Raw genomic sequence first — 72,089 nt, forward strand, 5'->3', positions numbered from 1 at the left:
TTCGAGTGATGGTGAGCGAGCACTTTTAGCGATCATTTATGATCTGATCGAAAAGGGTGTGATTGAGGAAACAAGAGGTAATGTGTGCAATAGTCCCGTTTTGCCTGTTCTAAAGAGAACTGATTCTTCACAGCCTTCTGTATATAGGTTTGTGATCGATCTTCGCGAAGTGAACAAGATTGTTGTTCCGCAATTTCCTGTTGTGCCTGATACCACTGCTTTGTTGACTTTGATCCTGGCTACATCCACATGGTTTTCAGTGATTGACTTGAAGAATGCTTTCTTCAGCATCCCGATTGCCATGGAGAGTAGAGATATCTTTGGATTCTCTTTAGGAAGACGAAGTTTCCGCTTTAAGCTCGCTCCTCAAGGCTATTGCGAGAGTCCATCGATCTATAGCCAAGCTTTGAAAACACAACTTGATTTGTTGGTTTTACCTGATGGTGCTGCTCTTATTCAGTATGTTGAAGACTTGTTAGTCGCTGCTGACAATGAAGAGATTTGTAGAGAGGCTACTTTGTCGCTGTTGTGCCACTTATCTGATTTTCATCACAAAGTTTCTCTCTCGAAGTTGCAATATTGTCGACAAGAAGTAACCTACTTAGGTCACTTCTTATCGAAGGAGGGAAGGAAACTGACCCCAGAAAGAATTCAAGCTATTGCGAAAATGAATGTGCCTACGACACAGAGAGAAGTACGTGCGTTTTTGGGTATTACGTCGTACTGTAGACAGTGGATCCCTAATTTTTCTTTGTTGGCGAAACCTTTGATAGCTCTTACTGTTAAGGATACTCCAAATCCTATTCCTTGGACTGACGAATGTCAGAAGAGCTTTTCAGAATTACGCGATGCGTTGTGTTTGGCTCCTGTGTTGGGTACCCCCGACTACAGTAAGCCTTTCACATTGTATGTCCACAAGAGAGAGGGATGTGCATTGTCAGTGTTGACTCAACAGTCCATGTGCTTATTTTTCGTCGACTTTGGATCCGGTAGCAAGAGCGTTGCCGAGTTGTCTGAGAGCGACAGCAGCAGCGGCTGTTCGATTCGACAGTCTGCTGGTTTGGTTATGGACAATACCTTGATTGTAATGGTTCCACATGCAGTGGATACATTGTTGAATCGTACCAAGACAAAGCACTTAACTAGTGCTCGGTTGTCGGGTTACGAGTTGACCTTGTTAGCGAGTCATGTGCACATTAAAAGATGCAACACGTTGAATCCAGCCACGTTGTTGCCGATTTCAGCTGAGACAGATAATGTTGAAGAACAGCATGACTGTTTCCTTAGAACTGAGGAAGAAACGAAAGGGAGGATAGACCTTAGGGATACTCCTCTTCCAGAGTGTGATGGTACTTTGTGGGTTGATGGTTCGTTCTTTAAGCTGCCGAATGGTGATACGACTACGGCATATGCTGTTACGACTTTGCATACGATTGTTGAAGCTGCACGTATTCCACACAATTCAGCGCAAGCAGCAGAGTTTATTGCATTAACAAGAGCGTGTGTGTTGTCAAAAGGGAAACGAGTGACTGTGTATACTGACAGCCAGTATGCGTTTGGTGTGGCTCATAGTTTTGGACGTTTGTGGCGTGAACGTGGGTTTTTGACTTCGCATGGAACAAAGATCCAGCATGGGCAGTTGGTGAATGAGCTCCTTAAATCACTTACTTTGCCATTACAAGTAGCGATTGTGAAATGCAGTGCCCATAAGAAAGTTACAGATGATGTTGTTCGCGGAAATGCGTTTGCGGACGAAGTTGCGAAAGAAACTGCGAGAAATGTGATGAGCCGAATGTATGTTGCAAGTCCGGCGAGATGGGTTCCAGATGGAAGTATGTGTGAAGATACGATTGAGAGTGTGAAATCCATCCAAGCTCAAGCTACAGAGAAAGAGTTGAATGAATGGAGAGAAAGTAAGGGTAGACTGGATTCGAATGGTTGGTGGACTGATTTGTCTGAGCATCAAAGATGGTTGTTGCCCGACGCGTATGTGCTTCCAGTTGTTACAATGGCTCATGGGATGGCACATATCAGCGTGAAAGGAATTTGCAAGCTGTTGGCTCCGGTTTGGCAGAATGCGGGAATTCCCAAATGGGCAGAGAATTTGGTTAAGAACTGTATGGTGTGTTTGATGTACAATCCTGGTAAGGGAACTCCAACACCAGCTGGTCATTTTGCTCCTCCTACGTATCCGTTCGAGGCTTTGCAGCTAGATTTCATCCACATGGAGAGGTGCAACAACCTGAAATATGTCTTGGTGGTTGTTTGCTCCTTTTCTAGATGGGTGGAAGCTTATCCTTTGAAGGACAATACTGCCTTGTCCACAGCGAAAGCCCTAATCAAAGAATTTTTCCCTAGGTTTGGTTTGCCGAGAATTATCTGGAGTGACAATGGGAGTGAATTTGTGGGTCAAGTGATGAAGAGAGTATGCAAGGGATTATGTATCCGGCAGAGGTTCCACGCTGCAAATCACCCCCAATCAGCTGGTTTAGTCGAGTGCTATAATGGCACTCTGAAATTAAAATTGGCCAAAATTCAAGCAAGCTCTGGTTTACAATGGCCAGATGCTTTGCCTTTAGCCCTTTTGTCTACAAGAATGACTGTGCATTCACAAATGGGTTTGAGTCCGTATGAGGTCGAACATTTGGGGCGTACCAAGACCGACAAAGTTCAGTGATATCGAATACCCTGTGTTACTTGATTACTTGCACGAACTGACGGCTAAACTGCGTGTCTTACATCAACAGGTTCACGATAGTCTGCCACAGGCTTCCGAAGATCCAGGCCACGCCATTAAACCCGGTGAGTGGGTTTTTGTGAAGAACTTTCAGCGGAGCAAGAACGAGCAGCCCCGCTGGACAGGACCATACCTGGTTCTACTATCTACACGTTCTGCAGTTCGAGTGCAAGGCAAGAAAAACTGGATCCACGGCGTACACTGCAAACGGGCCCCGTTGCCCTTACCGTACGACCGGTGGGTCTAGGAAGGACTCCAAGACTCTGAGACTGAAACTGTGTCACGATTTTTGCCATTTAGCGATGCCCGTCTAATTGGAACAAATTCTGAGAAATTAAGTGACGATCTTTTGCAAGAAGCTGTGCCTCCTTTGAATCAATTGAACACTACTAAGCCTGAACTCCTATTCAAGGAACAGACATTGCCTGGGAAAGATCGTTATAATTTGCGACCAAGAGTCGTGGGACTAATAAGATAAATGACGTTTTTATGATTTTTCTGTTTACAGGTTAACTCTCCTCCGAGGATCTACTCATTTTTGTTTTTCGAACCGCCATCCGGGTTCAGCTGTAGGATCGCGGTTGCCGAAGTCTTTGGAGTGCAAGCTGAGACACTAGGTCGAAGGTTCTGGTTGGGCTAAGGGAGTTGCCCTGGGTTGACAGAGGCATTCCTTAGCATAGAACACCCTACCACCGCGAGCAGCATATTTAGTGAGGATGGATTTCTTCGAGTTGAAGAGACCTGTAGAGACAATGAGTTTTAAAAACAAGATACACAAACTGATCATCGGAAAAGATTTTTAATATTGTGCTTATTTAGGCTACAGAGTTTAATGATATTTTTAATTGGTTATGTGACATTCTCTTTTAAAGTTACGTTTATTCCTACTGTGCAACCTACACCTCCACCTACTATTTCTTCACATTCTTTTCACCCTTTGCCCGAACATGAAGTAGTTAGAAGATTGGAATTCGCCAACAATTCCTTTATTCAACTTTTGCACCAACACCAGTTAGTTATGAACACAACAAATTGTTGGATTTGTGGCCTAATGCCCCATACGACTGGTAAAGGTATTCCGTACTTGGTTTTGCCTTTCAGCCTTAATGGTTCTATTTGGGCATATAGAACGATGTTCATCTATGTTCATAGTGTATATCCCCTACGTTCACCGAAAGACAATCTGAAGAATAGTGCTTTAGCTAGAGGCATAGTCGACATGGTTAAAGGGACTAATGCAATTGAGACTATTCCGAAGGATGAGAGACAACCATATAGTTGTTGGGACGGCACTGGATATGGAGTTAGTCTGAGTGTTAATCAGCGAGCGAAAAGTTCTCCACCGATTTGGATAGTGCCCCATCAGGGTCGCTATTGTCTGCAGGGTACTGGCAAGAATCCGAAAGCTCAGTTACGGAAGAGTGTCTGCACTGAGACTTATGTATTTACGTCTCAGACTTCCCCAGCATTTCTAGCCTCGAAGGGTACTTATTTTGTTTGCTACGATAAAGCGTATACATGGTTGCCCCCTGACTTTTCGGGCACATGTTTTGTTTCGTTCCTGTTGCCTCCCACTTTTACAGCTGCAGCAGATTACCATAAGTTGAGAGTTGCTAGAGGTGTCTTCAGCCAGGAAGATACCGCAGGGCAAGAGTTGGGAGAGTTCTTTAAGGGTTTTCTGCAGTTCTTGGGACCGATGGCTAACAGCAGGAACATTCGCCAGTTGACGAGAGTGGTTGAGTCCACCATAGTCGAAACTGCCGGTGCCCTTAGTAACTTGACTGCTGAGCTCCAGTCGGATAGACTTATGACACTTCAGAATAGAGTTGCTCTTGACGTCATACTTGCAGACCGAGGTGGAGTATGTAAACTGATTCAATCGAGCTGCTGCGTTTTCATTCCAGACAACGCTCCGTCAGTCTTTCAGGCCATTTCCAGACTACATAAGATCTCCGATTCGGTCCATATAGACAAAGGTGATTGGTCGTTGATGGGATGGTTCTGGGGATTGTTATCCACTTGGGGATTGAAGATTCTGATGGTCATTGGGATGGTCTTAGCTATCCTTTTCCTGTTCTGTCTCTGTATACAGTGTGCTCCTGCTATTTGTGGCCTTTGTGCTACTTCGTGTGCAAGGAGACCTGTCCAGAGAGAGGTACTAAGTACTAGGATGATGCTACAGCAACACATCGGCGATCTGATGATGATAGACCTAGATTCAGATTGACAAGGGTTTGGGTTTATTGCCTATGTAAGGGCAAAAGGAGGGTCTGTAGTTCCGTAGTTTGAGGGTCTGCGGTTCGGTGTTCCGAACCCGTTCAATAAAGGTCGTCGGAAATAGACGATTTTAGTATCAGCGGACCGCAAATCATGAATGCGGTATGTACGAGTGTTTTCGTCTTAATCGATCAATGAGAACACTACGTGTTCAGGGATTTCGTTTGAACCTTCGGGTTCCATTTTATGAACGGCAGCCATTTTGTGTGGTTGCCCTCACATAGGCCGATGACTGCGGCCGAACGAGTCCTTGAGACACGTACATCTTAGCTGACTCCTGAATGACCTTGCCAAACTGACTCCCTTGCTCGAGGCTGACCTCGCTGAGCCAGTTCCTTGTTAAATTGGGCATATCGCATAATAAGGCTAAAATAAACCCCTCCATGAAGCATAGAATAATATACTAGTATTTAAGAATAGACGCTAGTAGACATAGAGATGACAAGTATTATAACAACAACTACAATCATGTCATTCTATGTTTAATAGAGAAATTGAACAGAAAGGAAGAATAAAGCAGACGCATAAAGTCGGAAGCAGGAGGCAGGATCCATAGCCCCTCCAGACCCCATGAGGTGACTCTAAACTTCAATACGAAAGGTATTATAAAATGTATATACAATAAATACTTCTTTTTGACCATAATTAGAAGATTTACCCTATCAACAAAATGGCATTGTGTGTATTTCTGTCTACATCTAGTTGAAGTGTACAAAACCAATCTATCCAAACGGTGGTCATCCCTGGTGCAGCAAACCTTTCCAGCATATAGACATCTGGACAAAGGTATGATGGCATGTAAATCAATTCATAGAAATAGACCAATGAAATTCAACGAGTAAACGATGAAGGTCATGTGAAAATAATTTTATCTTTGTAGGTGGAAATATTTTATGATATGGTTAAATATACCTCTAATGGATTAAGAAATAGAGGCCAAACAAAGACGATTAATCAATATCTGTCTCACTTGATATGCAAGGTATGTAAGCATCTAGAGTGTGTATAAAGGCAACCTTGGGGTTAATGTGTATTAGACACCTATAACTTTGAACATACTTGTCAGACTGCAAGAACATTAGAGATGACACCAGTGATCTAAGTAATGCTTTGTTGGATAAATGTAAAAAGTTCTGAAAGCGTTTGATGCTTGAATGTCAAAACTTTGCACAATAGGACAGTATGGAGACTAGACATAGTCGATTAGGGTTAAATCTGTAAAATCTAAATGAGGATAACAGGAAAGACACCTGAAGGCAACACACAATAGTGATGCTATGAACTCATTTGAATTAGCAAAGGCATTTGAATGTTTGGTGATGATAAAGGACTGTAATATTGGAATTTATTAGTTGATAATACTCTGGGTCTTGTAGATATAAGTCTTAAACAATGTATAATTGTGGCATTCTCTTTTTAGTGATTTTAAAAACCGTCCTGAAGAAGGTGTGACTAACTCGTCAAGACACCGAAACGCCGCGTCGACTCTTTGGTTTTTATGATAATGTTTTGTATGATTATGTAATATGCAATGTGATGTACTGTAATGTCATGAATTTTAATAAAATTATTGATTTTAAGATATATAAATTTAAGGAATTCTTTTGGATGCCACAAGACTTATATTTCTAATTTTAATTTAAATCTTATACTGTTAACTTTATTTCTTAGACCCTGAGTTTCTAACTTGCATTTGGTTGTTGTTGGTTTATTTGCCGTGGTCTGACTGAAATCAAGGACTACGTTAGACTTATACTTGTGTTTCTTAGGTCAGGGTGGGTCCTTTATGACATAAGGGGCCTTGCCCGAGGATATTTTCCAACAATTAGGGACTCTCTTGTGTTTTAGACCAGTTCCTTGTTAAACAGCTGGTCAGATAAAGATCAAAGAGCAGGACATGCCGAGCTTACAGTACACTGCACCCACCTTCCTATCTTGTTTCCAATCTGTTTCTGTTCCTTCCTTTACGACATAATCACTGACTTGGGTTGAGGTTTTATGATGGGTTTGTCCGGCCTGATCGAACAGGTATATTGGAATGTGCTTGGTCATTTCTGGTGGGCTGGACAACGGAAAATGGGATTGTCGTCATGCGCTACTCTTGAAATGTCACATTGTCATTGGTTGGTTTGTAAGTAATTGATGCTACTTTGGAATGTTTTTTTTGGCATAAAAGACCATGCTCCGCTCATTGAATTTATGCAGTCTCTAGCGAACCACCCGTGTGTGCTTCGTAGACCTCTGTTCCTGGTTGCCAATAAAATTGATCTTTGACGCCACTGAGAAGTATCCCATGTCTCTGTACTCTAGGACAGGTGAACTCGAAGACATCGGGCGTTTTCCCCTGGCGCCGCTGGGTTCTAAAACCCGGTTCTTCAGGTGCATTCCTGTCCTTTCAGCCGACGCTGGCACACAATTTGGCACACAATTTGGTGCCCAGCGCCAATGCAGGCACCAGGTGTCTGATTTGCTGGCAGGATTATGTTTGTGCAGGAAGGGAAACCTTCCTGCATGATAACAATTCATGGAGGCGTTTTCCTGAGGGGAATAAATGAGGAGAAATGAACATATTTCTCCTCATTACTCTTGCCTCAGAGGAGCGTACAGTTTTGTCGCATTCCCAGGTTTACAGACCCTTCTATAGCTAGGAATGCATCAAAACCCATGGTTGTTACGTGGGAACACCCACCGCAATACACATGAAATGCCTTCCAGACACATTGTGAGACAATGCAACCACTTGCGCTGCGTTGCCTAACACCATATCTATGAAGCCTTGAAAAACCACACAAAACGGCTTTGCGTGGTCTCATAAATATGGGTCTGCACTCTCTGCCAGACAGAGCGACAAAAATATTTATGCACCGGCAGCGTAGGCCTCTTGCAAATAAGCCTTTCAGTATGCAAAGTGGTGACTTTAAGCCTAACAGGGAGGGTTTCAACTTTTCATCCCAAACAGATGGATAAAATGAGTTCTAAGGAATTTTAAAACAGTCAACCTCTTCTTTAAACCTCCAAGAGACATTTTAGTTTCTACTAAATGCACATGTTTCAAGCATATGCTGCCAGAGTATTTCCAGCGATAAATAGGCACTGCAATTACCACTGCAAAACATTTAGCTATATCCGACCTTTAGAAAATAGGATTAATTTTGGATGGATATCAAATGCCTTTTTTTTTTTAAAGTCAATATTTATAAAGCAAGTAGTGTGAATCTGCATGTTTCCTGAGGTTTCTTTTCCATCCCTGTTTTTTTTTAGCCTAGCCTAGCACTAACCTTTCATGAACAGTAGTTAAACATATTTGTCCCAATTCGCAAAGAAGAATTTGGGAGCAGCATGGGCCCAGAACATTTATTTCTGCGCATTTGTGAAAGCTACCCAGGATTTAAACAGAGTTTTCCGCATAGAGAAGCAACTCAGGGGCATGTTTACAACGAAGTGACGGATTGCAGCGTTAACCTTCTTGGCTTAACGCAGCACTCCGCCACTTCAGAAACGCAGGGCTGCACCATATTTACCAATATGATGCATTCCTGCGATTCCCCCAGTGCTGCGGCTAAACTTTGCAGCCTAGCACCAACGCAGGCACCCTTACACAATGGTGCAAGGGTGTCTGCGTTGAGGGGAAGATTGTTTATGTCGAGGAAGGTCTCCCTTCCTGCACATAAGCAATCTTTAAACAACGATCTGTAACTTTTATGTGTGCGGCTTAATACAGCACACATAGAAGTTGCAAAACTTTATTTCTTTGGATTGTTTATGTGCTTGAAGGGTCCCCTTCCTACATATAAACAATCAATAGCAATTTGCTGTTTCTATGTGTGCTTCACAACACAGCACACATGCAAACAGCAAAAACAGGAAGAAATAAAGCATTTCTCCTTATGTCGCCTGTTTAAGATGAGGTTTTCCCTGGCCTTAATTTTGACTCTGCCTCCTATTTACGCCACCCTTGGGTCAGCATCAAAATCAATGGGTGTTGCTGTGGAAAGCCCACCACAACACCCATATCCTCCCCTTTCAGGCTAAGTTCAGCGTGAAGGGGGCCTCACTTACAAGGCAGCTTTAAGCCACGTTAAGTGGCTCAATGCTGCTGTGTAAATAAGGTGAAGCCCCTATTGCCTGCTCAACATTACTAAAAGTGATGTTGTGGTGGTGATATGATCTTGTAAACATGTTCCCCAGTTTAGGCAATTACAATAATGTCTTTAAAGGGAGAATCCCCCCATCCAAAGTTTCTCCTGAATATTTGGATTGTTGCTATGCAACTTGATGCTAAATAAGATCATCTTGCAGGTGCCCAAATTTGCAAGAGACAGCCAATACCCTTAATGATTCTAAATAGTCCTCCATAGGTTCAGCAGCAACCTATTTGCATTGCATTGGAAAAACTGAACCTGTCTCTAACGACATAATCGACAAGAAATACTAATACAAATCATCTATTGTGTTCTTAAAAATGTCTGATTCTTCTACAGTTCTGGGCTTTATTGCGATACAATTTTAGATTCTCAACTGTTCCAGCCCTAAAGGGGTGAAGTTAAATTATTTTTCCAAATAGGGGTGAATTCCTCATCTTCTATAGCCGATAGATAATTCATAAAATATTCTTTCCACTCCGGCTACCTCTTGGCCTGTTCTCCAGGTGAAGGAAGGAAGGATAATGGAAGAGTACGTATGAAAACCTGTGCTGCACTTATACTGAACTGACAGAAAGTGCCAGGAGAGCAGAGAAAACAACATGCAGCACAGTGTTCAAGAAGGTGAGAATAAAATAATACACAAATGAAAAGGAACACACATTATCTCACCTGAATATATCCACACAATAGGAAGAGAAGATGATAAGGATCTATGATGTTGAAAAAAACTCAACCACTAACAAAATAGGGAGCACTAGGTGAAGTGATTAATCCTGCTTCATCCCTTTCTGCAAGTTCTCTGATGCTCAGCCATAAGACTGGTAGCCATAGCAGAAAATCAAGTTGGACCCTCAAATTGGCGCACATTAATGAGGTCATGCAGCATGACTGGAGGTGCAGGTTCCCAAAGGCGTTTCAGTAGCTACTTACAAGACATGCATGCTGATGATGTGAGTTACCTGTGCTTGAGCTTTGAAATCCACGCGTTATTGGAGGTGTGCAATATCAATAGTCTTAAGGTAGGCACAGTACCTCAAGAAATGTACATCAGCCACAGCAGGTTAGTCTTCCCTAATGTAATGTGGTTGACTGTAGACTGGTGCTGATTCCCTTCTCTGGCAACGTACTGAATATTCAAATAGGTTTGTAAGCTCTAGGACACTGATTCTCAAAGTACGGCCCGCGGCCGCATGCGGCCCTCCTGACCTTTACCTGTGGCCCCCTGGTAACCCTTTCGATGCTCATGACGAGCTCAGCTCGTCATGATGCACAGTTGAGTTGAGCTGTGCTGATGACGAGCTGAGCTCGTCATGAATGATGTACTAAAGCATTTTCCAGCACAGGAGGGGAAAACGCCTAGCAGCCAAGGAAAGCCAAGCAGCCTTTACCTGTGGCCCCCTGGTAACCCTTTCGATGCTCATGACGAGCTCAGCTCGTCATGATGCACAGTTGAGCTGTGCTGATGACGAGCTGAGCTCGTCATGAATGATGTACTAAAGCATTTTCCAGCACAGGAGGGGAAAACGCCTAGCAGCACAGTCTGTGCTGCTGTGTCCTCGTCTCAGCACTAACAATTAAAACGATGCTAAATAAACAGGTGAGCATTTATTTAAATGTTAATTTGTGTTAAAGAGAGGAAGTAACTAGGGAGTTTTGCACTGCTCACTATTAGGAGCATCTTTATTTTTAAAGACATTTTGCAGAAATAGTGCAAAAATATGATCGTCTCTTCAAAATTCAAAAGTGTATCTATTATATCAGTGCATTGAGAAGTATTATTTTAAAAGTGATAGTTTTGAAACGTGATTATAAACATGAATTCTTCCCCCCACCCTGACAATAATGCCCTGGTGAACTAAAGAGGCAAATCAGTTGTTATATGCACTCTTTGGGAGGCCTGGGTTCCTATTATAAATGACCAACATTATAGTTTGTTAGGTCAAACATAGGAGAAGGTTTTGTTCAATGCACAACCTTAACTCGTGTATTTGGAGGTCCTCTTATTTTCGATAATTGAGAAAAAGGTGGGAAAGTGAAATAAAACAATTGCCTAGTGTGACACAATTTAATAAAGGGGGAAGCCGGGATTAATCCCCGGTTTTCTGGTCTCACATTGTGCAAATATGCTTCCTTTCCCCTACACTCACCTTACCGCCAACTCCCCCGCCCAACCTAATCCCTGCTAGCATCAATGCAGCCCTCGGTCAAATCGCAGACCAAAATTATGGCCCCTTGGAAAATGTTTGTGAGTACCTATTACAGAACATAACACAAAATAACATACAACTAAATAACATAATATCACTTATCATAACTTAACCTAACACATAATATAATAACATAACACAACAAAAAATAACAACATAATATAATACAATATAAAATAACACAACATAATGACGTAACATAACAATATAACAACAACATGATACAACATAACATAACACAACACAAAATAGCAAAACATAACACAACATAACACAACATAACACAACACAACATGATGTAACACAACACAACATAACACAATATAACATAACATAAAAACATATACACATTTAACATATTATAACATAGCAAAACATAACATACCAACAGAACATAACACAACACAATACAAAACAACATAAAAACACAACATAGCATTGCAACATAACAAAATAACATAACATAACAACATAACATAGTATAACAACATAACATAACAGCATAACATAACAACTTACCATAACATAACAGCATACCATAATAACATAACATAAGCCAGCAACATTTCTTAACATAAAATAACAACATAACATAACAACATTACATAGGCACAAAGTATCCCAATGAAGAGTTACTTGTGGCTTTTATTAATAGTAGGCTAAGTGAAGAAGAGTACTACACTGAACACATGATCTACTCAGTCAGAGTCAGAATTATTATGGCTTTGTTCCAATGCTATTGTGACCAATGATTCACCCCTTTGGTGTTTGAAGTAAGCATCATGGCACTGAAGGGGGACTACACATCTCAGCCATGCATATGTTTATTTGGTAAACATAAAGATTCACCAATATCTTGATCCATTTATTTGGAGAGTGTAAATGGTAAAAGTTACTTTACAGCACTTCCTAATTGACAGACCCCCTTCTTTATGGACTGGAACCTGTGAACCCCCCTCCCCACACTCCCAGTGGCTTGAGACCCTTACGGGTGAGTAGTCACGCTTAACAAACACCTGATTTGATTTCATTTATGACACTGCTTGTGACGTATTTGTTGTCAGCCAAGCAACACTACACCAACACATTCTAGGGACACATTAGCCCACATACATGTTATTGCCTTCTTACCCACAATATGGGGATCCCCAAAATGTTTATTAATTTATTTGTGCCATTGTCCTACCTTGTGTCAATGGGAAAACAAGCTGACGGGTGCAATGCTTACATTTGTCTTAGTCACTGACAATTATGTTGATCTATTTGTGTGAAGGCACATACGGCTAAAACAATGACAAGTCTGCACAAGCCCCATCTGGACAATAAAGAAACAATAGTGGCCTGTGACAAACACACACACTGGCTACTCAAAATGGCTGATGTAGCACATAACGGGCGACGTTGCATGGCCAGTTAAGGAGGTCACATGATGAACAAATAACAACGTTGCCCTATACTGCCTGGCGCCACCAACCCCCTCAACCCACCCAAAAACTTGTAGCAATTGCAGAGAAAGGAATCTAGATATATATTATCTACCCAAAATGTGTCTGGGACCACTATGGGACTGCCATTACCCATCACCAGAAAATGACCAAAGACCGGGACCGGTGCTCTGGTGAACATTGGGCCAGAGGGAGAAAAGATCTCTGCCAAAGAGCCATAAATATTGGGAGTCCACTTAGAATTGCAGCATCAGCAAGATGGCTCGTGTTCGGCTCTATTCTCTTCATCACTATAGTAGCACGACAGACGTTGAACAGACGCAACTAGGAATAAAAAAAATAAACGATTGCTGTGAAACTTACGAGGTGCTGAAGATCGGCTGATACATGGCTGGTATGCGGCTAGATCTCTGGAAGAGTTACCAACGGTCGCTCCGCTTGGCGTGGTTGCAGCCGATTCTGCCTCCACTCTCACCCTCGCTGAGCGCACCTGATACGGATCAGCCGAGCTCGCGCTCGGATTCCCGAGAGCTGCAGAAACACCCGGAGAAGCCACAGCGGGGTGTACAGCATACGCAAACGCAACTGGAATTAGATTTGCTCCGAGTTCAGAAGACGAGTTGTTTGACAGCTACAATATCCGTCATGGGGCCAAAAAACCGACTACTGGGGCACCACCTCGACAAACAAAACCGAAGACGAGGGCAGTCACCGCCGCTACTGAAGACCTAGTTCAGACCAGGGGGGTCTCAGCTGAGAGCGAAAATGTGAGTACCACAAAAACAGTAAATTTGGCAAATACTCCTGCTGTTGTGGCTGAAAATATCCCTCCAGCCTCCCCTATACCCCCCGCTACATCTCCTGCTGTGTCTAATACTTTACCTTCAGAAAATTCGAACATGCTGAATTCTGGGGGATATAGGCTTGGTGCTATACCTAAAATTCCAGGGATGTTTACAAAAAAGACCTCAGCACCTCCAGTATTCACAAAAAATGTAAATGACCAAGGTATAATGCAAGATAAGCAACTACAACCGATTAACTCTCCTGTGGACGATCAAACCACTGTGATAATGGACCCAATTACTGAAATAAATCCAGTCTTGGATAAATTGCAGAGGATTCCAGAGCTCCCATCGTTATCGACTTTAGCGGAAGATACAGAATCTATTGACTCTGCTGGTAATTTCTACTCAATGACAGACTTGTCTCAAGCTTTAGATTCTGATGGTGCCGAGCTAGATAAAGATTTGAATGACCCTGAAAAGTCTCTCTCTGATCCTGGACAAGATTATCTGAGCAATGCGGAGGACTCAGATCCTGAAGAATCCCCAAATAGACCGGACAGGGGAGGTGAGGAAACTTCAAATATTACTGTGCAAGATAGCAATGCATACCCTGCTTCCTGTGCACCAATGCTACCTGAAACATCTAAACCAGCCTCAGAGGAATCAGAGACTCCTGTGATTACATTAGATGTATTATATCAGGTTATGCTCCATCACAGAGAAGAAACAAGAGCGGAAAATCTTCGTACACAGGGAGCAGTTCGAAAGCTACAAAATAATTTAAGAAAAGTGGTAAAGGCATCTAATGAAACTATGGCAAGAGTAACAGAGACAGAAAGTAGGATCTCAACAATCGAAGATACTATGGCTCAGCAAAAGAACCAAATATTAGCAATGGAAGGGCTAAAGGAAGAGCTTAATTGGAAGCTCGTGGATTTGGAAAACAGATCACGGCGGAGCAACCTTCGAGTTTTGGGAATACCAGAACGGAAAGAGGGGTCAAATCCTCGACAATTTATAATTGAATTATTTACAGAGGCTTTCCCAGATCTAGCTCACTGGAAATGGGAGACTGAAGTACAGAGAGCCCATGGATTCCCATTTCAAAAAAATGCTCGACAAGACTTGGTCTTAAAACCTCGTGCGATTCTGATCTCTTTAAACAATGTTCTGGCTAGGGAGGCCCTTTATGATCTAGCTAGGCCTAACAGGAAACGTAAGGGGAAAGGCTTAGAGTTTTTTATGCGTCCTGACTATTATCATTCTACTGTTCAGCTACGTTGGCAATTACGTCAGTTTATACCATTACTTCAAGCGAAGGGTGCACAAGCTTTTCTCTTAAACCCTGCCAAACTCAAAATAATACATAAAGAACGTTCTTATTTCTTAACTTCAGAGACGGCAGTTAAAGAGTTGTTAGCTTCGATCTGATATGCCTCTTTGCCAGATGTTCACTAGCTCGGTTTTGCTACTTCAGGGAAGGAAAGAAAAGAGAGAAAAAGTGTGTTCTATGATTTATCCTTAGAGAGTGGAGCTCTTGTATTGCTTGATAAAGTTTTCTCTGGCTTTTTTTTTTTATTTGTGTGTGTGTATATTCATATTCATATCAGTTTCAACCACTATGTTGACGCAACTGTGGAGCTGATTTTTTTTTTCCCTTAACTTGTATACTTACTTACTGATGAGATGGAATTTTTTTTTCTTTCTCTATTGTATACTGATCATTGGTATAGAATAGATAATTGAAGATTGTAGAATAGAGCCACATGACACGCGCCACCCAGTGCTTTCATACCATCAATGTTAGGGACTGGTAAGTCCCTTTGCCCTGGTTGGGTGGGGTTGCTGGGAGGGGTGGGCTGGCTCGGGTTGAGCCTGGGATGGGGTGGGTTTGAAAGGGGGGGTGCAAACAAAATCAGAAAAAGTATTATCGTGATCTCGATTATTCTTTGTTTTTCTTTATGTTCTCTCGTTATACAGTATTACTTGTTATACATTAACCAATGTTTGAGGATAGCGAATTATATGACTCTCAACTGGATCGCTCATATAATGTTAAAAAAATTCTGAAGGATATGCATGCTATAACGATAATAATTGTCTAGATGGAGAAATTACGAATATGTTCTTGGAATATTACGGGCTAAATAATAAAAAAAAGGGGGATTGCTGCACAAATTATTCTGACTATGAAAATTGATATTTTATGTATTCAAGAATCACATATTACGTGGAATGATAGACAGCTGTATAAGGATCTGGGACTGAATTTAGTGGTATGCACACGCCAAGGAACAACTACAAAAGGAGTGGCAATCTTAATTAGGAGAGGCTTAGGAAATTCTATTCAGAGTAAAGCGGATCATTACGGTAGATGGGCAGTTACTGAAATTAGAATTAAAAATAAAATATGGACTATATGCTCAATATATGCCCCAAACGTAGATGATCCAAATATCCTGAACTTCCTAAATTTAGAATTAGCTGACTGGTCTTCGTCCTTAATACTATGTGGAGATCTAAATCTGAATATAGAACCCAATATGAATATACGTGATGACATTATTTATCAAGGTGGGAAAAAAATTGTTCAAAGCTATCCGCTCTATGATATTGGATTATGGTTTGATTGATGTGGCCTATGAAAAAAATCCTCAGGCACCTGGGTTTACATTCTTTTCTTCGCCACACAGGAAGTTTGTGCGCTTAGACTACTTTTTTATTAAAAGGACATTACTCGATGATATTAAATTTGAGTCATACCCACGTATAATTTCGGATCACAATCCAATATTGATTGAAATTAAAACTAATATGCTTTCCATATCCCAAGTCAGAAGCTGGACATTTGATTGTAAACTATTAGTTGATCCTGACTATTTAAAATTAATTGCAAAAACAACAAGTGATGGACTGAATGTGGATCAATGTCACACACTCCCCCAGTCAAAAGATCTGGGCCCAAATCCATCGTTTTTTTGCACTCCACACCACCCTGGGTTAGACAATGGCGATATGCAAATCAGCTCTGACCCTGTTGCCCCATGGGAACAGTCCAGTCCGAACTACAAAAGCCATGTCCTTCCCAGAACGGAATCAAGCATCCCAGGACCGGACCAGTTTCGAGGTAACACCTCTCATCAGCCCGGCTAGCTTGACTCCAAGTGGTGTGGAGTGCCTGGGACCCACGTCTGGGCATCCCCAGCGCACTTAGGGCGGCAATTGCAAAAACAACAAGTGATGGACTGAATGTGGATCAATGTCACACACTCCCCCAGTCAAAAGATCTGGGCCCAAATCCATCGTTTTTTTGCACTCCACACCACCCTGGGTTAGACAATGGCGATATGCAAATCAGCTCTGACCCTGTTGCCCCATGGGAACAGTCCAGTCCGAACTACAAAAGCCATGTCCTTCCCAGAACGGAATCAAGCATCCGAGGACCGGACCGGTTTCGAGGTAACACCTCTCATCAGCCCGGCTAGCTTGACTCCAAGTGGTGTGGAGTGCCTGGGACCCACGTCTGGGCATCCCCAGCGCACTTAGGGCGGCAATTGCAAAAACAACAAGTGATGGACTGAATGTGGATCAATGTCACACACTCCCCCAGTCAAAAGATCTGGGCCCAAATCCATCGTTTTTTTGCACTCCACACCACCCTGGGTTAGACAATAACGATGTGCAAATCAGCTCTGACCCTGTTGCCCCATGGGAACAGTCCAGTCCGAACTACAAAAGCCATGTCCTTCCCAGAACGGAATCAAGCATCCGAGGACCGGACCGGTTTCGAGGTAACACCTCTCATCAGCCCGGCTAGCTTGACTCCAAGTGGTGTGGAGTGCCTGGGACCCACGTCTGGGCATCCCCAGCGCACTTAGGGCGGCAATTGCAAAAACAACAAGTGATGGACTGAATGTGGATCAATGTCACACACTCCCCCAGTCAAAAGATCTGGGCCCAAATCCATCGTTTTTTTGCACTCCACACCACCCTGGGTTAGACAATGGCGATATGCAAATCAGCTCTGACCCTGTTGCCCCATGGGAACAGTCCAGTCCGAACTACAAAAGCCATGTCCTTCCCAGAACGGAATCAAGCATCCGAGGACCGGACCGGTTTCGAGGTAACACCTCTCATCAGCCCGGCTAGCTTGACTCCAAGTGGTGTGGAGTGCCTGGGACCCACGTCTGGGCATCCTCAGCGCACTTAGGGCAGCAATTGCAAAAACAACAAGTGATGGACTGAATGTGGATCAATGTCACACACTCCCCCAGTCAAAAGATCTGGGCCCAAATCCATCGTTTTTTTGCACTCCACACCACCCTGGGTTAGACAATGGCGATATGCAAATCAGCTCTGACCCTGTTGCCCCATGGGAACAGTCCAGTCCGAACTACAAAAGCCATGTCCTTCCCAGAACGGAATCAAGCATCCGAGGACCGGACCGGTTTCGAGGTAACACCTCTCATCAGCCCGGCTAGCTTGACTCCAAGTGGTGTGGAGTGCCTGGGACCCACGTCTGGGCATCCCCAGCGCACTTAGGGCGGCAATTGCAAAAACAACAAGTGATGGAATGAATGTGGATCAATGTCACACACTCCCCCAGTAAAAAGATCTGGGCCCAAATCCATCGTTTTTTTGCACTCCACACCACCCTGGGTTAGACAATGGCGATATGCAAATCAGCTCTGACCCTGTTGCCCCATGGGAACAGTCCAGTCCGAACTACAAAAGCCATGTCCTTCCCAGAACGGAATCAAGCATCCGAGGACCGGACCGGTTTCGAGGTAACACCTCTCATCAGCCCGGCTAGCTTGACTCCAAGTGGTGTGGAGTGCCTGGGACCCACGTCTGGGCATCCCCAGCGTCCCAGGCACTCCACACCACTGGAGTCAAGCTAGCCGGGCTGATGAGAGGTGTTACCTCGAAACCGGTCCGGTCCTCGGATGCTTGATTCCGTTCTGGGAAGGACATGGCTTTTGTAGTTCGGACTGGACTGTTCCCATGGGGCACAGGGTCAGAGCTGATTTGCATATTGCCATTGTCTAACCCAGGGTGGTGTGGAGTGCAAAAAAACGATGGATTTGGGCCCAGATCTTAGGACTGGGATGAATGTGTGACATTGATCCACATTCGGTCCATCACCTGTTTTGTTTGCAAATTCCGCCATAAGTGCGCTGGGGATGCTCAGACGTGGGTCCCAGGCACTCCACACCACTTGGAGTCAAGCTAACCGGGCTGATGAGAGGTGTTACCTCGAAACCGGTCCGGTCCTCGGATGCTTGATTCCGTTCTGGGAAGGACATGGCTTTTGTAGTTCGGACTGGACTGTTCCCATGGGGCACAGGGTCAGAGCTGATTTGCATATTGCCATTGTCTAACCCAGGGTGGTGTGGAGTGCAAAAAAACGATGGATTTGGGCCCAGATTTTAGGACTGGGATGAATGTGTGACATTGATCCACATTCGGTCCATCACCTGTTTTGTATTTAAAATTAATGGCAGAATGGATAAAATAATTTTTTGATATTAACAGGGGAACGGCTTCTGTACAGAATGTCTGGGACGCATTTAAAGCAGGGATACGTGGAGAATCACTATCATACGTTATTAAGAAGCAAAAAATTATTCGACAAAAAGTGGATCTCAGCTATAAAAATGTTCTGGATTGGGAGAAGAAACTGGCAACAGCAATCACCTTAACACAGCCAACAATTGACATAGAAAATAATCTAGCCATCCATAAAGCGAAGCTTTATGAAACCTTTGCAATTAAATTGGCGGAACAGATGGCAACTTTTCATTCTCAGATCTATGAGATAGGTGAGAACTCAGGAACAATTCTTGCTAAGAGAATTAGGCAGAAAGAAGTTTTTAATACCATAAATCCAATACAGGATAATACTGGGCAAATACATAATAAACCTGAAATAATTTTAGAAGTTTTTCGTCAATTCTATCTAAAACTTTATCAATATAATAATGTATCGTACTCCTCGGACCTCCTTATGAACTATGGAAGATCTAATTTTTTACCATTACTTTCTAGTGGTCAAAACTTAGCTTTAGAAGCAGAAATTACATGGGAGGAAATTGAAAAAGCAATAATGTCATTAGCAATAGGGAAGGCTATGGTACCTGATGGTATTCCATTAGAATTTTACAGGACATTTAGGAACTGTATAAAACTAGACATGCTCACTACCTTTCATGAGGCACAAAAGGGTATACCACCAGCCACTTGGGCATATTCTGTGATCATGACCTTTCTCAAAAAGGATAAAGATCCACTTAATCCTGCATCATACAGACCAATATCATTAATAAATACTGACAGTAAAATATACTCTAAAATACTTTCCTCTCGACTTTCAAAAATATTATCCACAATTGTTTCCCGTTGGCAGCATGGATTAATTCCAAATAGAGATACTGCAGATCATGTTCGTAGAATTATTGCTTTGATGGATTTGGCCAAAGGCACTAATACATCAATCGGGATCACCCTATTGGATGCCGAAAAGGCATTCGATAGGGTGGCCTGGCCTTATCTTTGGGACCTGCTTTACATAAAAGGATTTGGTCCAGGCATAATAACAGCTTTAAAAAGTTTATATCAAAATCCGGTATCTTGTGTTAAAGTGGGCGCTAATAAATCTGCTCCTTCTCTTATTCAACGAGGAACGCGTCAAGGATGCCCATCTCTCCACTTCTATTTGCTATTTATATTGATATTTTTCTTAATCAATTAAATCATGAAGAGGACATTATCCCGGTAGAAGTGGCAGGAGTTAGTTACAGGGCTCTTGCATACGCAGATGATGTTGTAGTGGTAACTAAAAATATAGAAAAAGCTTTTTCCAAGATTGAAGAATTGGCAATAATTTTTGGCTCCTTTTCAGGATATAAACTAAATTTATCTAAAACACAAATACTTTTTGTTGGTCAAAATACTCCCCCCAGAATCAAGATAGTTTCTGAAGCTACTTATTTGGGAATCAAATGAACTACTCCAATTTCTAATATTCCTAAGCTTAATTATACTCCAATCTTGAAGAAAGCTAATACTACTCTGGAACGAATTGATTACTTACACCTATCACTACACTGTTGAAATAACGTTTTAAAAATGGTAATCCTACCAAAATTTCTATACTTATTTAGAACAGTGCCACTTGAATTTCCATTGGATTTTTTTAAACAATTAGAAAAAATGTCAGTGAGATTCTTATGGGAATTCAAAGGTACTCGCAGAGCTTACAAAAAAATTATCTTACCAAAGTCTAGAGGAGGTTGGGCTATCCCACATTTTCTATTCTACTACCTAGCATTTGTACTACAATTTATCTCCCCATTAATCGTAGGGCACAAAGCCCCGCTATCATTGGCACATACTCCATCGATATATGAATTCGCATTAGGCACTGAAGCTCGAGGCTATTTTTTATAAATATTAGAACCAAGCTATTACAAAAAAACGAAATTTAAGGTTATAACAGCAGCATATAAAACTTGGAAAATTATAAAGAGACTAGTTGGGATTCCAAAATTATTGCGATATACTCCTTTAAATTCACCACATTGTTTCCCTCCTATATTTAGAGATTCTGTGATGAACAGATGGAGAAATAACGGTATTCACTACTTAAGTGACCTATGGTTTGAGAATCGAATAATCAATTTTTCTGAACTTCAACATAAATATAAACTCACGACACATGATTATTTCAAGTATTTACAGATTTATAGTTTTCTAAATTCGTTATCTTCTAATGATTATCAGGGTTTTCAAAAGATTTTATTGATAGATAGTCTTTACTCTAAAAGAAAAATAGGTTATTTTTACAACATACTTATGACTTACCTTCCAGATGATTTAACTGTTTTTCAACAGAAATGGGCTGTTAAATTAGGATTGAATGAGGTTTTGATGAAAGAATCGATCGAACTAGCCAACGCTATTTTATTTTCTGGACGATCTTGAACTCAACATTATATGGTTATGTTCGATCTTTATTATACACCTGCTAAAGTTAAAAAATGGGCGGTTACTGTAGGTATTTGTTGTAATCGCTGTACTCTGATAGGAGCAGACGCAATACATATGTTTTGTTCATGTACTAAGCTATCTATTATATTATCAGAAATCCAGAAATTTATCCAGACTATAGTAGGGAGAACAATAAATCTCACTCCTGATCTGATTTTATATGGACTATCAACAGACTCCATAGAAAAAGAATATATCTCTTTGATCTTCATAATGATGGCTGTATTTGGTGCATGTATCACCCAAGAATGGATTAGTCCCGAACCACCTACCTTTTCAATGTGGAGGGCTCGCCTACTAGCCAAATTTAATCTCGAACTTGCAATTTACTCAACAAAAGGGCGAAAAAGGAAACAATTAGGGATGAAAATCTGGGCTCCGATACAACAATGGACTCAAGGGGAATTAAAGTGATAATGATTCTTTCTCTATTTAAAAATTATGTCAAAGATCATTTTTTCTCCCATTCTATGATTTTCTTATCTTTCTTTCTACTGATGATTCTTTTTTATTGGAGAACTTGTTTTCATGCTTCCATACTTTTTGTTGAATTTCATGATGTATAATGAAATACTCTGATTTGTTTGCAAAAAAATCAATAATAAAGTAAAAAAAAAAAAAAAAAAGAATTGCAGCATCCACTCTGTGAGGAACTAGCCCGATGATAAAGCATGCCACCTAGTTGGGTTAGCGCTTTTGCATCCTTCAAAAAGGACTTCCCCTTGATACACAAACTTCACTAAAACAGAAGTCTAGTTTTATGGTGGAGTAGTGGAACAGCACACTATCACTATTATTAGACTGTCAGTTTAAATATTTCCTTTCCATTTCCCCATTGTGTTACTAATGAAGGATGTTCTGTACCTTCAGACGATCTACTTCTGCAGCTTCCCTAATGAAGGCACTTTACTTTGCTGAGTGGGTGCAATGCTTGTGATGCTAGCTTTCCAAAGCTTGTTTTTGTTTTCAAGAAACAAATAACCTATGTAGGAGTTTTTTTGTGAAAACAAAAACTATGGACCTGACTATCGAGGAATTCCTTGATACCATTGGAGTCATTGTTTGAGTTCTGTACCTGGCTCTGGCAAGTGTTTCACGCGTGTCCTCTACAAGTAAAGGTATGATGAATGTCACCATGACCTGGTAGACATTTGGCAAATGGGTGGCCAAGTCAAGGGTTTACACTGGTGAAGTCAGTTAAGCCAGTGGTTCTCCAATTCTAAATAGGATGGAACAAATGTATGTATGAAAGGGAGTTTGCACTACTTATTTCAGTGTTGCTCCTGCTCCGCAAAAATCTAAAAGGCCCCCTAACACTCCCTGAATGCACTGCTGTGTTAAGTGAAAGCTTGGGGGCTTATTTACAAGCCCCTTGTGCATCACTTTTTTGATGCTCTGGTGGCACGCAGTGCAGACCTATATGTAGGAGGCCACGCAAAGCCACTTTGCATGGCTTTTCTTGGCCTCGTAGATACTGTGCAGACACTGCAGTGCAAGTGACTGTATTGACTTACACTGCATCAATGAGGTGTTCCATCAATGTTGTGGTGCTTCCCACGCAACATCCATGGATTTTGAAGCATTCTCAGATTTACAAGGAACTGTAAACCTGGGAATGCATCACAAGTGCACACCTACCCAGGGCAGGCGTAACAAGGAGAAACATCTTTAGTTCACCTGGTTTTGTTCCATTTTCTATGTGTGCTGAATTCTCCTGCTCTCATAGAAAGAGGAAGGTGCCTCCATGGTGTGCCTTCCTTCAGAGAAACAATCCTGCCAACAATGCAGACACCCTTGCATGGGGTGCCTGGGTTGGCACAAGTCAGCCCAAATAGCACCAGTGAGTAGGAAAGGACAGGAATACACTGTATATCATAAATACAGCTCATTCCTGCCCCTTTCTTTTGACGCAGGGCAGCACAGCAAAGTGACTTCCTGCTCTACCCGCATCAAAAACTCGTACTTGGGGCCATTAGTACCAATAACATTTGGTGCAAGATCCCTGGAGCAATCTATCATAAATGTGCTCTTTTCATAATCTCAGTTGCAAATAAACTGTGTCTTGTCATGTTCAAAAGACAAAATAACACGCTTACATTGATATAAGTACTTTTACTGTACTAAATGAGATTTGGTATGTATGTCTTATTCATTATGATGTTTTCGTACGAGTTAAAGGTTTTTGCCATTTATATCAACAACACCATGTTTTTAATTATGTTATCATGGCCAGTGGTCTTGATCCAATTATCTTACTTATAGACAATTCCTTCCTATGTAATTAGTCACTGCAGTGGCAGGAGGAGTGCCTTGCATTGGAAATTAATATGTTACTATCAAGACAGCAACATAAACAAAAAACGAATGATTTGAAGTGCTTGTTATATGAATACACTTTGAGGCTTATTTATCATACCCCTGCATCACTTTTGGTCCATCTAAAGTGGTACATATGTGAAGCAGAGCTCTCATAAAGATTTATAAACCACATAAATCAGTAAGGCCCAAGTTTTGCTGTGTCACATTACTCTGCACCCAGTAGCTGTTCCATGGGCATTGCAGTGAGTTTTTCCACGTAACAACCATTGAATTTGACACTGCCCCAGATTTACAAAGTGATGTGACCAGGGGAAGCCAGGGCCGGACTGGGAACCCAAAGCAGCCTTGGCAATTTTGGCAGATCAGCTCTGTTGGAAGGCGGTGACCCCAGGGGTCAAGATGACTCTCCTAACCACCCGGAACCTCCTCTCCCACAATTACTGCTGAGTCTTATCGAGGGGGAGTCCCCGCCGGGGAGGACTGATCGTACACACTGTCGGCACACCACACTTACGAACGAACACCTCACCGTGAATCTTTATCAAGTATAAACTTTATCAAGATAAAAGTAGGGAGCAATACACAGCGATCGAGGGATCGCGAAAGTCTCGTAACAAGGGAACGGGGAAGCGGGACAGTCTTAGAGGACCAGCGGCCACGCCACGCACCCTGCGCACAGTTCTCAATCCTCGAACTGGGGGGTACGGGGGCTGGCAATGGGACTTGCGGTCCTACTCACTTCGGTTTCAGATGGTCGTGAGGGTATCGTTGGTGGTCCAGCCGGACCAGAGAGTTCTTCAAGCCGCGACGAGGTCAGCAGGGCTTAGTCCGATGGTTTAGGTCTTACTCTTAGAGAGGGAGCCGCGACAGCGTCAGCAGGGCTTCAATGGTTCAGTTCCGTAGATTCAGGGATGAGCCGCGATGACGTCAGCAGGGCTCGGAGGGTCAGAGTCTATTCTCCTCAAGGTCAGCCGCGATCAGATCAGCAGGGCTTTCTTGTCCAAGATACAACTGCCGACTAGATGGAAGGCAGGCTGTCATATAGTCCAAGAGCTCTTTGATGTCCGGACCCTTAGAGGCAGGGGGCCGGAGGTCCGAGGACCAGGCGCCTGATTGTCTGGCGGCTGTGTCTGTGATGCTTTTGGACCATGCGTCCACGGAATCCCAGACGTAAGCATGAGCGAATTTTGCGGATCTCGCGTTCGCGAATTTTGCGGATTTGCGGATTCGCAATCCGCAAAATCCGCGAATTCCCGCGAATTTGCGGATTTTTTTTTTTTTTGTGTTCGCCCGTGTTTCTGCCAGTTCGCGAGGGTTTTGTACACTTTCGCAAATTGCGAACTTACCTGTCGGGTCGCAAGTTTCGCGAACTTGTTGTTTCTACGTGTCCAGCCTGTTTGGGACACTCTTCTTCATCACTGCCACTCTCTGTCACCACTGCCACTCTCTGACTACTCATGCCACCCTCTGGCCCACCCATGCCACCCTCTGTTTCATCACCACACCCTCTGGTTGTCCAGTGTACATTATTTTTGGCAAAGCAAAGCACACCTTCCCTGCCTCAAGTGACCTGAATTAATTTGGGGCTGATTAATGTGTCACAGAATATTTTTTTAGCTGGCACCTGCTTCCTTAGTGCGCCCTGATTAGTGATCTTTTGCACTTGCTAAGTGCTTTCATTGTTGCAAAATTAGTTACAACACCTGCCCTGCCCCAACTGACAATAATGAATTAGGGGCTGATTAATGGATTTTAACTTCCAGCCTGGCTCCTGCTTGTCTCCCTTAGCTGTAATTCAGGACCTTTGTGGCATATGTGTAACTATTCTGAGGTTCAGAGCAGGGTCACATAATAGTTTCAACTGGCAACTGAACTCTGGAGGGGCCCCTCAGGAAGCACTACAGGAAATGGCTACTAATGATGAGCCTGAACTTTTGAACCTGGTAAGTAGTTACTTTCAGTTTTGCTAAAATCGTATTTCTGCAATTTTGCACTTATTCGCGGGGCGCGAACTCACGCGAACTCACGCGAACAGTGCGAGCAGTGCGAGCAAAATCCGCTGCTCGCGGATTTGCGGATTTTGCGGGAGATTCGCAAATCTCGCGGATTGCGGATTTCCCGAAAATCCGCAAAATCCGCGAGCGGAACGGATTTTCCGCCCATGCCTACCCAGACGCCCATCGAGGCCTGGAGCAAGCTCACTAGGGAGCCAAAAGGTGCGATCGAAACCAGCCCCCAGGGATGGCTCGGAGGTGGGAGGACATCCAGCTCCTCTGGAGGGGGCCGGAGGTGTGATGGAAGCCTTGGTTTCGGGTACTTGGTCAGTCGTTCACCCCCCTGGGCGAGTCGGGCGCGCCCGCCTAGCTGCAGCCGGGAGTGGCCAGGGACTGCCAAAAGGGAAGAAGGTGGCCGGCAGACCGGGGTGGCCAAACATGGATTCGGCTGGTCACGTGCAGGGTGGCAGGCACGCGGTCTGGAGGTCGTTTCAGGACCGATGTAGGAGTCTCGTGTATAGTTCTGGGTGGATGGAAATTAGGTCTGTCCGTCGTTCTGGGTTCTGGGGTGATCAGCGAGGGCCACGCCACGAGGCCGGGTCCAACATGCATCCCCTCCAGCTGAAAGACGAGGAGAACTACCCATCCTCTTGGGGGTTCTCTTCGCTGAGGCACAAGAAGCGGGACAGGCCGTCGGCGTTGGCGTGGTCGGCACCAGGCCTGTGTTCCACAGTAAAATCCATCCCTTGGAGGGAGATGGACCAGCGTAGCAGTTTAGGGTTCTCTCCTCTCATCTGCATGAGCCACCGGAGAGGACGGTGGTCGGTCTGGACCAGAAAGTGGGTACCGAACAGGTAGGGCCTCAGCTTCTTTAAGGCCCAGACTACGGCGAAGGCCTTTCGCTCGATGGTGCTCCATCTCTGCTCCTGTGGTAGTAGCCTCCGGCTGATAAAGGCTACTGGATGATCAATTCCCTGGTCGTCCACCTGGGAGAGCACGGCTCCTATGCCATGTTCGGAGGCGTCGGTCTGGACCACCAACTCTCTGGAGTAGTCAGGGGCCTGTAGTACTGGAGCGGTGCACATGGCCTGTTTCAATTCCTCGAATGCCTTCTGACAGGCGGGGGTCCAACTAACCTTCTTGGGGTTAGCCTTGGCTGTCAACTCTGTGAGGGGGCCTACAATACTCCCGTAGCCCTTGATGAATCTACGGTAGTACCCTGTGAGTCCTAGGAAGGCCCGCACCTCGGTCTGGGTCGTGGGGGTCTCCCAGGCAGTGATAGCGTCTATCTTGGGTTGGAGGGGGGCTACGAGGCCGCTTCCGACCTGGTGCCCGAGGTAGACCACGGAGCTTTGTCCTATTTGGCACTTGCTAGCCTTAATGGTGAGCCCGGCTCAACGCAGGGCGTCCAATAGCTCCCAGAGGTGGTGCAAGTGCTCGGGCCAGTGAGCACTGAACACTGCAATGTCTTCGAGATAGGCTGCGCTGAAACTTTCCAACCCGGCCAGGACCTGATTGACCAGTCGTTGGAAGGTGGCGGGGGCATTTTTCATGCCGAAGGGCATCACTCTGAAGTGGAAATGGCCATCCGGAGTGGAGAAAGCGGACCTTTCTTGGGCCCTCTCCGTGAGGCTGATCTGCCAGTAGCCACTGGTGAGATCGAAGGTACTGAGGTACTGGGCCGAACCTAGGCGGTCAATGAGTTCGTCGGCTCGGGGGATGGGGTGCGCGTCGGTTCGGGTGACTGCGTTGAGTCTGCGGTAGTCTACGCAGAACCTCAGCTCAGGAACGGTGCCGGGGACGGCTGCCTTCGGAACCAGGACCACGGGGCTAGCCCAGGGGCTGTCGGAGGCTTCCACCACTCCTAGGTCCAACATTTTGTCGACTTCAGCCTTGATGCAGGCTCGAACTCGGTCAGGGACTCGGTAGGCTCTGTGTCGTACCGGGGGGCTGTCCCCGGTGTCAACGTCGTGGACGCACCAACTAGTGACGCCGGGGGTGAGGGAGAAGAGGCCTGAGAATTGTCCCAGCAAGTGGCGACATTCTTCACGCTGCAAGGGAGTGAGGGTGGAGGAGAGACTCACTCCCTTTACGGAGCCATCTTGATCCTTTGCACACAGGAGATCTGGTAGAGGGTCCGTTTCTTCTTCCTCTCCGTCGTCGGTGGCAAAGAGTAATCCCAACTTAGAACGCACAAAGTGGGGTTTGAGCCGGTTCACGTGTAGGACTTTCAGGGCGTTCCTGGCTGATTTCGTATCAACGAGGTAGGTGACCTGGCTCTTGCGCTCTATCACCTTAAAGGGTCCAGTCCACTTGTCCTGCAAGGCACAAGGTTCCACTGGAGACATGACCCAAACCTGTTGGCCTGATTGAAACTCGACCAGAGTGGCATTCTGGTCATACCAGCGTTTCATCTCCTCTTGGCTGGCCTCCAGGTTGGCCTCGGCCAGCTCGCGAAACTTCCGCGTCTGGTTCCGGAGGGCCAGGACATAGGAGAACGCCTCGGTGGGTGTGCTCGGGGGGGGGGGGGGTGTCTCCCAGCCTTCCTTGACCAGGCTGAGGGGACCCCGGACGGGGTGCCAATAGAGCAGCTTGAACGGGCTGAACCCCAAGGATTTCTGGAGAACCTCTCGGTATGCGAACAGGAGGCAGGGCAGGAGAACGTCCCACTTGCGTCGCAAGGGCTCCTCGAGACCCATGATCATCCCTTTCAGGGTGCGGTTGAACCGCTCAAGCAGGCCGTTACCCTGGGGATGGTAGGGGGTGGTGAACCTGTACGATACCCCACACTGTTGCCAAAGGGACTTCATGTACCGGGAGATAAAGTTCGTGCCTCGGTCGCTCACCACTTCCCGGGGGAACCCCACCCGGGAGAAGATCCCCATGAGGGCCCGGCCCACGACTGGGGCCGTCACGGTCCGGAGGGGGATGGCTTCGGGGTATCGGGTGGCGTGATCGACCAGAACCAAGATGAACCGGCGACCTAAGGAGGTCCGGGGGTCCAGAGGTCCAACGATGTAGATCCCCACCCTCTCAAAGGGGGTACTGACAACTGGAAAGGGCTGGAGGGAAGCCTTGCGCTTACCTCCGCTTTTGCCGCTAGCCTGACACGTGGGGCAGGACTTACAGTGGTGTTCCACATCGGCCCGCATGCGGGGCCAGTAAAAATGGGTTACTAGCCGTTGGAATGTTTTATCTTGGCCCAGGTGTCCCGCCAGGGGCACATCGTGGGCCAGGTTGAGGCGGAGGCCACGAAAGCGTAGGGGTACCACCAGCACACGGGCTGACCCTAGTTCGGCGATCTTTTGTTCACTGTACAGTAGGCCGTTTCCCCAATAAAGGTAATGGGAGCCGGACTGGTCTCCAGCGGCCTGGGCTGCGACCTGTTGCCGGAGCCCCTCAAGGGCAGGGCAGGAGGTCTGCTCTCGGCAGAACTCCTCTCAGGACGGTCCTCCTTCTTGGCGCCACTGGGCCAACTCGGGGATATCTGCTAGGGTGGGGACTGACTCGACGGGGGGTCCGAGGGGACCTTTGTCGGATTCGTTTCCTTCGATGGGGGGGCTGGTCGAGGACCGTGGGGGGTTCGCCACCCTCGGGCACATCAGGGGCTGCACTGGGGAACTCGGGCTCTTCGTTCCCGGGATTGGACCTTCTGGCGGTCATGGCTCGGGTGCTCACACAGGCCCATTGGGGCAGACCCAACATTTCTAAATGGGTCCTTCTTTCTACCTCCTTCCACTGGGAACTTTCTAAGTCATTCCCCAGGAGGCAGTCTACAGGCATGTCCGTGCGGACCGCCACCCGCAGATCGCCTGAAACTCCCTCCCACTCAAACGGGACCTGTGCTATCCTGCAGGTGCGGACGGAATTATCAGCTGCTATCACTCTGCAGGAGGTGTGGGGGATGATCAGGGACTCGGGGACTAGCGTGTATCTAACAGATGTGATGCTGGCTCCTGTGTCCCTGAGGGCTCCTACGCTGCGCCCGTTAACCTTAACTGTCTGGCGATATTTTTTGGTGTTGTCGGGCAGGTAATCTTCTGGGATCATCTCGCTATTCCCCAGGGAGGCTAAGACCATGGCTGCGGGCTCCCACTCCCCCTGTTCCTCTATCGCTTCCTCTTCTAGGGCCACTGAGGATATCTGTCTGGTGGAAGGGCCAGTGGGAGTGGATTTCGGGGTCATGGGACATCGGGGGTCACCGTCGTAGTGCCCGGGTTGCTGACACTTGTGGCAGGTGGAGCTGGGGCGGAGCCCTGGGGGTCCTGTACTCGGGGCGGATCTCGTCGCAGGAGGAGAGCGTGGGGCCTGGTTTCTGGGGGGACTGCGCTGGGGCCCTGACTGGGATCCTTGCTGTTTGCCTCGACCTCCTCCACCTCGCTGGCGGGAAGATCCTTGGTCGTTCCGTGGGGGGTCTCCCCCGGGCCCCTTCTGGACTCGGGTGGCCACCCAGCGATCGGCTTCCACAGCCAGTTTCCATGGGTTGGCGAGCTTGCTGTCTAGGAGGTGCTGTCTTAGTTCCACAAAGCAATTGGCGGATAGGTGCTCGTAAGCGACTAGGTCGACTAGGCCTTCGAAGGTGGTCACAATGCTGCCCTTGATCCACCCATCGAGGGCCCGGGTGTAGTAGTTCACATAGTCTACCCAAGTGGTGCCAGGGATCTTCTTGCACTCCCTAAACCGCTGGCCATACATTTCTGGCGTTAGGCCGTAGCGGAATAGGAGAGCGTCTTTCATGTGGGGGTAGGCGTTCATGTGTGCGGTCGGTAGGTCCAGCAGGGTGTCTCTTCCCTCGCTGAGGAAGCGGCTCCACAGGCCGGCCCCCCAGTCCTTCTCGGGGACCCGGTGGGCGGACATGGCAACCTCGTAGGCCTTGAACCACTGCTGGATGTCGTCTCCTTTGTAAAACTCCTTCACAACGTCTTTGGGGATGTGTACCTTTGTTTCTTTGGGGACCACCTGCTCTCCATGTCCCGGTGATCCGGTTGTTTCTGCTCTGGCTTTTAATTCGAGTTCTTTGAGGCTGCGCTCGTGCTCGAGCTGAAGTTTTCGACCTTCATGCTCCCTCTGGAGCTTCTTCTCCTCTAGCTCTCCCTGGAGCCGCAACTGCTCAGCCGCCAACTTTTTTTCTGCCAGTTTGAGTTCGCCCTCCAATTTGAGGCGCGCCAGTTCGAGCTCATGGCTTCGGTCTCGTTCTCGTCGGCCCTCTCTTCCGAGGACCGATCTCTCCCGGTTGCTGGGCTCCGGGTCGGTTGCTGGATTCTCTCACCGGCCTGTGTACCGGGTTCGGTCTGTGGCCTCCCTCCCTCGTCGTCTTCGGTCGGGGGGAGGAGTGCTCCGGACTCTACCCAAGCGGTTAGCGCTTTCTGAAAATCTTCCTTAGTACTTAGTCCGGTACTCGGGATACTCAGTTCTCTGCAGAACTGCTTTAGCTCTCTATGGGTGTAGTCTTCCAAGAGGTCATTGTCGAACGTTGTCTTTGCCCCAGATTCTGTAGTCGTCATTGTTGCTCTTCCTTTGTCGTGCGTTTGCCGCGTGTGGGTTCAGGGTAGTGTGTCAGTGGTACGATCTTTAGACGTAGGTTCGTATCGCGTTGCTGCCACCAATGTTGGAAGGCAGTGACCCCAGGGGTCAAGATGACTCTCCTAACCACCCGGAACGTTCTCTCCCACAATTACTGCCGAGCCTTATCGAGGGGGAGTCCCCGCCGGGGAGGACTGTTCGTACACACTGTTGGCACACCACACTTACGAACGGACACCACACCGTGAATCTTTATCAAGTATAAACTTAATCAAGATAAAAGTAGGGAGCAATACACAGCGATCGAGGGATCGCGAAAGTCTCGTAACAAGGGAACGGGGAAGCGGGACAGTCTTAGAGGACCAGCGGCCACGCCACGCACCCTGCGCACCGTTCTCAATCCTCGAACTGGGGGGTACGGGGGCTGGAGATGGGACTTGCGGGGCTACTCACTTCGGTTTCAGATGGTCGTGAGGGTAGCGTTGGTGGTCCAGCCGGACCAGAGAGTTCTTCAAGCCGCGACGAGGTCAGCAGGGCTTAGTCAGGAGTACTTCGTCATACTCGTAGTCAGATGGCGCCGCGACAACGTCCGCAGGGCTCGGGATGGTAGCAAGAGTCTCTCGTTCTCGAGAGTGGGCCGCGACGAGGTCAGCAGGGCTCCGATGGTTCAGGTCTTACTCTTAGAGAGGGAGCCGCGACAGCGTCAGCAGGGTTTCAATGGTTCAGTTCCGTAGATTCGGGGATGAGCCGCGACGACGTCAGCGGAGCTTGGCGGGTCAGAGTTTGTTCTCCTCAAGGTCAGCCGCGATCAGATCAGCAGGGCTTTCTTGTCCAAGATACAACTGCCGACTAGATGGAAGGCAGGCTGTCTTATAGTCCAAGAGCTCGTTGATGTCCGGACCCTTAGAGGCAGGGGGCCGGAGGTCCGAGGACCAGGCGCCTGATTGTCTGGCGGCTGTGTCTGTGATGCTTTTGGACCATGCGTCCAGGGAATCCCATACGCCCATCGAGGCCTGGAGCCAGCTCACTAGGGAGCCAAAAGGTGCGATCGAAACCAGCCCCCAGGGATGGCTCGGAGGTGGGAGGACATCCAGCTCCTCTGGAGGGGGCCGGAGGTGTGATGGAAGCCTTGGTTTCGGGTACTTGGTGAGCCGTTCACCCCCCTGGGCGAGTCAGGCGTGCCCGCCTAGCTGCAGCCGGGAGTGGCCAGGGGCTGCCGAAAGGGAAGAAGGTGGCCGGCAGACCGGGGTGGCCAAACATGGATTCGGCTGGTCACGTGCAGGGTGGCAGGCACGCGGTCTGGAGGTCGTTTCAGGACCGATGTAGGAGTCTCGTGTATAGTTCTGGGTGGATGGAAATTAGGTCTGTCCGTCGTTCTGGGTTCTGGGGTGGTCAGCGAGGGCCACGCCACGAGCCCGGGTCCAACAAGCTCCCCTGCTGCTTTTGTTACTGGGGGCTGATATAGTAGTGTACTATAGCGGATATAGTAACACTGCTGCAAATTTGCCCCCTAATAACAATAATGGCCCCACCACTGTAAATTCGGCTACCACACGTCCTGCTTTCCGGGGAAATGCCTGCTGCGACCAGTCTGGCCCTGTACATTTCTCCTTGTTTCTTCCTCTTTCCATGTGTGCTGCATTCTGCAATACACATTGAAAGGCAGAAATGCCATGTAGGATTGTTTTTGTGCAGGAAAGTGCCCTTTCCTGCACAAAATAATTCCTGCCTGCAACAGAGGCATTACGTTGGCGCTAGGCTGCCGAAATGATCTCAGCGCAAGCAGAAAGGACAGGAATGCACCCTATTGCTTAAATAAGGTGCAATCCTGCCCTTTCACTTTGGCATAGGGCAGCGCAGCAAGGTGCATTTTTGAAGTGAACTTCAGCAAAATGCCATACATGAGGCCCTTTGTTTCTGCCAGTACCAGTGGCTCACAAATGAAAACATCATGCAATGTAGTGCATGAAAAAACTCCATAACTGACCAATGATGCTACCTTCCTTTTATTTAGCCAATCACAACGCAAGGCCCAATCCCTCCCTCCCACCCCTTGCATATTGTATGCAGTATGTTTTTATGGCCATTAGATACATTCTAAAAAATATATATATAGAAGACGGTCACAATGTCTATGGTCTTTTCTTTCCCTCAGAGCACCTTGACTGCTGCAGCAATTTCAGCAAGGTGCTGAACTTTTCAGATTTCCATTGTTCATGACGAGCTCAGCTCGTCATAAGCACACGACCAGTGTACTGCATGACGAGCTGAGCTCGTCATGAGCAGGGAAGGGGAGGTAAACTAACTGCTCGCGCTACTCCTCCCCACAAACTTGTGAGAAGAGCGCAAATAACAAACTCCAAATGATGCCAAAGCTCAGAGGTGTGCCATCCTTGTTCTTCTATTGTAAGTCTGAATATTGTGAACCGTGGATAGCTGTAGCAAAGTTCTGGGGAAACTGGGGTTTTAAAACCCTCAAGCACAGTGGCTTGCACATTTGCCACTTGGTCGTTTTCTCTGATGAGAGGTGACATCCTCTGTTAGATATATTATTTACCCTTTCTTGCGAGCACTGTGAGCTGGCAACTCCACCGCCTGTCTAGGGTAGTTTACAACAACGCTGCACTTCACACCAGAATTAAACAGTGAGAGTGCACCACAGTTTTAAATATCTTATGAGCTAGGATAGAAAACACGAAGAATTATATTTAGACCGCTCAGAATCCTTTTGTCAGGGCAGAGCATCTGCCCACTCAGCTGCTGTTCATTCCAGTAACCTTTGTCTCGCTTTAGCTTCTTGCCTTTAGAATCTGAGAACAAACAAAAGAACGATTTGACCCATAATTTAGAAGCAGCGACTATTTAAAGAAAAGGTCCGGTGTAGATAATTGTAGGCAGTCTCAGAAAGAATGACAGCATAATATGATTGCAATTATGAATGCTTCTGTTTGATCTACTCTTTATTTTTTTTGGGAGGGTGTGCATTTACTACTTGTTTTTCAGGCTACCCAGATAGAAGACTGTGAATGTCCTTGTGTATAGAAGTAGTCCATGAGTAAAACCTAAAATACAGCAATGCTCGGAACCCAGAAGATCGCTGCTCCATGATAAATCTTTCTGTCTGCATTTGTGCTGTTATTGAGGAAGACCTTCTTACTCTTTTTCTAAATACTCAGCGAGGGAGGCCCACATCGCTTTGAACCTATGATTCTGCCCACATCGTTGTAGTAGCCACTAAGGGGCAGATTTACAATAACTGGCGCATCCCCAGGGATGCGCCAGTTATTGTGCGCCACAGCTCCGCCACCCATGGTGCGCCGCATTTACAATTGTCTGACCTAGGGTGGTGTGGAGTGCAAAAAAAGATGGATTTAGGCCCAGATCTTTGTACTGGGGTGAATGTAAGACATTGTTCTGCATTCTGTCCATCAACTGTGTTTTTTGCAATTTTCACCCCGACTGGACTGGGTATGCTCAGACGTGAGTCCCAGGCTCTCCACATCACTGGAGTCAAGCTATCCAGGGTGAAGAAGGCTGATAGCCAGAAACCGGTCCTTGGTTGCTTGATTCCGGTCTAGGAAAGACATGGCTTGGTAGTTCGGGGTGGACTGTTCCAATGTGGCACAGGGTCAAGGCTGATTTGCATATAGCCATTGTCTGACCTAGGGTGGTGTGGAGTGCAAAAAAACGATGGATTTAGGCCCAGATCTTTGTACTGGGGTGAACGTAAGACATTGTTCTGAATTCTGTCCATCAACTGTGTTTTTTGCAATTTTCACCCCGAGTGGGCTGGGTATGCTCAGACGTGAGTCCCAGGCTCTCCACATCACTGGAGTCAAGCTATCCAGGCTGAAGAAGGCGCCGCATTTACAATTGTCTGACCTAGGGTGGTGTGGAGTGCAAAAAAATGATGGATTTAGGCCCAGATCTTTGTACTGGGGTGAATGTAAGACATTGTTCTGCATTCTGTCCATCAACTGTGTTTTTTGCATTTACAATGCGGCACACCATGGGGCAAGGAAGGGCAGATGCGTGACGCATCTTTTGGCGTACGGGCGGCGCATTGCTGGAGTCGCATCGCAAGCGCGACGCAACTCCTGCAATGCACAGGGGCCACCCATAAATTACATGGTGCGTCACTCCTTACGCCTGCTTCAAGCAGGCGTAAGGAATTGACGTAGCAGCTTTGGGAAAGTGACTCAGTGAAATCTTGTAGATTTCACTGAGTCACTTTCCAGGGGCGTTCCTGCGATGGAACGCCCCCCCCCCCACTGCACCGGAACGCCTACATGAAACCTGACGCAGGTTTCGTGTGGCGCAGGGCCTTACACCGTGACGTATCTCCATAGATGTAAATGCCTCATAGGGATGCGCCACGTTTACGCCGCCTTGCGTGACGCAACAGCAGCGTAAACGTGGCGCAAGGGGCTCGTAAATCTGCCCCTATGTAGCTTCTGAAAATGTAACGATGCAGATAGTGTTGGATTTTGACCCCTGCTCTAGCAAAGATCAGCCTCCCCATCAGTAGCGCCCAGTGTTGTGGACGAGTGGTGAGGCGGGCGGGCAGAAGTGGGGGATAGGGTAAAGGGTGGGCAAAATAAAAACAAAATAATAATTAAAACAAGCTTACCTGCTGCCAGCCACATTATGCTCTTCTGCTCCTCTTCTCCAGGCACAGGCTCCGAAACTGCCATGCAGCCAATACTGAAGCTGCTGTCATGTATGAGAGCAGCTTCAGGATTGGCTTGAGTGTCCTCGATTTCTGCTCACAGACAGACTGGGAGTCTGTGCTTGCTCTCTCCAACCCAGCAACGCAGCTGGGTTGAAGAGAGCTTCAATGCTTACAATTGTTTGGCTGGCCAAACCGTCATGTTCACCGAAGGCAGTGCCCACCACTCCTCCTGTCATCCCCCAAGCCCGCCCCCAAGACTCAGCAGGAAAGGAAAAATAAATCAAGTGTTTATTATAATTTTCTTCTTCCTTTCTTGCCATTTTTTTGGGGGGTGATGATCCTCCGCCATAGCGGAATAGCTGCTGCTGCTCTCAGTGACCATAAAAAAAGCATTGGCAAAGTTAAAAGGTGTAGCCTTGGCAATCTGTTGCAAGCTTATGTATTTGTATTTTAGTTGCAGGCATATGTCACACAAAAAATAAACATATTGCCACCAAAACATGCCATCCATACCCCTATTAGAAATGTGAAATAAAAAAAAACATTTACTGATGTGGTCGTTTTACTGAAGATGTTTTTAAAAAAAATATTTCTTATAGTTGTGACATACATTTATATTGTTATTATTTGTGAAGGAGACATGAACAAATAAAGACCTAATCAAGCGTCGTACGGCTTGTACCAAGTGTGGTAAAACCTCAGGAGATGTTGGTCTATAGTCCTGCTAGCTCACAGTGCACCATCTGAACCCCTAACCTTACAGAGTAACACATTTGTGCGTAACCTCAGAACATGACAACCCTGACTCCCCAAGGAAATCATGGTAACAGATCTTGAACCTTTTCGTTTGCGCTTGTGTGCATGCCTGAAGAAGTACATAAGAAATAGTTAGGCTTTACAATATTTATTGAAGCGTTGTGATTTTTGAATAAAATATGTGTGCTGCGATTATGAGTAGAATGAAACAGATTAGAGTTAATAGCAGTACAAGAACAGTAAAAAGAATAACAATTTCCACCATTGTGCTAAGTCAGTTCATATATATGCAGGCATATAAGTACTGGGTAAATATGTAATCCTTACAAGCGCTCCCTATCCTAGTCTTACCTATTGTGGGTCATCTGCCAAATCTTTCCTGGGTGGACTAACTCCCTGTTACCTGTAGGTAAGTGTCATCAGGCACTTGGTTTGGTGTAGAGCTGGTCATCCGTCTTGTTGGTACGCAGGAATCAGCTGAGCTGCAATTCTGACATACAGTAACCCTGCAGTGTCAGCTGAGTTCTCCTCTGTCTAAACAAGGAAGTGGCTGTGTTTTTATTACAATGGAATCTATGTGGCCATGTGGCAACCCTTGTTTGGACTGCAGTTGTTTATTCTAGGTCGATAGCAGCGTTGCCAACAGGACAAATGCCAAATATGACATTTGTGCAGTAAACTTTATCCCTTGTAATGATTATTCAAGGTATCATGATAGCGTGCCTACGAAGGTGAAATATAAGCAATGCAAATTCAGAAAATGTTATCCTGCATTGACATGCACGCACATGTATGTCAAAAGTCCTTGGGGCATATTATCAAGGGGGTTTATCTCTGCTTTTTTGGCTTTAAAAGCCAAGAGAGCGGAGATAAAATTATCTCCCTATTACCTAGCTGTCGCTAACACCAGTTAGCGACAGCTAGTAGGAGATAGCGACCATCTTGGGTCCCACTTTGCATGTCAGTGTTATTTATCACTAATGACATGCAAAGTGGGCGTGCCAAGATGTTAGCGACTGAAAACAGTCGCTAACATCCCTATCTCCCATTACCAACTTTTGGAGATATTCGCGCTAAGCGTGAATATTTCCAAAAGCTAACACCTGCCCTGAGCAGCTCTTAGCCATGTTATCCAATGGATGGTGGATAACATGGCTAAGAGCATTAGCTCGGTAATGCATGAATATCGCGGACTTTTCAGCGATATTCATGCATTGCAGCGATTTTTATCGCATTTGCGATAAACCTTGGTAATACCAAGGTTTATTTGCGGTAAAAATCGCCACAGCTCAGCTGTAAATTTTTGTCTCTAACCAAGCAATAGCGATAATTATCGCTATTGCTTGGTAATATGCCCCCTTGTGTGTAAAAGAGAAGTCAACTTAAGAAACATGGGGAAATATGTACAAGGAGTTAACACCTTTCTTAGCATCAGCTTTTTGGCGTTACGGCGTCATGTGCATGAATCAAGGTGGTTGTGGGACACAATGGGGATCTACAATATCTGTTGATGTAAGCAAATTGTGTATATTTGGCATTTGATTTATCATTTCTGCTACATATTCGCAATACATTCTAAATAGTTTGTGTCCGGTACTATTTCACATCAGTGTCGTGTGACTGCGCTACACAGATATATTCTAAGTTGATACCAATATGATGCCCGGACAGGTGACACACCAACTATTTTATGTGTGTATGCTGTACGTCATGTGTCAGCCTCTGTACGCAGCATGAGCTTGTGGTAGCATCGCTGATGTTGTTGGCAGAAATATATATGCACCAGAATGCAGAATGTGTCAGCCATGTGCAAATTACGTAGAGAATATGATAAAGGAGTAGTGCACAGCCTAATTTGTCAATGGTACTAATGTAATTTACTTTTTAGTCAGTTTCAAAACGTTGGAGGGTGCTGCCTAGGTAACGTCTCTTGTCGTGCTCCTAATAATCCATTAGTCACATCCCTTAGCGCACACCTCTCTTTCTCCTAAGGTTCAACTCAGGATTCCTTACTAAGATGAATGATTGAAAGACTCTTGGTTTCTATGGATTAATATGTTCTTGTTTATTTCATACGTTCTTTGAATTCATGAAATTATCTTTTCATTTCATTGTTAAATGTCTCCTAATTCTCTTGTTGACATCATCATTTGAAATAAGTCCAATGCATTTCGGGCGTTAACGCCCTTCATCAGAGACCATGTGCTAAAAAAGACAGTGACGATGTATTCAATGCTATTCAAATAATAAACATGACATAAACATAAACTGTACTGTTGTGTTATAATGTGAAAACATGCGGTCATGGCGACGAGATGTTAAAAGTGCTACGAGTGAAAACCCCTTTTGTGTTCAAAACATGTGAAAGCAGTAAAGAATGGATGTAAATGAGCCGTGGCACTTACATGTCTTTTGCCGATTAGAAAAAGCGAGTCGTTCATAGAAATTTGTTCAGCAAACTGCGGAAAAAAAATGTTTGTATGATAAAAATTACCGTAGTCAACTTGCTGCATGAGCGTTTTAAATATCCATAAAGTTTGGAGCTTACTGTTAAGACACGACGCGTCTCTTCTCTGTGAAGCTGCCGGGTAGAATTCTGACGTTCGCGGGTTTCTCTGGTCAAAGCTAGCAAGCAACCAGTAATCTAACGCGTAGGTTGTGAGATCGGCATTGGCGTGAAACACGTGCCATGATTGGTAGAATGTCCGATCATGTGGCTTGCAAAAACGGAGATGCGGCAATGTAATTGTGAAAGCTTGTGCAATAACGCGAACAAAATTTACAAAATGTCTTCAATAAAGTTTCACAGTGCAAAAAATATACAGGATTAAAGTGTACAATAGATTATACATAAATGGATACGGATAAATGTATATATAATGTCATGTTAATCGTTGTAAATAACAAGTGACCTTACATTGTGAAACATCTTGGGCCAAGGTGAAAAAGGCCGTAGCCTGCCAGTTAAATACCATTGTTCCTTGTGATATGTACAAGTTGTTAACTTATAAATAACATGAAAATTCAATCCGGTCGTTGAGACCAAATGGTTTACTTGAGTTCAGTAAATGGATCCAACAGTTCTCTCTTTGTAACAAATGTTTGTTGTTGTCCCGACCTTCCTTCTTTTCAATGGTTTCTAAGATCAAGAACTCTAGTTGTGACACATTGTGGTGTTCTTCTGAAAAATGTACAACTACAAATGATTTTGTGTTGTGAGTCCTGATGTTCGATTTGTGCTCATTGATTCTTGTTTTCATCTTGCGTTCCGTTTTACCAATATATACCTTCCCACACGGGCATTTTAGCATATGTATTACATTTGCGGTGTCGCACGTAGCATTTACTCGCAGTCTGATGTTGTGCCCTTTCATCGGGTGGGTTATATTGTTGCCTCTAATGATATTGTTACAATATCCACAATGTAAGCACGGTCTGGTTCCACGGTATGTAATAGGTGATTCTGTTTTTGTTTTCAGCAATTCTCCTACGTTTTTCCCCCTTGTATAAAAAAAAATTGGAGGGTTATCAAATATCGAGTGGAAATCTGGTTCTGCCTTCAGGATTCCCCAATGGTTCCTGATAATCTTTTTGAAACTAAGGCTCGCAGTCGAGAATTTCGACACTATAGTTGTTCTGGTATCGTGTGTTTTCTTTCGAAGTTTGAGTAGATCGCATCTCTGTATCCGGTCTACCTTTTGTTTTGCTTAATTGATTATCCCGTCGGGGTAGCCTCTGTCGACGAATCTGTCACCCATTTCTTTGATCTTTAGAGTGGCTTTCTCAGGGTCCGAGGTGATTCTCTTGGCTCTCATCATTTGAGAGAATGGTAGGTGTCGCTTTAATGCCCCTTGGTGAAAACTGTGGTAGTGTAGGGTGTTATTTCTATCAGTGGATTTCCGATGCATTTCGGTTTCTATACCATCATTTGATAAGTTGATCCGAACATCCAGGAAAGTGATAGTTCTATCAGAAATCTCCCATGTGAGTTGTATTCTCTCGTCTACCAAGTTTAGGTTGGTCAGTGCTTCTTCTAGTTTGTCTCTCGTGTTGGTCCAGAGAATGAAAATGTCGTCGATATATCGCACGAACATTCTCAAGTTAGATGTCCAAGATGGATTGTTCAGGATGTGATTTTCTTCGTAGGATTTCATAAAGATGTTAGCATATAAAGGGGCTGCGCAGTTGCCCATTGATGTACCTACCAGTTGTTGGTACCATGTATTGTCGTGTTTGAAGTAGCTGTGATAAAGAGTTAAGGGATGTGACTAATGGATCATTAGGAGCACGACTTGTGGAGTCAAATTACGTAGAGAACAACAAAGCACACAAGCAATTCGTTAATATATTGTAGAGCCAGTGTCCAAGGTGGACAGGACATTGTTGGATGGCCACAGCAAAACAGCACTTTGGATAGTACACTACTTACAACAGCATACCAGTAGGCACATACAATCCACATGAAATTGACTCAACACTGTATCATTTGTATTTGACCCATAGTGTCAGACACAGGTACTGCAGTGTTTTTGCAAATTGTCTTTGACGGATAGGCCTGCGTCTTCCACAGGTCTGTGTGCACTAGCAGTGGACAATGATGCAGCATCAACAACACTTAGCTGTTGGCAAACTCTGGAATGCCAGAAGTAGACCCATTGCAGACCATAGAATCGGGAATGGTGCACCGTGTATGGCTGAACAATCAAGGTGCACATGATCATATACAAATGGTACTCTGTATTGCTTTCTTAAATTGTCATCAAGGAGGCAACCATATGAGTTTGTTTTTCATCATCACATGTTATGAATCTCTTGTGTGTATGGCGGATATCCCTTGGTTCTGTCCGGTTATAGGTTTTGGAGTTGCAGTACAGGTTGCCCACAAATTGTGCACATCTGCTAATCTAGGCTGAAGAATACCAAGTAGGAATCTCTGGTCAAGCATACACATTGTTTGCAACATCCAAAATATGTTTTTCAAGTACTGGATGCCTGATCCTTATTTACATTTGTGTTGCAAGCTTGTCAAACAGTAGAAGACATAACAGGAATGAGTACATTGACAGTCACTCATGTTGTCACACATACTAACTATGCCAAACATAATGACGACCATCGATGCATGCATGTCTAATCCCACATGAATCTATGTGGATAGGCTGCAATGTGTGATCCAAGGCAATGTATTTACAACAAGGGGTGGTGAGGGACAGAGTCTCTGAATTAAGCAGAAAGCTCTCACCCAGTCAAGAGATCAGGGCTAGATCCAACACTGTTTTTTAGCTCACTGCACCATCCCAGTTTCAGAACCTGGCTGTATGCAAATTAGTCTGTTCCTGTCCCAGTGCATGATGGGAACAGGGCAAACCAAACTACAAAAGCCAATTCTTACACTGGGAAGGAAACAAGCTCCCGGGGACCGGTTTCTGGCATTACAGCCGTCTTCGGCCCGGTTTGCTTGAATCCTGATGGTGCAATGAGCAAGGGTCTCACATCTGAGAATACCCTTCCACGCTTAGGGTGGACAAAAATATTTACAACAAGGGGTGGTGAGGGACAGAGTCTCTGAATTAAGCAGAAAGCTCTCACCCAGTCAAGAGATCAGGGCTAGATCCAACACCGTTTTTTAGCTCACTGCACCATCCCAGTTTCAGAACCTGGCTGTATGCAAATTAGTCTGTTCCTGTCCCAGTGCATGATGGGAACAGGGCAAACCAAACTACAAAAGCCAATTCTTACACTGGGAAGGAAACAAGCTCCCGGGGACCGGTTTCTGGCATTACAGCCGTCTTCGGCCCGGTTTGCTTGAATCCTGATGGTGCAATGAGCAAGGGTCTCACATCTGAGAATACCCTTCCACGCTTAGGGTGGACAAAAATATTTACAACAAGGGGTGGTGAGGGACAGAGTCTCTGAATTAAGCAGAAAGCTCTCACCCAGTCAAGAGATCAGGGCTAGATCCAACACCGTTTTTTAGCTCACTGCACCATCCCAGTTTCAGAACCTGGCTGTATGCAAATTAGTCTGTTCCTGTCCCAGTGCATGATGGGAACAGGGCAAACCAAACTACAAAAGCCAATTCTTACACTGGGAAGGAAACAAGCTCCCGGGGACCGGTTTCTGGCATTACAGCCGTCTTCGGCCCGGTTTGCTTGAATCCTGATGGTGCAATGAGCAAGGGTCTCACATCTGAGAATACCCTTCCACGCTTAGGGTGGACAAAAATATATATACTGGGCCAGGGACAGACTGATTTGCATATAGCCAGGTTCTGAGCTGGGATGGGGCAGTGAGATAAATAACGGTGATGGATCAAGCCCTGATCTTTGAACTGGGTAAGAGTGGTCTGCTTAATTCAGACACTCTGTTCATCACCACCCCCTTTTCTGTATCGTTTTTGGCCACTATAGGTGTGGCAGGGTATACTCAGACATGAGTCCCTTTCTCACTGCTCCATCAGGATTCAAGCAAGCTGGGCCGAAGACGGCTGAAATGCCAGAAACCGGTCCCCGGTAGCTTGTCTCCTTTCTGGTGAAGAATTGGCTTGGTAGTTTAGTCTGCCCTGTTCCCATGATGCACTGGGCCAGGGACAGACTGATTTGCATATAGCCAGGTTCTGAGCTGGGATGGGGCAGTGAGATAAATAACGGTATGCTCAGATGTGAGTCCCTTGCTCACTGCACCATCAGCATTCAAGCAAGCCGGGCCGAAGACAGCTGTAATGCCAGAAACCTGGCACTAATTTGTTAAACTTAGCGCCATCTCAGGGGGTAACGCAAGGCTGCACCACATTCTTGTAAATATGGTGCAGCCTTGCGTTTCTGTAGTGGCAGAGCATGTCGTTAAGCCAAGGGGGTTAACAACACTCTCCACCACTTTATTGTACATATTCCCCCTGGTGACAGCAGTAATGCAATTTCATGAAATCCTGTTCATCTGATGACCAACTTGCACTTTGCGACCAAAATGTTGTTGCTTAAACACGACAGCAATAATATTTTTATAACCGCCTTAGAAAATAATAGCAATATACATCTGACAACACAAGAAAAACCTCAATAGCCCATGAGCGTGCAAAATATAATCACATAGTCAAAAAACAAGCTGCAAACATACAGGAAGTGATGTCAGCATGCATCCTGTGTAATAGAGGAGTACTGTACACTTTCACATTCTCTTTTGAGCACACTGTTAATGACAGTGGAGCGTTTTGGAGGTATTTGGAGTTGTGTGCTTTTTTTTGGAGTAGAGAGTGTTGTTGTGTCCTGTGAACTGTCCCTAGAGTCTCTGTGAAGTCTTGTGTACTTGTCCTTATGTGTTTTTTGCGTCTTCTACCAAATCTTGCTGGTGTCTGTCTAAGGGGCACTTTAACAATATTAATAGTTGCTGGGATATACATTTGGGTTTTAATTTATTCCTAGTGGGTTTTGGGGTGTTTTTGAAGATATTAGTTGTGGCCGTGAGGGTGACATGTTGGACCACCTGGGAGTCATCATTGGCCTTCAAGGAGGTAAGTACAACCACAAATTTCATAAATCAGGTTTTTCTTTCCAAATTCCAAAAATGTAGTCAAGAACACAATGTGAGAAACGCTACAAGATGATGTCAGTCGGTTGCGTACAATAAAGATGCCAGCTTCTACACAATTACACTGTTACCATTGTGCAAATGAGACAGTGTTCACGATGAGGTATGACCATGTTCAGGAATGTGCACACTCCTGCACGCATAAAATTAAGTGCTATGTCAAGGTTTAAGGTGTGCTGTGCAGTGCATCCTATGAAGATAGTGTATGAGGATAATTATGTGTGGACCCTTAATGTGAATTAGGTGGCCATGTGAGCTGCATAATGCAGGATACATGACAAAACACACTGCCTTCATGTACAAACATGTCTAGCACCACTTTGCAAGGGTCTAATCACATGTTGACACTTCACAATGTATATGAAGTGCCACATGCTGCACTGGCTCACAGTCACAATTGCACTATCACGTGGCTGATTTTGGGTAACGTATAATGAGATTTTAAAACTTGCATTTGAAGAAATATGCTTTCTCTGGAGTGTCAGTCTGCCACATACACAAGGTATGATCAGGCAACACCAATTGTCTTAACACACACTTGTGAGATCAGCAGAGATAATATTGTCTACAGACCATAGAGTACTTGATGTTGTTGGGAGAATCATGGGCTTGGGAATGTGCCACGCATGTAGTGTGTGCAAAATTAGCAGTTTTGCTAGCAGTATTGTCTTGCAACTCAGCGTTGGTCATGTCTTGTATGAACGACACAAAAGGGGGTGGTGATGGATGGAGCATCTGAATCAATCAAACACTCACACCCAGTCAAAAGATCTGGGTTTAATCCATCACCGTTCTTTAGCCCACTCTGCCACCCCAGTTCAGACATGGCTATATGCAAATCAGCCTGACCCTGTGCCTCAAGGGAACAGTCCAGCCCGAACTGCCAAGCCATGTCTTCCCTGGACCGGAAACAAGCTTCCGAGGACCGGTTTCTGGCATTCCAGCCATCTTCAGCCCGGCTTGCTTGAATCCAGTGGCAAAGTGAGCAAGAGGCTCACGTCTGAGCATACCCTGCCACTCTTATGGCGGCCAAAAGCGGTACAAAAGGGGGTGGTGATGGACGGAGCATCTGAATCAATCAAACACTCACACCCAGTCAAAAGATCTGGGTTTAATCCATTACCGTTCTTTAGCCCACTCTGCCACCCCAGTTCAGACATGGCTATATGCAAATCAGTCTGACCCTGTGCCTCATGGGAACAGTCCAGCCACAACTGCCAAGCCATGTCTTCCCTGGACCGGAAACAAGCTTCCGAGGACCGGTTTCTTGCATTCCAGCCGTCTTCAGCCCGGCTTGCTTGAATCCAGTGGCAAAGTGAGCATGTCAGGGCTCCACAAACCTTCAATTCTTGTCTCTATGTCGACTTGCACAGGAACAGATGATGCTTGCTTTCCAACTCCCTCTCTCCAATCAGTCGGAGTCAGAGTGAAATCATAACTCCAAGCAATCAGAAAAAGGGAAGGGGAAAAGTGGAGAAAATAACCATAAAAAAAGAAAAGGCACAGAAGAGACTGGTCCAGATCCCTCGATACTTCAATGAATCCTCTTCTGACTTTTAATCAGCCTATCAAAGATTCCTGTGAATACTAAAACACATACAAATATTTAGTCCTAACATCAAGGCTCTGCTTAACTGTCTTCTTTTAGCGACTACTCTTACATACCCAAGGGACTGTGTTGACCTGTTGCTCTTCTTAGTACTGATGTGGTTCCCTTTTACCCGGGGCTGCCTATTGGTGTTCCAATCACACTAGATCAAATAATTCCAATTAATTATTCCACTCTTCTACTCTTTTGGAGTACTATGTTTTAAGTCTATTAACCTACCCTTCTATGCAACTCCATGTCTTTTATTCGTTTTTTCTTGAGTTAGTATCTGGCTTGTATGAACCTCATCTGCAAAACAGTAGATTAATTAATTCCCTGCTCACTCTCTCTTTTGCCTGTAATCTCTCTTAATCTCTTTTGTCCTACCAGTACTGTATTCTGTTATCTTCATTAAGGGATTCTGTTAACTTGTCTTTGTTCTTCTTTTTTAGGATTGCAGACTTCCTGCTTGAGTGATAAGTCTCACTATTTTCAGGTAAGCGTTTATTTCTTCCTTCTAACAATAATTAACCATCTAAATTTAAAGCTAACTATTTAACTTTTCACTGGAATACTTATTTCGGTTTTGCCTCTGTGCATTAGCACGAACTCAAATGTCTCTGCTTTATCTTCTCATTCAGAAAAATAGACACAGTCTGTAATCATCTTGCAATAAATCAGCTGAACAGTCACAAATTAATTAGTCACTTAGCTCCGTGTTTACGCTGCTCTTCTAGGACGTGAATGCTGCTGGAACAGTTCCTGAGGCGATGAAATGCTGTCTATGACGAAGGCATCAAAGAGTCTTTTCTGTCAACTGTAACGTTCTTCTAATGTGGCAATTACCTTCAGGAATTATTAAACGGTATCTCACTAGAAATATATTTACATATTCTACAGCCTCTGAACTCTGAATAACGCTTTTGAAAAACGTTTCTACTCTGACGGAATTTTCTCTGACTGACTCGGGCAGAATACTCGGTGAAGTGCGCAACTCAGATAGAGCTCGCGCCTCACCTGAACTCCGCTCTGGAATGCTCAGAGAAACTAGACTGGCAACTAGGCTGGCAATTGTCCTGCTTATTCGCCATCTTGGAATTCCGTGAATTCCATGCCCTGGACCAGGAAGGAGTCGAACTCCAGTTCAGTTTCTTTGCCCTGAGATACCTTGCTGACCCTTTATTAGGAAGGATCCTGACAGTACCCCCCACCAAGGAAGGCCCTCCCGGTCTGGGTTTGGTTGGGTTTCGCTGATGAAAAAGTCTCACTAACCTAGGTGCATGTACATCTGACTCTAACTCCCAAGAGCGTTCCTCTGGCCCATAACCCTTCCAATCCACTAAGTAGTACAGTTTTCCCTTCACTATTTTTGAATCTAAAATGTCCTTTACTTCAAATTCCACACCTGCTTCCAACTGAACAGGTGGTGGAGCACTCTCTCGTCTTAATCCTGGTACTGCCTTTTTTAACAAAGAAACATGGAAGACTGGGTGAACCTTGAGTTTTGTAGGTAGTGTCAATTTATAGGTTACTGGATTAATTTGTGCTTCAATAGGATAAGGACCAATGAATCGAGGCTGGAACTTTCGATTTCCCTTCAAACGCAAGTTCTTGGTATTTAACCAAACCTCATCTCCTATTTCTAGATGTGGGGAATCCCTCCTCTTTCTATTTGCATATTTTTTGTACTTATTCTTTGCCTGTTCTAAATTTTCAGATGCAGAATTATGTACCTGACTCAAATGGGTCACCAAATCCTGAACTGCTGGAACTGGAAGTGAAACATCCAGCATGGTAACATTTGGATGTTTGCCATAATTCAAATAAAACGGGGAATAACCCGTGGACACATTTGTGGCGTTGTTATGAGCGAACTCAGCAGCCCACAAATAGTCCAGCCACTCCCCACCCTGTTTTAAGGTGAATAATCGCAAGTACTGTTCCACTTCCTGATTTACTCGTTCCGTTTGTCCATCCGTTTCCGGGTGGAAACTAGTGGAAAAACGCGTCTCCACTCCTAGTGCCTTCATGAAGACTCTCCAGAAATTAGACACAAATTGGGTTCCACGATCTGATATAATAACCTTAGGAATCCCATGTAGCCGCACCACCTGTGCACTAAAATGAGTTGCTAGCTGTTTTGCCGTTGGAATCCCTTTCATGGCCACAAAATGTGTCATTTTGGTGTATGTATCAACTACCACTAAAATGGTATTGAAACCTTGACAGGAAGGAAGATCTGTTATTAAGTCTAAGGTGATTGTATGCCAAGGATATGGAGGAGTAGGTAAGGGTTGTAACAAACCTTTTGGTGCCTGTCGTTCTGACTTCCCCAGCGCACATATCTCACAAGTTTTCACATATTGCTCTATGTCTTTGTTCATTTGTGGCCACCAGTAACTTCTTTTCACTAAGTCCATCGTCTTCAATTCTCCCTTGTGACCAGCCAACAAATGATCATGACATTCCTTCATGACTTGGTTCTGCAGTGTAGACGTTGGCAAATACAAGGCTCCTGAGTGATAAGGTAGACCATCTAGTATCTCTCTGTCCTCTTCCTGTTGAGTCCACTCCAACATCTTCGCTGGTGTCAAGGCTCGAGATATCTGTTCCTTCACACTCTGAGTTTCAACTACGCCTATGATTTTGGTATCAGGGATAATGGCTTGTGTCTTAAGTTGATCTTTTTCTTCTCCTGTTCCCATACGGGACAAAGCGTCCGCCTTGCCATTCTGTGCTCCAGGCCTGTATGTGATGACAAAATCGTAGTCAGCAAAGTATAATGACCAACGAAGCTGTCTCGGGGTTAGAGTTCTGGCTGACTTTAGAAATTTTAGGTTTCGATGGTCCGTGTAAACTGTTACAACGTGGTGAGCACCCATCAAATAATGTCTCCATTCCTTGAAGGCGTCCTTTATTGCCAACAGCTCCTTTTCAGTAATTGTGTAATTGATTTCTGCTGGTGACAGCTTTCTTGAACGATAGGCAACCGGATGTAGTTGACCTGTCTGCTTATTTCTCTGAGAAAGTACTCCACCCACCGCCAAATCTGAGGCATCTGTCTCCACATAAAAGGGTTCTGATGGGTCTGCATGAAGAAGAATTGGGGCTGACGTGAATTCTTTTTTCAATGCCTTGAACGCTGTCTCAGCTTCTCCAGTCCACTGAAATCTAACTCCCTTCCTCAATAGTCGTGTGAGAGGCAGAATTCGTCGAGAAAATTCACTGATAAATCTTCGATAAAAATTGGCGAAGCCAATAAATGCTTGTACTTCTTTCACACTGGTTGGAGACTTCCACTCCAAGACGGCCTGAACCTTTCGTTGATCCATGAGTACTCCTGCTGGCGAGATCACGAACCCCAAGAATTCCACTTCTGTGACATCAAAAGCACATTTCTCCAACTTGACAAACAGCTTATTTTCTCTCAGTTTCTGTAAAATTCTTCTCACTTGATCCTGATGTTCCTGTGTGTTGACGGAGTAGATCAATATATCATCTATGTACACGATTGCACATTGGTCTATAAATTCACTAAGGACATCGTTGATAAAATGCTGGAACGCAGCAGGGGCATTGCACAGCCCATAGGGCATCACTTGGTATTCAAATAATCCAAAGCGAGTTCTAAAGGCAGTTTTCCATTCATCGCCGGCCCTTACTCGGATGAGGTGATAGGCCCCCCTCAGGTCCAATTTGGTAAATATCTGGGCTCCTTTCACCTGGTCCAACAAGACTGAGATGAAGGGTAGTGGGTATCTATTTTTCTTTGTTATCCGATTGATTGCGCGGTAGTCTATGCAGGTTCTTAACTCGCCCTCTTCCTTCTTTGGCACGAAAAACAAAGGCGAGGATACTGGGGATTGGGAGGGGCGAATGAATCCGTTAGCCAAGTACTTGTTGATGTATTCTTTTAAATGATTATGCTCCTTCTCAGTTAAGGCATAAACCCGGCTACAAGGCATATTTGCTCCCGGTTCAAAGTCTATTTTACAATCGTATACTCTATGGGGTGGTAGTTGTTCTGCTTCCTGCTCATCAAACACATCTTCAAATTCTTGATATTGCGATGGTATGGACTGTGTATTGATTACACACACTACTGCATTCGCTGAACACAAGGCTTGAGCTGGATTTTCTTGATCTTTTTTCTTTTGGTTTCCCAAGCAATGATTCTTGCAATAGTCCGAAGTCATTTCTATAGTTCTTGCTGCCCAATCGATGGTCGGATTATGCTCTGTGAGCCAAGGTAGTCCTAGGATTAACTGGAATTGAGGAGCGTCTATTAGATTAAACTGAATTTCTTCTTGATGTCCATCTTCTCTTATCAACTGCACTAATTTGGTATGGCTAACTATGGGCCCAGAAGATAGGTTTGTTCCATCGATGGCTCTAACTGGTTCACTCTTATCCTTGAGGATTGCCTTCAATCCTATTTTGGCAGCAAACTATTGATCGCAAAAGTTCCCCGTTGCCCCTGAATCCACCATTACCGTCACTCCCTCCTTAACCTCCTGACGGAATTTGATCGTCATGGATAATACAAGATGTGGAGAAGATGATTGCAGAGTATTGGCCAGTTGATGTTCTTGTGGAGTTGAATCTTGACTCGCATCCACCTGTACAACTCCTTCTACAGGTGGTGCAACTAGTTTTCCTTCGGCTTGTATGATCCTTTGGGTTTCTTTGGGCAATTCCTCACAAAATGTCCGCCTGAACCACAATACATACACAAATTACTGGTTCGTCTCTTCTCGTTTTCTTCTTTAGTAAGCGGACCCCTTATTGCCCCTATCTGCATTGGTTCTTGACTGTTGGACCCTTCTGCAACTCTTCCTACGTCAGTCCTTGCCCTGTCAAAACGAGGCACTGTACTTCGAAACTCTCGCTTCCTTTCTCCTCGTCTTTCACCTTGCCGGAAATCCAATTCTAGGACCAAGTCTATGAGTGCTGATATTTCCGTGGGTCGGTTGGGAATTTGCGCCAGGCCATCTTTTAATTCATCCCGGAGACCACGATAAAAAATTGCTGTCCTTTTACTTTCCGGCCAATCTGTTTCCATTATCAACTTATTAAAATGGGCCAAGTATGCCACCAAATCTCTATTTCCCTGCTTTAATTCTGCAGGAGAGGGTCATCTCGAGTCACGATGGGCATTGACCAGGCGGCTGCATCTCCACTCAAATATGACAAGATAAATGCCACTTTGGATTGTGCGTCAGGGAAGACAGAAGGACGGCACATGAAATGCAGAGAGCATTGTGTGATAAACACTTGTGCCTTCTGTGGGTCTCCACTAAATCTCTCTGGTGCAGCTAAGGGAATGACTGGGGACAAAGAGTGTATCACCTGTGTTGTTAACCTATTGACTTCCCCTGCCGAGGTAGTGGGATTTTCTCTATTCCCTACAGGTGGATTTCTTATCCTCTGCGCTAACTCAGCTGTTTCCTTTCTGGCATTTATCACCTCCTGCCTCAAACCCCGATTCTCTTCCTTTACTGTCACTAACTCTTTTTGGATGGCATCTAATACCGCCCCTAAGGTCTGCAAATTAACCCCCTCAACCATTCTGTTCGGGTGCAAATTTACAACGTGGGCACTTCACTCTGTCAGGGCTCCACAAACCTTCAATTCTTGTCTCTATGTCGACTTGCACAGGAACAGATGATGCTTGCTTTCCAACTCCCTCTCTCCAATCAGTCGGAGTCAGAGTGAAATCATAACTCCAAGCAATCAGAAAAAGGGAAGGGGAAAAGTGGAGAAAATAACCATAAAAAAAGAAAAGGCACAGAAGAGACTGGTCCAGATCCCTCGATACTTCAATGAATCCTCTTCTGACTTTTAATCAGCCTATCAAAGATTCCTGTGAATACTAAAACACATACAAATATTTAGTCCTAACATCAAGGCTCTGCTTAACTGTCTTCTTTTAGCGACTACTCTTACATACCCAAGGGACTGTGTTGACCTGTTGCTCTTCTTAGTACTGATGTGGTTCCCTTTTACCCGGGGCTGCCTATTGGTGTTCCAATCACACTAGAACAAATAATTCCAATTAATTATTCCACTTTTCTACTCTTTTGGAGTACTATGTTTTAAGTCTATTAACCTACCCTTCTATGCAACTCCATGTCTTTTATTCGTTTTTTCTTGAGTTAGTATCTGGCTTGTATGAACCTCATCTGCAAAACAGTAGATTAATTAATTCCCTGCTCACTCTCTCTTTTGCCTGTTATCTCTCTTAATCTCTTTTGACCTACCAGTACTGTATTCTGTTATCTTCATTAAGGGATTCTGTTAACTTGTCTTTGTTCTTCTTTTTTAGGATTGCAGACTTCCTGCTTGAGTGATAAGTCTCACTATTTTCAGGTAAGCGTTTATTTCTTCCTTCTAACAATAATTAACAAACTAAATTTAAAGCTAACTATTTAACTTTTCACTGGAATACTTATTTCGGTTTTGCCTCTGTGCATTAGCACGAACTCAAATGTCTCTGCTTTATCTTCTCATTCAGAAAAATAGACACAGTCTGTAATCATCTCGCAATAAATCAGCTGAACAGTCACGAATTAATTAGTCACTTAGCTCCGTGTTTACGCTGCTCTTCTAGGACGTGAATGCTGCTGGAACAGTTCCTGAGGCGATGAAATGCTGTCTATGACGAAGGCATCAAAGAGTCTTTTCTGTCAACTGTAACGTTCTTCTAATGTGGCAATTACCTTCAGGAATTATTAAACGGTATCTCACTAGAAATATATTTACATATTCTACAGCCTCTGAACTCTGAATAACGCTTTTGAAAAACGTTTCTACTCTGACGGAATTTTCTCTGACTGACTCGGGCAGAATACTCGGTGAAGTGCGCAGCTCAGATAGAGCTCGCCCCTCACCTGAACTCCGCTCTGGAATGCTCAGAGAAACTAGACTGGCAACTAGGCTGGCAATTGTCCTGCTTATTCGCCATCTTGGAATTCCGTGAATTCCATGCCCTGGACCAGGAAGGAGTCGAACTCCAGTTCAGTTTCTTTGCCCTGAGATACCTTGCTGACCCTTTATTAGGAAGGATCCTGACAGAGCAAGGGACTCACGTCTGAGCATAATCTGCCACACTTATGGCGGCCAAAAGCAGTACAAAAGGGGGTGGCGATGGACGGAGCATCTGAATCAATCAAACACTCACACCCAGTCAAAAGATCTGGGTTTAATCCATCACCGTTCTTTAGCCCACTCTGCCACCCCAGTTCAGACATGGCTATATGCAAATCAGTCTGACCCTGTGCCTCGTGGGAACAGTCCAGCCCGAACTGCCAAGCCATGTCTTCCCTGGACCAGAAACAAGCTTCCGAGGACCGGTTTCTGGCATTCCAGCCGTCTGCAGTCCGGCTTGCTTGAATCCAGTGGCAAAGTGAGCAAGGGACTCACGTCTGAGCATACCCTGCCACACTTATGGCGGCCAAAAGCGGTACAAAAGGGGCTGGTGATGGACGGAGCATCTGAATCAATCAAACATTCACACCCAGTCAAAATAACTGGGTTTAATCCATCACCGTTCCTTAGCCCACTCTGCCACCCCAGTTCAGATATGGCTATATGCAAATCAGTCTGACCGTGTGCCTCATGGGAACAGTCCAGCCTGAACTGCCAAGCCATGTCTTCCCTGGACTGGAAACAAGCTTCAGAGGACCGCTTTCTGGCATTCCAGCCGTCTTCAGCCCGGCTTGCTTGAATCCAGTGGCAAAGTGAGCAAGGGACTCACGTCTGAGCATACCCTGCCACACTTATGGTGGCCAAAAGCAGTACAAAAGGGGGTGGTGATGGACGGAGCATCTGAATCAATCAAACACTCACACCCAGTCAAAAGATCTGGGTTTAATCCATCACCGTTCTTTAGCCCACACTGCCACCCCAGTTCAGACATGGCTATATGCAAATCAGTCTGACCCTGTGCCTCATGGGAACAGTCCAGCCTGAACTGCCAAGCCATGTCTTCCCTGGACTGGAAACAAGCTTCTGAGGACCGGTTTCTGGCATTCCAGCCGTCTTCAGCCCGGCTTGCTTGAATCCAGTGGCAAAGTGAGCAAGGGAATCACGTCTTAGCATACCCTGCCACACTTATGGTGGCCAAAAGCAGTACAAAAGGGGGTGGTGATGGACAGAGCATCTGAATCAACCAAAAACTCACACCCAGTCAAAAGATCTGGGTTTAATCCATCACCGTTCTTTAGCCCACTCTGCCACCCCAGTTCAGACATGGCTATATGCAAATCAGTCTCACCCTGTGCCTCATGGGAACAGTCCAGCCCGAACTGCCTGAACCGGTCCTCAGAAGCTTGTTTCCGGTCCAGGGAAGGCATGGGTTGGCAGTTCGGGCTGGACTGTTCCCATAGGGCACAGTGTAGTAATCTACTTCTCATGTAATGCATCTGCCTGGCCCTGGTTCTCTGCCTGATGCTCTAGCTATATGATGTCATTTGGAATGTTATGGATGTTTGTACTTGAATGTGGAGCTGTTGGAGAAGATGGGCTGAGTAGCCAGGAGGCTGCTCCTGGTGGGGCTTATATTAAGACTTACATTGGAACTTACTAAGCTGTAACTTGGAGAATAAACTACAACTACAAGAGTTGTCTACTAGACTTCATGGATTTTTACATTGGCGACGAGAAAAGAAGGCTATTTGATGGCTACTGGAACTTAAGGTACTAATATTACTAAAGACATTGAACTATTTAAGCTTTCTGGCAACCGCCCCACCAGTGTCCCTGACAATGGTCGCCCTAAATAATTTTATGTGCCAGATCCACCTGTGTATGAAACTGTACAGTTTATCTGCAGTCCTGTTTTAAAACTGTGAAGCCCAATGAAGAGGTATGTGCTAAATGAACCTCAATGTGTTGAAATGGACTGTGATGTAGTGATGTCGGGGGCACACATCGAGCCCTGGTAGGGGCGAAGGTCATGCTCCGGTGTTGAATGCTGACAAGGCTCCGGTGTGTCCTGATGAGAAGTAGCTGCACATGGTAGAAAATAATTGGGGGAAGATTTTGATCACATGCTTTTAAAGAATCATCAAGCCCCGCTGTTAAAAATGTGACAGAGAACAAATGTGGAGAAAACTTTGTATTGTAGTCTACAGGCCTTTGCACACTCTATTGTAACTGTGCAGTGTTTGCCAACCACGACTGGTGTCTCCATGGTATTGAAATGGAATTGCAAGAAAGCCCAGTTTGTTGTTGTGTCTCTGTGCTCTGTAGCTGACCTGGATTGCCATCAGAGTTAATTTCGTGAGTCAAGTACTGGTGATAAAAATCATTTTAATGTGAGGGTTGCCATGAGCATTGCTGCCTGAAGATCGTCACAGGTACTGTCATTTACACTAATTGAAAACTACATATTACTGAGAATGTCGCTTTGGAAAACTTAGAACTAGTGCAACTCTGGCTATGGAGCGCAATTACACCAAAAAAAGGAATTAACTGGTTCACTCTGAGAGAAAGGAGGATTCAAAACTGGTACAGTAATGAAATATTGCTATAAGGAAAATAGGAAACCCAGAACTGTACTGTGTGAGATGATTGTTAGGTATAAATTCACTCACTCGTTTGTGTTGTGGTGCATGTGATGACAGCTAAGTCACTTAGTGACACTGCATTGAATTTGGTAAAATATGCCAATGTAATGTACATCTGCTTTTGATTTGCGACGTGTCATATTCTAAATTGATACTCAATGTGTATTTTAATTTTACCGTATTATTATAGGGAGGTGGAATCTCCCCTTTACAATTATTTGGGAGGTTACTGTAAGTGTGTGGTTTATAGGGAGGTGCATTCTCCCTTTACAATTATTTGGGAGGTTACTGCGAGTGTGTGGATTTGTGTGGTTTATAGGGAGGTGGATTCCCCCTTTACAATTATTTAGGAGGTTATTGCGAGTGTCTGGTTTATAGGGAGGTGGATTCCCCCTTTACAATTATTTGGGAGGTTACTGCGAGTGTGTGGCAATAGGGAGGTGGATTCCCCCTTGGGAGGTTACTGTGTGTGGTGGTTTATAGGGGGGTGGATTCCCCCTTGGGTTACTGTGTGGGGTCATTTATAGGGAGGTGGATTCCCCCTTTGGGAGGTTACTGTGTGTGGTGGTTTATAGGGAGGTGGATTCGCCCTTTACGAGGAGGTATGAGTTCTCTTATTGGGAGGTTACTGTGTATTAATTTGTGTGTGGTCCTGCAATAGTATACAGACGGAACATTATAGTATGTGCATTAGAGGATATGTAAATTTCCCTGGTCCTGCAATACTATGCAGTAGAGGGTGTTCCTGGTAAGTGGACGGTATATTATGGTGTGTGCAGTAGAGGGTGTATGTTATTCCCTGGTCCTGACATTTGTTTAAATTTGACTTCTATATTACTACTTTATTGCTTACATTACTATTGCTACATTTACTATGTCATTATTATTATTATCATTATTATTACATAGAGATGGCTGTCTTGCTGTTTATTACTTACATTATTACTATTGCATCATTATTATTATTATTACATAGGGAAGGCTATTTTATTACTTACATCACTATTTTCTCATTATTGCATTGTTATTATTATTACATAGGGAAAGCTATTTTATTACTTACATTACTATTTTCTTATTATTGCATTGCTTTTACATTATTATTATTATTATTACATAAGGAGAGTTTGGCTCATGTTATTATGGTGTTCTTTTACGTTTACTTCTGGAATGTTTATCTTCTCCTCCTATATTTATATATGTGTATACTATTTCATTTTGTTAAATATTATAAAGGGGAAGATGTGTAGTAATCTGCTTCTGATGTAATGTATCTCCCTGACCCTGGTTCTCTGCCTGATGCTCTGGCTATATGATGTCATTTGGAATGTTATGGATGTTTGTACTTGAATGTGAAGCTGTTGGATAAGATGGGCTGAGCAGCCAGGAGGCTGCTCCTGGTGGGGCTTATATTAAGACTTACATTGGAACTTACTAAGCTGTAACTTGAAGAATAAACTACAACTACAAGAGTTGTCTACTAGACTTCATGGATTTCTACACACAGGGTCAGACTGATTTGCATATAGCCATGTCTGAACTGGGGTGGCAGAGTGGGCTAAAGAACGGTGATGGATTAAACCCAGATCTTTTGACTGGGTGTGAGTGTTTGATTGGTTCAGATGCTCCGTCCATTACCACCCCCTTCTGTACTGCTTTTGGCCGCCATAAGTGTGGCAGGGTATGCTCAGACGTGAGTCCCTTGCTCACTTTGCCACTGGATTCAAGCAAGCGGGGCTGAAGACGGCTGGAATGCCAGAAACCGGTCCCCGGAAGCTTGTTTCCGGTCCAGGGAAGGCATGGCTTGGCAGTTCGGGCTGGACTGTTCCCATGAGGCACAGGGTCAGACTGATTTGCATATAGCCATGTCTTAACTGGGGTGGCAGAGTGGGCTAAAGAACGGTGATGGATTAAACCCAGATCTTTTGACTGGGTGTGAGTGTTTGACTGGTTCAGATGGTCAGTCCATTACCAACCCCTTTTGTACCGCTTTTGGCCGCCATAAGTGTGGCAGGGTATGCTCAGACGTGAGTCCCTTGCTCACTTTGCCACTGGATTCAAGCAAGCCGGGCTGAAGACGGCTGGAATGCCAGAAACCGGTCCTCGGAAGCTTGTTTCCGGTCCAGGGAAGGCATGGCTTGACAGTTCGGGCTGGACTGTTCCCATGAGGCACAGGGTCAGACTGATTTGCATATAGCCATGTCTGAACTGGGGTGGCAGAGTGGGCTGAAGAACGGTGATGGATTAAACCCAGATCTTTTGACTGGGTGTGAGTGTTTGAGTGGTTCAGATGCTCCCTCCATTACCACCCCCTTTTGTATGAACGATAGGCAAAGCGAATGTAATCATGTATGCAACCTGAACAGAGATAGTACTGTTACAGGGCATTGGTATTGATGAAGATGAATCTGAGGACGAATAGGAGACATGAGAATTCACGTCTGATACCAAAACACATTTCTTTTCATGTCTCACAGCTGACAGACCACTGATCGCTCAGGGGGACATGATCGAAGCCTTCATGGACCCACACGCCACTGGTGAAGTCCTTCATTAAATATTATCAGAGTGAGATGGGAAGAATGTTTGGTAAAAATCCTGTATGTAGTTGCATGCAGTCTGGGTGCGTATCACATATACCTTGCCTCCAGTGTGATGATGGGTGAAAAAAGTGTGAAGTATGTACCATTCAGTAAGTTAAGATTGAGCAAAGCATATATCTTCCTGATGTAAAAGTGCACATCCCCTGTGAGTGATAACCAGGCCAGAAAAATCAAAGGGTTATGTCACTCGAGCCAATGCATGTGGATTACACAGCGTACAGAGTGGGGAGGAGACGTGTGAGTGATGTTGGTGATGACTATGCTCAGACATGGGATGAATGCACAGCCTTGACTGAGATGACTGTCAATGATGATCAAATCTTTGCACTGGTCATTAACAGAAACCAGTGCAAAGAGTCAGTCACATCCACAATATGTAATCTGGGGTATGTGATTAAATATTTATTGCTGCAGGATCCAGAGTCACACCTCTTTTGGAGGTGTTGACATCACTGTAATGTATAGTTAGGTCACTACCTCAGATTACTGCTAATAGTGAGTGTCTTTCATCTGATGTGTCATATCTTGGACATGTTGGTGCATATCACAAGCATACCATTTACTCATCAACGTTACATTGTACAATTGCTTTAGCCTGAGTCACAATGCTGTGTTTAGCTGGCTGTTTGAGAATGAAGCACAATAGGGCTCAAAACCACCTTTTCACATCATAACTTGTGTGCCAATGTTGGGAGCTGAATACATGCACAAACACATTTTTAGATGTCTGGACAATCTCCCCAATGCTAGCTTGAATGTGTTGGAGTGCATGTTGTGTGATACCCTTGTGAAATTGTATATGAATATGCACAGTAGTGAGAATGGTGGAATTGGTTACCAAACATGCAGTTCCAATGTGTGCTGCATTGTGCATTACACATGGAAAAAGCCAAATTCCATTGTTTGTTTATGTACAGGAAGGTGCCATTGTGTCACTTCCATGTGTGCTGCATGAAGCAGCATGCATGAAAGTGACAGAAGGGCATTTCTATGATTGGTAATGAGCAGGAAGGGACACCTTCCTACACATAAACAATCCTTCCCTGCACTCAGACACCCATGCACTCTTCTGCAACATGCAACATAGAACCCATGAGAAAGTCATATTTGTACAACTGGAAGTTGGCAAAAAGTTAACTCTGTACCTCCTCCTTTTTTTATTTCGTTGAAGGAGAGGGTTTGACTTTGTGGAGATACTCTCCCCAAAATGGAAGGTTCCAGGTCAAAACTAGTTTTTCACTATTGCTATGCCAGTGCTGCACCATCAAGTACTGCAATTGGTTTGTAACTCTATGAAAGAAATCGCTGTTCAGCCCATCCACCTCATGACAGACATGTGGACAAGTTCATATGCTATGATTATGCTACTGCAAACTGGACTTCCTCAAAAGGAGTGAAGTCACTAACTGCTGGTCTCACTACTGATGATGCTTTTTGGGGCATGCAAATGTTGGCCTATTAGCCACAGAGAAGTTGCATACAGCTTCTAACATGGTAGATGAATGTAACACCAAAGTCTACGAATAACTTCAGAGGACACAGTATTGGATTTATTGCCACTGAAAGTGGCAATAAAATTGTCATAGCACTGATAACAGAGGATATTTTAGAGTCCTGTGCCTACATGGGAGATACCAACACTATATGCAGCAATGCATATTTGAGCAGTATAGGCATATCAATGATTATGTTTATGCTCTTTCCCTATCAGCTTCACAACCTCCAGCAAGGAAAAGTAAGAGTACTCTCCCATTTTCTTCAGGACCTCCTACCGATGATCTAGATATAAATGGACACTGGTCGAGTCCAAGAGACATGGGAAAAGGAATGTTCCTAAAAGCCTCGCAATAGAGGAAGGTGGTGAAGTTGACAAGTCAGTATTCATCAGTGTGCAGAGCGGCACAAAGGAGGTACAGATCACCTCTATTCAACCTGCTCAGAGGCTTAGGTCTCCTGCAACACCCCCAGCTTGGATATTTACAAGACCCCAGAAGGCATCATCTGCCCCCACCACCACCACCACCACCACCACCACCACTACCACAGTCTCAGCATGCCCTTCAGAAAGGCAAAAAATAAATCAACCAGCTAACTTTACCTCCAGTTCTTCATGTTATAGTACAATAAGAAACCTCTCCTTCCCAGTTTTGGATTGCAATATGCTCTGTTTGCCACAAGAAAGTTCATCATGCTAAACTAGGTGGGCACCATGGTATCAGAGAACAACTGTCCAATTGAAAAAACAACACACAATCACATGGGAAGAGCAGCTTTTCATGCTCCACATTGTAATTTGTTAAAACTCTACAGATTATTAGACGTTCTTTGAAGAGTGGTGGTACGATTTCTTCATGTTCGGTTTCTGCTGTGGCACTTTGGTAAAATCTGTTCCAATGAACCCACTTTGTTTTCACATAATAACAGCAATTCATAATACTCCATTTTAAAGACTACGGATATCCAATGTTCGCATGTAATTGGGAATTTCCAGCTGCAGTTCCCTTTCTGAATATTTTTGTGTGCAGAGCCTGATTTTCAACATAAAGAGCCACATTTAAAAATTCAATCTTAGACCTACTCTATTTGTCAGATGAATATTATTTTCATTTGTGTCCAGCATCTCCTGGATTGATTATAAAAGATCCTCCACACCATTCCATACCAAAAACAAATATTGCTGACAGAATGATATGGTTTTTAAATACTTCATTCTCCTCAGACCATGTCACCTCTTTTCCCCACCACACCAGAAACAAGTTTGCTTAGGTTGGGGCGAAGGAAGTCCCTTTGTGGGTACCTTGCTTTTGCACATTTGTTTCAGTACCAAATAGGAATATATTGTGAGTCAGACAGTATCTCAGCACAGTGGTAATCATTTCCATATGTTGCAAATAACTCAACAAAAGCCCCCTTAAAAAGTATTGGCTTGCAGCAATCCGTTGGTCATTGCCAATTGACGTGTATAAGGTAGTGACAAAAAAAATACAATAAAAGAAAAAAAAAACATTTTTTACCATTGTATACTATGATTTCCATGATATATTTATGAGCTTTTTAGGAAATCTGCTGTGTCCTTAATATAAGAATATAAGATGGTGATGTAGTGACACATTCTGCTAGAAATAAATCCAAATACCTAGAGGTGATTTCAAGAAGTCGTCCTAATGAGCTGACAATAGGTCTTCCAGGAGGATTCACCATGGATTTTAGGATGGAAGTAGATTGTCAATATCCTTGCATGAGTGGTCCTCAAATAATTGTATTCCTTGATCTCAAGTAGGCCATCATCTCTCTATGAGGATTCGATTACTTTTAGAGTGTTTACCTTCATGACTTCATAGTGTTCTTTATTTCTCAAGCCCTAAATTTACTACAACTCGTGCCTCCGCCATCCAAAGTGTTGTCATCAATGATGGCATTTCAGATATTACAGTCATGTTATCAATGATTTCACAGAACATGTCATGAGTGATGCAATATGGACGGTAATTAATGCTGCATGGTTTGGTCACAAGCTGTAGTTACTTTAGGGCTCGAGTTACTGTTACTTGAGTTTAAATGGTATGTTTTAACCAGCATTTTCACCTAGCTATAAGGGCCCTTTAGCCCCTTCGGTGCTCATGACAAGCTCAGCTCGTCATGCAGTACAGTGCTCCTGTGCTCATGACGAGCTGAGCTCGTCATGACCACACCCATTTTTATTATGGCCCAGCACAGGAGAGGAATAAGACCAGCAGCGATGGTGTTAACTTGTGGTGTTTTCAGTCAATTTGTAAGTTTTTTAATGCAAAGTAAGATATTATTACTATACTTAACTATAAAATATATCAGCAAGTTTCTAGAGTTTTTTTAAATGTAAAGTAATATTTAATTACCATAAGTAATACCAACCCCACACAGCACACGACCTTCATGCCCACTTGTTATTGCAATAAATTATGCCATTTCAGATGTTCAAGTGATGTTATTAATAATGTCATAGAACATGTCAGGTAATTAACAGTGCATGGCGAAGGCGCAATATATATTTACTTCAGGGCACAAGTTATATTTACTTGAGATATCTATATCTGGTGAATTTCAGTGCTTTTGTCGATTTAAAATAAGTTTTACTAAAATGTAGATATTATTCCAATTTCTAGCTATAGCGTCACTTTAACTTTGATATTTACAGTTACTCTATGTGTTTTTAACGTACTGTAAGGAACCCCTCACTGTGCATGATGTAGGGTTAGGTGCCAGGCCCTGCACCCAACCCTGTGGTCACCTTACCTCTATACTGCATGCCTTTGGCCATCCACGGTGTCAGTTGGGTGCATGGCCTGGCCTGGACCGTAGGCAGGACCTTTGCCTAACCACCCACGGGTACCCACCCCTCCATTGCGTGGGGGATTGGGCACAAGGCCTGGCCGCATTGCTAATGGGGTAATGGAAAGGTATAAACTGTGTCATTTTAAGAAAGGTAGAGATACTGACTATCAAAGGCTCAGAATAGCAAAATATATAAAGCAGGCCTATTGACTTTATCACGGAGTATGCACATCAACATATATAAAGCATACCTGTTGTCTTTGTCAAAAAGTCATCAATAAATTTAATCAAGTGTATATTTTATAAATTCATGCATTACAATGTTTAATTAAAGGGATTGTCATAAAATACTTTCAATAACGTCTCATTTATAAAAAGACATCAACTCATCTTTGACTCTTTTTTTAAAACATTTTTCAGGCCACAAATTTAAGCGATAGAACCAGCCACAAGGGTGTACTGCACTCCAGCTGAAGAGCATACAGCTCCAGTGCGGAGTGCTTTAGAAAAATGAGGTAATTTTTTTTAAATATTGCTGGGGAGATACTGCACTCACTGCATTCCCCCACAACATAACAAAATGGTTGGTGGAGGTGTCACCGCCCCTGTTGCAAGTAACTTTGGTGGTCTTTGACGAGTGTTCATGAAACATTTCAAAAGCTTCTATCCACCTCATTTCCTTCCTGGAAAGTTTCGGGATTATCTGTCAAGCTAGGGGCCAAGAAAAGGGGGGGGTCCAAAATGTGTTTTCCTTATTTATTTTTCCATAGGAATATTGAACAGGGTTACTGCAAAAATGAATGAAATTACACCAACTTTGGAAGAAATCTAGATCCTTGTCCAGAAAGTGTGAAAGCATGCCTTTTGGGATTTAGTGTAAATATGTTCAGTAGTTCTTGAGGAATTAAGGCTCAACAGTGTTGGATATTTAATGCTGTGGAGGATCGATGGAGTGGACAGATGTTATGATAAGACTTGATTAACTGCCACCACATCAACAGGAAAGTGGCAGTAGCCATTCTAGGATTCAGGGACTCAGTACTGTGCCCTGACAAAAAGTTTCGAAAACATATAGGTGTGCAGCTTCCCTCCTGGAGTCTTCCCTAGGCTCCCGGGACCCCATGCCATGTGGCTGACATAGTCATGGTGTCCCAGGACATCATCCCGGAGACAATGATGCTTTCCTGTGAGTGCAGGGAAGTCTTTTGTGCTTCCAGCCGAAAGGAGCAGAAAGGCTGCTGCCAGGCATGAGCACAAACGTTTCTCCCTGCCCGTTCCTTTGTGGGCAGGTAGACATAAATAGCTCCTTTCTGAACAGTAGTAAAATATTAGCTGCTTTCTCTGTGCTGGAGCAATGCCAACTCCTACTGCACCTGAAATAGATGCTGGTGGGGGAGCTGGCAGGGCGGTGCGGGCCATGGGCCTCCCTCTGCAGCCCAAATAGACAAAATGCAATGCAGTGTCTCTGGAGGGCAATGGGGCACACCAGTCTTTTTTTAAAGGCAACATGTGTTGTCATCTCCTGCACTGGCCCATGGAATAAGGCCATTTGTAGCATGCTTATGGGGCCACTTGGGGTTTGTGAGTGTGTGAGTGGCTGTATCGATTGGTTAGTGGGTGTGTGAGTTACTGTATGGATGTGTAGATAGCTGTGTAAATGGGCGTAGGAGTGCCTGTGTAGATCAGTGAGTGGATGAATGAGTGGCTTAATGGGTATGTGAGTGTGTGCATGAGTGTCTGAGCGGGCAAGCAAGTGAGTGCATTAGTGTCTGAGTGGCTCTGTGAGTCGTGTGTGAGTTTCTGATTAGGTCTGTGAGTAGGTGCACAAGTCTCTTAGTGGGTGTGTGATTGGGTGTGTGATTCTCTGAGTGGGTCTGTGAGTGCCTGAGTATGTCTGTGAGTGGGTGCATGAGTGTCTCAGTGGGTCTGTGAGTGGATGCAGGAATGTCTGACTGGGTCTGTGAGCGAGTACATCAGTCTCTGTGTGGGTCTATGAGTGGGTGTGTGAGTGTCTGAATGCCTCTTTCTGCTTGTTTCTCATCTCTATTTTGTCTCTCTGCTCATTGTTGACCTCGAATTTGCCTCTTTGTGCTCCCTTCTGACCTTGATTCTGTCTCTTTCTGCTCATTTCTCATCTTTATTTTGCTTCTTTCTGTTCATTTCTCCCAATTATTTTGCCACTTTCTACTCGTTGCTGACCTTTATTCTACCTCTTTCTGCTTGCTGCTGACATTTTTTCTGCCTTTTTCTGGTCATTCCCCACCTTTATCTTGCCTTTGCTCATTGCTGACCCTTTTTCTGCGTCTTTCTGCTACTTCCTGACCTTTATTTTGCCTATTTCTGCTCATTTCTGACCTTTATTCAGCCTCTTTCTGCTCATTTGTCACCTTTATTTGCCTCTTTCTGCTCGTTGCTGACCTTTTTTTGCCTCATTCTGCTCGTTTCTGACCTTTATTCTGTCTCTTTCTGCTTGTCGCGGACCTTTATTTTGCCTCTTTCTGCTCATTAATGACCTTTACTTAGCCTCTGTCTGCTAATTTATCCCCTTTCTTCTTCCTCTTTCTGCTCAGTTCTCACCTTTAATTTGCCTCTTTCTGCTCTTTTCCCCCCGACACCACGGGGGAGCCTGAAGGCACCCGCTGTCCCTGCTGGCTCCCCACCTTCTGCCAGAGCCGGCATTGCTCTCACAGATAGGAAGCTGCTAAAATTGCTGTCTTTTGTTAAAAGCATTGTGGTTTCCCAACCCCCTGAGCTCATGATTGTACACTGTGGTGGCAATGACTAGGCACACTGACTGAATGAAGTGATTCTTGAAGAATAAAGACTATGCATACTAGGATCTTGACCACCTAAGAGAGCTTAGGTGTCGGGAGAGAGCGGGTTTTCCGTGAACAATTATGCTCAAAGCTAAAGTATTACATCTCGCAAATTGTTTACTAATGTGTAAAGTAAATTGTAGAGCAGTATTTGGATGATGTCAAAAGTGATGTCATCAGTGATGTCATCAATAATGTAATTTGAGACTTCCTCAGTGATGTCCTCAATGATGCCATTGAACATGTCATGAGTCATCATTCATATATATTAGGTCATAAGCATGGAATTTCAGTATTTGTTTTGGGTTATACCGGCAAATTATGACTGACATTTTCACCTAACTATAACATATATTTAACCTTTGGTCTTTTCATGGAATTTCTAGTTTTTTTTACTGTATGTCAAAGTATTTTTTTCTATAACTAACTATGACATCACTTTAACCTTTGCTTTTCCAGTGAATTTGAGTGGTTTTATTTAACATAATGTAAGATGTTATCACCATGCCTAACTATAACTTCACTTTAACCTTTGTTGTTGTCAGTGAATTTCTGTTTTTTTTAATAATGCAAAGTAACTTTTTTTAGGATAGTTGGATATAAACGTAATGTTATCTTCAGTTTTTCTTTTTTCAACTTAGTGCCTTTTGTGTTATTATTATTTTCAGCATTCCAAAGGCCTGAGGTACTCCTGTGGGACTCTAGAACCAATGAGAGAGTCCTGTGGGAGTTATGTGTAGGGTGTACTACCTATTCTGTGTCCAGCGGAAATACTGTGCAACCCAGAAAAATCTGAAAAGGTTGTATTTGATATGAAAGACTGATTTTTATTTACGTTTAGAATCAGTGCTTTTCTAAATCGGTCAATTAATAAATATTCCTTTGAGCCTTTTTTGTGAAATTGACTTGGTTTTTGGGCTATATGGTCCTCCAGTAGTGTCCCAGGAGTACCACTGTACCTCTATCACACTCACTAAAAGACCTCTGATTGGTTAAAATCGCTGTTTATTTTCACTTGCATAAAGTTCACACATCTTTCATCCTCCTTTGGGATTAGTACTTTAGTGCTAATACAACATGCACTGAGCCCTTCTCTTTCTGGTGTATTTTTGAATGTTGTGTTCTCAATGGTGTCTGGAAATAAGAGGAAGAAGGACATGAAGGCGGAGCAGGAGAACACCTGTTGGCCCACTCAGGGGTCCCTGGTGTGGCAATGTTTTAGTATTCCTTAAGGTGTAAAAATTTGTCTTTCACATTTGTAACCTGTAACATCTACAATCTTCTGTAGGGAAACTGAAAAAAATATAGTTAAGAGACTTCTGGCATGGAAGCGCAAGTGCGATCTCCATTCTGCATGCCATACACATGAAAAGATGCAGAGCAAGCATCAACCTCATGATCTTGACTCTTCATTAAACCGAGAAATACGGTGCCAGGTGAAGTGACGCAAGTCCACTCAGACTTAAATCCTGCTAATCAGAACATGATAAAATATTGCAGGAGGTGCAGTAAAATTGACTACAGTGGAGAGAAGAGCACTTCCCTGAGGGGCAAGTTATTGTCAGAGTACATATGTTCTAAGAAGGACTAGTTTTTTCCCTAACTCTAAGTTGGCATGCCCAGTTTTTGGTTTACACGCTGAACCCAAAATGTAAGTGTGTAAAAAACCTACCTAAAAAAATTGTGTACTTTTCAGAACATCCTTTACTGAATTAAAAACAGAAACATATATATTTTTGTCATGTATGTCTCTTTATGTTCGTGGATCATCATACTTTGCTTTAGCATTTAACCAAATAATAATAGATAAGTGTATTGTAGTAAGTGTAAGCAAAACAAAACGCTTATAACAATAGATGTATGTGAGAGTTTAAAAAATGATGCTTCAGGTTTGCATTACTTTCTAAATGCAGACCTGACACAAAATTCACATTCATAATTACAAACCATCATAAATGGCTATTTGTGTTGGTTTATAACCAAAAGTAATTCACTGTAGTGTAATACACTACCTTGTATTACTGTCGAACTACTAAACTACCTGGAAACGATGAACCTCAAACTCTTTCCTGGCTGCTGCCCTGAGAAATTTGTTTCTGCTTGCCTATTCGTTGGAGAAAGATGTTTTCATCTTTGATTTTGAATCTCTTGATCAAGTTGTTCCTCCAGGGTTGTTAACAATAGCTTCCTGCTGATCCACATGGCTTAGGGGGGGGCAGGTCCTATAAGGAAAGCCTGATTGCCCCTGTAGAACCTATCACTGCGGGGGAGTGGAAGGTCTTGCAGCAAAGGAAGCTGCTACTTCTGTGTAAAAAAATAAGTGCACCAGTTATAGATGAGCACATTTCTTCTCCTTCCAGCTGTAGAACCATGGGGCATATCCTCAAGGCCCACAATAAAATTATCGCCGCTTTAGCATCCGTTTTCGGGCAAAAAGCGTCAATAAATTTATCGCACTATCAGCATGGACACGCTAACGCGTGTTTCTATGCCTCTGCACTCGTTTCCTGAAAGCCCAGCTTTGCAACGTTAATGATATGCAAAGTGGTCGTAACTGACAGAGGTAACGTGGAAACTGTCGCTTACAGACATTTCTCCAATTATGAATCTGCTCGCTAACCTGTGTAGCGACGATAAAAGTAGAGCTAACCACGCTTATCGCAGGTTTCACTACGCCTGCTCCAGCTCCAGCGACCCAGCTGACCCGGCAGTTGATGAAGCTATCCAGCTCACAGCTACCAAGTAATTGCAACCGTGCATTACCCATCCTGTTCACTACCGACCCACGTAAATTGGCGTGCTCATCCCCTGACGCTGACTCCACCTTGATTCAGTACTGTATTGAGAAAAAGGCATAATGTATTACTTAGTCAAGACTACAATGCTTCATTCAATTGTCCTGAAGATGATGCCCTGTATTTAATGTTGGCATCGAAACGTCGTTGACACCAATGCGCCATATGCAATAACATTGAGCTATATTGTAGTATGCAATGGTGTAAAGAAACTGATCCTTGTCTGTTATACTGAAACACAAGTGTACAGACTCATTTTGCTCACCTTTTAGGCAATCTGTTTCGTTGTTTTGTCTTGTTTTGTGTGTCACGGCTGTACCCACTTGTCATTATTTGTTCTAAATACCTCACTATTGAAAACTTATATGAAAAATAAAAATCTTGTCCGGCTGTACAAAAGACATACCTTCTATTTAGTGTATAGTTATCTGCTTTTGTGTATCTCCTGTTCAGAATAGGGACCAGTGTTCTCTATAAAACTAAATCTTACTAAGCCATTACAGCCTATAGGTGGTGGATTATAAGGATGAGACCACCCTGCCCTATTTACAAGGATTTGCCTATTGCTGTGCGATTATCGCTGGATTTCCAACGATAATCGCACATTTTGCCGCTATCGCTTGATTTTATATCGCATTGGAGATAAGTGTTGATGATAACGCTCTATCTCTGCGATATAATCCAGCGATAGCCGGCGATAATTATACTTGCACTAAGTGCGCTGAGCGATAATTATCGCAGAGCCTTGTTGATATGCCCCTTCATTCTTGTGGGGTGACGGCAGACCGTATGTAACAGAGGGAAACCCCCCTCCTCCCCCCAATTTTGAAAACAAGGAGGTTTGATGTTATAGCTGGATGGAATTAGGAATCATCAATCGTATAGAAATACACTATTATCTTCCAGACACTTGTATAACTAGCCCCTCTCAAAACCTTCACCTGCTACACCCTCTCAGTACATCATGGGGCTGGTGTAATCACATTTTTCCAGGGCTAATGTTTGCCCCCAGTCCACCACTAGTGAAAGATACACAGGGTCTTGTGGTTTGACGATGCGGCCTCTGCTGCAGAGATATCTAGAGGACATTGACTCAGGAGATATTGTTAGCCTCGTGCACTGGACTGGTGCCCTATAATTGTGTGGAAATGTCAAGCTCCCTAAATAATCTTGTTATGTTATGTTATATGTTTTTGTACAGCGCACAATTCACCCATGAGAGTATTCTGTTCCTGGCACTGAAGCAGGAGCTGTGTTTGTCGAGCCAGGATTGAAGCCAAGTCTTTCCTTTCTTGAGGGATTCAAGAACTGAGGAGCAGGCTGTAATATGCAGGGGCAGGTCGTCCCAGGCATTAGAAGCGAGGAAGGAGAAGGCACGACTGCCTGATCTGGTTCCGCATATGCCGGGCGAGTAGGGGTCCGGCTGAGCAGAGGTGTTAGGTGAGTGTATGTGGTTGTTGAAGTATGTGGGGCCCATGCCGTGTAAGGCTTTGAATATGCAGTTGATGAGTTTGAAGAGTGCTCGTTTGTGGATTGGGAGCCAGCCGAGCTCTTTGAGGTGCTGAGTGATATGAGTGACATTCACACCAGTCACTCTTGCAGAAGCACATCAGTCATGAACCTGTCAGCAGGCCCTGTAACTCGTACTGGACTTTTTCCAGGGCGCATACCTTAACCTCATCCTTCCTTCCTGATCAGAGATCCATCCTTTTACAACTCATTAACTTTGCAGCTTTGGCTAATGTTGGGATCAGCAGCATGTGTACCTGCTACAGACAGTAACTCTCTGTACTTTGCATTTATGATTAACCTGCAATAAGGCCAACAGCCATATACTATTAGAATGTACATCTTGTTACGATTCTGCCTATCTGTCCATTTCATTATTTTGATGTTCTTTCTCCGTGATCTACCGTGCATTTTGTAATGCGGCTACGGTATTTCCATTACTGAATGTTAATAAGAACGGGGCATTTCTGTGCGTGTGACCTACAGAAAACATGTTCGTGCATCTTAAAAGTTAAAAGGAAAGGAATGCACTACAAGCCCCAAATTAAGCGGAAACAGAAAATCGCAGTTGCTGTTTTATAACTCGCTGCCTGCCGAACATCCTGTCTCCGAAAAGGAAAGAAGAGTCAGAGGCAATTGAAAACCCATTAGGAAGGTGTCTAATAATTTTCTGGGTGGATGAGTCCCATTTGAGCTGGGACATGTGCCTTCTTAACAAGTATTGCAATATTAAAGAAACCGACGTACCATGCACAAAGCCTGACCTCTGTGACCCCGCCACTCACGCAAACAGCCATATTTGGAGGCGAGGTTTACAGGCTCTAAACTGTAATTCGCGTAACTATGGCAATGTCTTCGCCTTAGCAACTTTCATTCTTCCTACCTGTAAAGAGCTGTTCCTCTGGCAGGCAGTCTGCTTTTATACCTCAGTGAAAAGGGCTCAGCCACCCAGAGGGCCCATATTATTCACCCCTTTGCAAAATTCGAAGGATTGGCGTGCCACAGCTTGATCTGCCCACCTTGTATTAAATCTCGCAGCGGTGTGTGCTCTTGGCAGCAATAAGGTACATGGAGGCTGTGTCACTTAGTGCTGGCAAGCAAATTTGGGAAACAGGCAATTATTTTTCTAGTGCCGGACACAGTTATGCGTGCAAATATTGTCTACGGTATATACCTTCAAATGCACTCATTTAATACCTATTTAAACATACTCATAATATCCTGTATGCCACTCCTACAAAACAAACAATGGTGTAAAGTGGTGATGCTGTTTGGGCTAAACATGGCTATTTTCATTCTGACTTAGGCTGTGATGTAACATTCAGTGTCTCACCTGTGTGATAAGTGAGCAGCAGGGGCGGCTCCTTCGCTAAGGCGGAGGAGCGTCGCCTCACTGCTCTCAGAGCGGGGAAAAATAAAGTGATAACATTGTCATTATCATTTTCTTTTTTGCGACGGGCTGGGTTAGGGCAGGGCGGGACTGTGCTCTCAGGGGGAGGAGTGGTGGCACACTCTAAGTGCGCATGATGGTTTTGCCAGCCAATCAGTCATGCACACTTTGCATGTTCCCCACCAGGCTGTAATATGAAGCTGGTGTGGAACATGCACAGGCTCCCAGTCCTAGTCTGAGTGCCGAACCACCTTGCTCAGACCAATCACAACACTGCACTACAACGTTGTGATTGGCTTCTGGGAGCCTGTGTGCATCCAAGACCGAAGTAGAGGAGAAGGTAGCCGTGAGAAGGGACCAACGCTGAGGTGAGACGGCGGCCGTAAAAAGGTAATTATTTTTTGTTGCCAGCCACCTCTGGTGGACAGTAACACAAACACTATCAGATTTGAGGTGAACAATTACTTTTCTAAAGTAGAACGTGGAACCATTTCAGTTTGAGCTGGCTTTCTAAATCGCAGGCTGATTTAAACATAAAAATAGAGGGACATATTGACAAAGGTATTTTGAAGTATGTAAAGTAGTAATGCTCATGCTCGCTTACATAAATACATGCGTTTGAGAATTTGTTCGCCAGTAGTTCTACAATCTCGGATGACCCAATAGAAAATTTTGAACACATCACTAATGAGCTAAAAAATCTACTATTGGACAAACTGCAATGTGCCCCTAAAGGTGTGAATTATGGAAACAATAGCCGCAATAAAAATAACACTCAAAATACCCAAAATTCTATAACTAAGAAAAAAATGAACAGACTGGTACGTGCACAATATCTGCATCATTCTATGTCAATTAAGAAAGAAATAAATAAACTAAAAAACAAACTCAGAAGAGAAAAGCAAAAAATAAAAAAAGAAATTCAAGACCGTAATTGGGTGGACATTCAAGAAGCGGCAAAAGATATGAATTCCCGTAAATACTGGTCCCTTGTAGCTAAACTAACTGG

Source organism: Lissotriton vulgaris, chromosome 6, assembly GCF_964263255.1.
Source record: "Lissotriton vulgaris chromosome 6, aLisVul1.2, whole genome shotgun sequence".
In the NCBI taxonomy this organism is placed as follows: Eukaryota; Metazoa; Chordata; class Amphibia; order Caudata; family Salamandridae; genus Lissotriton; species Lissotriton vulgaris.